The sequence below is a fragment of the Rhea pennata genome, chromosome 1, assembly GCF_028389875.1.
Source record: "Rhea pennata isolate bPtePen1 chromosome 1, bPtePen1.pri, whole genome shotgun sequence".
In the NCBI taxonomy this organism is placed as follows: domain Eukaryota; kingdom Metazoa; phylum Chordata; class Aves; order Rheiformes; family Rheidae; genus Rhea; species Rhea pennata.
The window spans coordinates 92,938,225-92,999,172 of NC_084663.1; the positions used below are offsets into that span (position 1 = coordinate 92,938,225).

The 60,948-nt window shown below is 44.4% G+C and overlaps 3 protein-coding genes across 6 annotated transcripts; 2 read left to right on the forward strand and 1 right to left on the reverse strand.

Annotated features, from left to right (window-relative positions):
• The first annotated feature begins 729 nt into the window (after window positions 1-729).
• Window positions 730-13,214, forward strand: DRD3 (dopamine receptor D3). The gene is made up of 6 exons (XM_062571945.1): window positions 730-1,011; window positions 8,041-8,153; window positions 9,443-9,585; window positions 10,695-10,891; window positions 11,788-12,130; window positions 13,018-13,214. The coding sequence occupies exons 1-6, from the start codon at window positions 730-732 to the stop codon at window positions 13,212-13,214; spliced, it is 1,275 nt and encodes a 424-aa protein (XP_062427929.1).
• Window positions 13,215-23,828: 10,614 nt separating this feature from the next.
• Window positions 23,829-36,666, reverse strand: QTRT2 (queuine tRNA-ribosyltransferase accessory subunit 2). The gene is made up of 8 exons (XM_062595465.1): window positions 36,473-36,666; window positions 35,788-35,843; window positions 35,003-35,079; window positions 32,075-32,284; window positions 30,920-31,119; window positions 27,709-27,860; window positions 26,098-26,215; window positions 23,829-25,162 (listed from the first exon to the last, which is right to left on the reverse strand). Exons 1-8 carry the CDS (start codon window positions 36,664-36,666, stop codon window positions 24,901-24,903), a joined length of 1,269 nt encoding a protein of 422 aa, XP_062451449.1. The 3' UTR covers window positions 23,829-24,900.
• A 185-nt stretch (window positions 36,667-36,851) lies between these two features.
• Window positions 36,852-59,791, forward strand: CCDC191 (coiled-coil domain containing 191). 4 transcript variants are annotated; one of them, XR_009960794.1, is made up of 18 exons: window positions 36,852-36,934; window positions 37,258-37,296; window positions 38,108-38,249; window positions 40,461-40,592; window positions 41,128-41,306; window positions 41,814-42,037; window positions 42,870-43,026; window positions 45,284-45,474; window positions 46,247-46,496; window positions 47,408-47,883; window positions 48,409-48,503; window positions 50,140-50,222; window positions 53,891-53,992; window positions 55,181-55,324; window positions 56,302-56,454; window positions 56,823-56,977; window positions 58,485-58,906; window positions 59,072-59,791. XR_009960794.1 is itself a non-coding variant. In XM_062595443.1 (18 exons), exons 1-17 carry the CDS (start codon window positions 36,866-36,868, stop codon window positions 58,615-58,617), a joined length of 2,724 nt encoding a protein of 907 aa, XP_062451427.1. In that variant the 5' UTR covers window positions 36,852-36,865; the 3' UTR covers window positions 58,618-58,660; window positions 59,072-59,791. The 4 variants fall into 4 exon arrangements, 3 of the variants coding, with proteins under 3 accessions (XP_062451427.1, XP_062451415.1, XP_062451436.1); XM_062595443.1 differs by having other exon boundaries at window positions 58,485-58,660; XM_062595431.1 differs by having other exon boundaries at window positions 58,485-59,791.
• Window positions 59,792-60,948: the final 1,157 nt, after the last annotated feature.

Sequence of the window (60,948 nt, forward strand, 5' to 3'; positions counted from 1 at the left end):
AAAGAGATTTCTGGTGAGGGAGAATCATAGAATCATAGAATCAGTAAGATTGGAAGGGGCCTCTGGAGATCATCTAGTCCAACACCCCTGCTCAGCAGGGTCACCTAGAGCATGGTAGACAGGGTTGCATCCAAGCGGGGCTTGAATATCTCCAGAGAAGGAGACTCCACAACCTCTCTGGGCAACCTGGTCCAGTGCTCTGTCACTCTCACAGTGAAGAAATTTCCCCTCACGTTGAGGCAGAACTTCCTGTGCTTCAATTTCTGCCCATTGCCTCTTGTCCTGTCACATGGAGGATGCTCCCCAGAAGAAAAGGTACTAGTTCCAAGTGTCTGGCTAAGCAGTAGTTCAGCATTAGATTTTCATAAGTGCTATGAACTGTTGTCTGCACTCTTCCCCAGTACAGCAGTGTGATGTCGGTGCAGGTTGAAATCACTGTTTCTTTCTTTATAGCTACGTTGGTTGGTAAAATGCATCTTTGAGACACAAGAGATGAAATCATGCCTTCTTCTCTTGGCTTAGACTTGGTGAAAAACAAAAGAAGCCAAACAAGACTTTAAACAAAAGCTCTGCCAACATATGGGCAGAAGAAAGACCCCTAGGTTTGGCCTATAACAGTGTCGTGAATGAAGTATGAAAGACATATGCCAGGTGCAAGAGGTGCTGTTCTCCAGAATTACTTATAGCTTTGATTTTCAGTCCTCCCTTTCTTTTTGCAGTGGCATCCCCATGGCGCTCTTCACCAGAGTCAGCAGTCACCTTAACACCACCAACTCCATCCCCTGTGAGGCAGATAATGCTACAGAGCACGACCTGCCGCACTCACGTGCCTACTATGCCCTCTGCTACTGCATCCTGATTTTGGCCATCATCTTTGGGAACCTGCTGGTCTGCTTGGCAGTTCTAAGGGAGCGTACCTTGCAAACCACAACAAACTACCTCGTGGTGAGCCTGGCAGTGGCAGACTTGCTGGTGGCCACTTTGGTGATGCCATGGGTGGTGTACCTGGAGGTGAGTACATCTCAGAAAGGATTAGCAGAGCTGACCTGTGGAATGGGTTCACTTGCATTGGTGCATACTCTCTGGATAGGCCAACTCTAGACTGAGGCTATGCCAAGTACTAGATAAAGGTCAGTCACATTTTCACCACCCAGCTACTCTAGGACACTTCTGGGGAGGGTGGCAGCCCACACTGTCACACAGGAGGCCTTTGTAGACCAGATACATGCAGGACAAACACACCATAATCCAACCCATCAGCAGATACCCTAAGCATAGCTCTTCTTGGCATAGCATAGACTCTTACAGCTTAAATGACAGCTGGGCGACAGCTGGTAATATAGACTGTCGGTCCTAATGTGCTAATACCCACTTTCATTTGTGCATCCTTGAAGCTGACTCTATCTGCCAGGAAGGTTTCTTGTGAGCACCACTATGCATCAGGAGTGGTAGGGGAGGCAAGGGAGTAGAAATATCTTACAGGAACATATCTTAGAGTCCAGATCAACCCCTGCTCCTGCTGGCCAGAAAACAGGCTAGAATAGTCAAATGCTCATCTCCTGTGGAGTTTAAGAGCTCCATGCAACATTCCCTGGGCAGGCTGACATAGATATGAAGAGCTTCCTCCAAAATCTCTTGAAGTCATATAAGCATTTTCACAATAACTTCAAAGTATTCATCACACCCTCAGGGTCATATTCTTCATTTGCCTGATCTTTGGACATTAGGCTGGCGTAAAAATGTACTGGAATGACTATGCACTGTATGAACAACACCATCAGATATAGGGCAGCAAAGATGAAATCCAAATTCCCCATGCACTGCAGCAAAATCCTGAATTACTGAAGCCACTCCTGGAGAAAACATTTTTACTGAAGTAAATCCATGAAGGTATGCTACAGCTGACATTTTTTTCATCACCATTTTTACACTAATTCAAGTAAATTGTAGATCTAGAAAAATCAGAGTGCCTGTCTATCAGCTTAAGCTTGCAGCTGAGCCCTAGTACCCAATTCTCATGCTAACAGAGACAGAACAAGCCTCTGAGCCATGACCTCTTTGAAGCCTCATACTCTTTCTATAAGGGGCAAACTGGAATCAGGCTGAAGAGCAGGTTAAATATTTTGTTGACAACTGCCCACCTTTGGCTGACCTCTTTCCTGCACAGCAAATCAGGAGCAGAGAGAGATTTTGCTATGTGCGTATGAACTGTGCAGCATATCGATAGGAAGCAGAACAATACAAGAAAATAGCAGTAAATGCCAGACCTCTTATGCGCATGCAAAGAGATCTGATCAGGTAGCAGGGGGCAGGCAGCGGCTGACAGCCCTCCTCTGCCACTGGAATATGCTGAAGAGCCAGCACAACTCTAAGCATTGGCACTGAGCACAGGCATTTCCTTTACGTTGATCCAAGTCACTCTCCTTAACCATGTCCATTTCAGCCTCTCAGTGAGACTGCAATTAAGAGAAGCTAGGGATCTGCTCTGTCTGTAAGCGTTATTAGTAAGGGCGTTGATGGTTAGTTCTGTCTGTAGAGCATCGCTGTGGAGTGAAAAAACAGAGCACCACGATACTGCATGTATGATCATGTTCCTGTTACAGACAGTAGCAACACTTAGACTAGTCTGTGTAGAACAGTCCTGGAGCTGGTCTGGAGTACAGCTGTATACAGCTCACTTACAGCTCACTCATTCTTAAGGGAATGGAAAGGGAAAGAAGAAAAGAAGGCAACAAAGAAGCAAAGAATGTTAAAAAGCAAGATACAAAAGGGACACATGCACACATACCCCTCACCTCAAATAAAGAATTAGGCTAAGGATTTTGATAGCAAAAAAGTCAAATTTTATTTCAGACTGCTCATACAAGAATATTGCATCACCTCAAGTGTCTTCCAAACATTAATAAAATAACATGTTTTGCATTGGAAAAGATTTACCATTGTGGAGATGGCAGAATTGAGGCACATCTGCCGAGCAGGCTCTGCCTCCATACAGTACCACGGGCACGGTTTGTGAGCATGATAGTAAGTCCACTCCCTAGTCATGTTTGGAGAAACATCCAAGATTCATTTCCATTTCTGGAGGAGAGAGAATCAAAGTGGCTGATCCAAGAGATGGCAGATCCACTAAAGCAAGAGGGAGAAGAACCACACCTCTGAAATGCCACTCCCAGCCCTGGACTTTAGGGCTGTAGCAATACTAAGATTTAAAAAGCAAACAAACAAAAAGTCCCCAAAGTTATTTAGTGTTTGCTGTTTTTTTATGGAATCCATGATGCTACAGATGAAGAAGAAATGGTATCACGCTTCAGTATGATATGGGCGTAGAAATTCACAAGCAATCATTCAGTCTCCAAAATCTTGTACAGTACCTATTTCTCTGCTGAATGTTTGTCAATTCAGACTGTTGAACTGGGTCATTATTTATGGAGAAGCTGAAGGTGGATGGATATCTTAAAGTTCACATGTGACATTTAAATCTTATGTGCTTTACACTTAGATTTTAGAGTCATCTATGGCCTGCACCTTCTCCATGATTATTTTGTTGTTGTTGTTGTTGTTATTAGTCATGCAGGCTAGGACTGTCTTTTTCTAAGATGTCTTTCGAGAAGGCTGTGCTAGATCAATCACAGGAACATTTTACAAGCTCAAAATCCTGGTCTCCAACTCATGGAATTCCTGGCACAAAATGCTATCAGCACAGTGCCTAGCAATCTTCTTGGGTCAAGGGGTACTTTCTGCCTTACCAGTACTATTTCCCCAGTTATTCACTGATCCCTGATGCTATGACTGGCACAGCTACTGAAGCCCACAGAAGTTTCTAAGACAGTAGTAATAGTCATCCTGCCCACTGGAGTTTGTTTAAATACCATCATTCCTTAGAGTCAACACATCATACATGGAGCAACACGACCTGTAACGTTCTTCTCGGTCTTCTCACAGCATTCAGTTCAGCCTCCAAAGGGGGAAAAAGCTTCTGAGGATAATTGTTACTGGTGTCCAGTCTGCAGCTCTGTTCAGAGCACTTGTGAGTAACGCTCTCTCCTCTTCTGTGGCTCTCAGGACGGATCAGCGAGACCTTCAACTCCTCTTTGAGTTCAAAAACTTCACTAGAGTACCATCAAAGTGAGCACAAATAACCGAGTTACTGCGGCTTAGCAGTTTCCTATTTGTCAGCTGGTCTGACAGCATGCAGGCTCTTAGTTACTTTTGCCATGCAAAAGTATAAGCAGTGATTTCACAGCTGCACGAAGCTAACAACATGCCAAAAAAGAAGGTTTACTTAACAACAAAATGTTAAGTGAACGTGCTTAGATGCACAATGACTTAGATGGCTGTCATCAGCTGATGCAATTTTCTATTCAAATTTTATTCATTTCTACCCATGGACACCTAAATGTGGCAACATTGTAGAAATATGATTTACAGAGATTTTTCTGTTTATTTTTAAGGGTCCAGGAGAGGTGTCAATTTACATAAGTTTGTGAATGCAAATAGTTTTTTTAATTGGAAGACCTCCTAAAGTGTTGGAAAGCTAAATATAACAATACTGCAATCTTGTGGATAAAGCAGTCTGGTCATCAAGCAAGATGATGAGGTGAGATCCTGACTTGAATAGTCTATGGGGAGCTTTACCATTGTCTTTGATAGAACCAGGATTTCATCCTGGACTCTGTTCCCTGTTCTGCAGCACACATGATGTGTGGTAATGAGAGATTGTATTAGCTCATCTGTCTGTGCTTTGGTCTTATCAACAGTAAGAGGAGAATAATGTTTGACCATCCACCTCACCCAGGCAGTTGTGTGGATTCATTCAATTGATACTTGTGATGTGCTTTGAGATTGCTGAATAAAAGGCAGCCGAGGGATGAAGAATAGATATCCTGCCATCATATGAAAATCAGGAATGCACACTGGCAAGTTCTAGCTTCTGTAACAAAGAAGAGGAGCACAGAGCAAGAAAAGAAAGAGTAGGAATAGAATTACAAAATATGAACATGACCTATATTAAAAAAAAAAAAAAAAAAAAAAAAAAAAAAAAAGCCTTCAAGCCTTTTGGAACAAATTTTAAATTCTCATACCCCCACAGGTAAATATTAACTACTTCACTGACTTCAACAGAGCTACTCTCCATTTTAGAAGTTCTAGCTGGTGGAAACGAGGATGGGTTTTAAACTTAATGCTATGATCTGTCAAACATCCTCCTAATTCAAGCTATGGCTTAGTATGCAGAGGGTGTGATCTGAATGCATCCTCCTGAGAGGGCTCACTTCAGAGCCATCCCCACCAACACCTTTTTTCAGTTTTAATGGTTCGTATTCCCAGAGTGTGTCTTTGGGCTTAGTGTTAGACTGCATTGAGGACCTTGGATGCTCCCCCACTTAACTGCTTTCACATCTGCTGGGTCAGTGGCAGCTGCCTTTTATACAAACACCTTGCACGAACTCCTGGAGAAATACTCCTCAGACTTTACAGATCACACAAATACACATTGCACTGAATTCTGCCACTAACTACAAAGCCACCCTTTACTGCATCGCATTGCAAAGGTTTTCAGCACTTATAATTTGGGGTTACTTTCAGATGGCAAGCAGGCCTCAAAATCTGCAACTAAAACAAAAATGGTGTGGGATTTCTTTAAACACTAAACAGAACCTACTTATTGAGTTCCCTGATTTTGGCAGAGGCAGCCTTCAATTTGCACACCTTCTGGCCCACATAATTGCACAAAAAAGCTCTCAGGGATCTTTTTGTTTTCATAAAAAAAAAATAAAAAGCCCCCAAAGTATCAGAGTACTCACGATGAAAGCACAGTTCCATACTGCATTTTGCGAGCCCATTCCTATTGCTCTCTCGTGCACTGCTCCACAGTCACTCAGGGTCAAGGGGGTCTCATGGAAGCCTGCTTCATTCAGTACCTGACTTCTAACACAAGCTTTTCCATAGCAGCTGGGTCCAAAGGAGAAATCTCCTAAAGACACAGCTCACTTCAGCAAGTTTCTTTGCCCATTTGTGGGAATGCTGTCACAGAAACAATCAGAAACATTTAAATTCCTCATGATTATTTATTAATGAACCCTGAAAGGAATCTATGCAGAGAATGAATTTTTCACTTACGCGAGTGAATTGGAGACGTGTCTCTCTGCAGGCTGCTGCAGCCTTTCTAGGCACCGACACTTGCCACAGGGTTGACCTTACCAGCAAAGCTAAATCATGGCCCTGTCTCCAGCCTGACCTGGTATGAGTCTTTGAGTATCTAGCCTTTGTGTTAGGAAAGGTAGATGACCTAAGCTAAGGGACCAGGTAGGTAATGTAGCTTGGGTAGGGGAGGAAGAGAGGAGGAGCATGCTATCACCTACCCACTATAGGGGAAACAATCTATAAGAAGCTGTTTCACCTCTGATGGCTTACCAGCTTTTCACTCGCCTGAGGGGTCCCTGAGGGAGCTGGAACACATTCAGAGGATAACTCAAGCAGGAAGGGACCTTGGGAGGTTTCTAGTCCACCCCCCTGCTCAAAGTAGGATCAGCTGAGGTCAGACCGGGCTGCTTAAGGCTTTATCTAGTTCGGTCTGGAAAACCTCCAAGGATGGAGCCTGCACAGCCTCGCTGGGCAACTGGCTCCACCATCTTACTGTCCTCACGTCCAGAAAGCTTTTCTTTGTATCCAGTCTGAACCTTGTGGTTTCACCTTATGCCTGTTTCCTCTTGTCCTCCCACCGTGCACTGCTGTGAAGAACCTGGCACCGTCTTTCTTAGTAACCTCTGCACAGGTCCTGGGGAGCTGCTGTTAGGTGCCCCCGAAGCCTCCTCTTCTCCTGGCTGAACATACCCCATTCGTCAGTCTTTCTCACAATGCAAGTGCTCCAGCCCCCAGTGGTCATCCACTGGACTTGCTCCAATTTATTGATGTCTTTCCTGTGCTGGATGGTCCAAAACTGGACACTATACGCAAGACGTGGTTTAGATGTTAGTAGAGAGAATGCAAGCTAGTATCGGTTTCTGATAAATTCCCAGGATCCAACTCCAAGAGCAAGATCTGCAGGGTCTGGAGGCTGAAATTGTGCCTCCTACACAAGGCAGGCAGAACCACTCTCTCAAAGTAAGGATTCCACCCCCCACTTCTCCCCTCTGTGGCCCCCTCTTTTCCAACCAGCACAGTACTCGATTCGTTTGCTGTACTCATCCAAGGGGCTCACCTGCTGGCGGGGAGGCTGCCTCCTTGTTCATCTCCGATAGAGAGGAGGTGCTCAGGCAGACCATCTTTCTCAGGGTCAGGCTGTCATTCCAGCCTCTGGGAGGGCCGATACATTCATAGCAATACCACACAGTGCTTGGAATATGTTGTTTTCCACTGAGAAGGTCACTGTCAAGAACTTGATGGCTGGGCCAAAAATATATTTCTCTATCATAAGTACTGGCCACAGCTGAGATTTCATAATCACATAATTTATTCAAAACAACCACAACAAAGGCTAGGGATGGTAGTAAACCAAAACCTTCACCTGAATACCTTGTGAGTTCTCATTCAGATCTCATCATCAAAATCTGTAACCAAGGTAAAAGAATCCAAATAAAGTTCTGGAGAAGTCTTTGGTCTCAGTTCTGTATTTCATACATATATGCATAAAAGTTGCAGCACTTTCCCAGCTTACTGGCTGCAAAAGAACTCCAGCAGCCAAGCTGAGGAACACTTCTAGCCCTTAGATTTTTCTGAGATAATCCTTAAACAAGCAATACATATGGTGATATAATATTTAGTTCACTTTATCATGCTAGGTCATAAAGGCAGAGCTGCTACGTGTTTCTTAACCTTGACTCCATTTTTAAGAGTAAATAAGATTTTCTGTGACCTCCTTCTGTGTGATACTGAGCACAACATAGGCTCCTTAGTTTTTCCCTAGGCACATCACAGTGAATTTGAATATACTGTAAACATTTGTCTAGCTACAGAGATGCTTGAAGGAGAGCACTTCCTAATATATAACATATCAGCACTCCATGCTGAACAAGGCTGACAGTTTTGTGATTGCTGGCACAGGTGACTGGAGGAGTCTGGACTTTCAGCCGTATCTGCTGCGATATCTTCGTCACCATGGATGTAATGATGTGCACAGCCAGCATTTTAAACCTCTGTGCTATCAGCATTGACAGGTGAGAGCCAGCAGCAAAAACAGGAATAATCTGGTGGGGGGTAGGCCCTGCACCTAAGCATTGAAATGGCAACAAGGTGGGGTGCACACAGGCAACTTTGTGGTGTCTTCAGGAACATAAATATTCCTGCAAGTCTATTGCTACCACTACTGCTGTTACTATAGCTCTGCCCACCATGTGCAAGAACGCGTTTGCACTTAGGAAAGGAGCAGAGAGACACAAGTGAAAAAATTTCACCAATAGGTAGTGAACCACATCCACATGCTTTTTGAAGGTAGAAACTAGAGATGGTAATCTAATTCCCATTGACTCTCAGAAAGAGTTTCACCTTCTGAAGATCTCTTTCACAAAGTTTTAATAAAGTTTGGTTTTTTTTGCAGAGGGCATGGTAAAGATTATCGAGGCATACTCTTCTGCCTTGCCTTGTTATGCCTCTGTATCATAAAACTGAGCAGATGGTGGGCAACACTGAGGGCTGGAGGATAAGGAGAAGCACTATCAAGGCAAGACCTTGGCACGTGTGGTACTTTTAGGACCTCAACTTCCTGCTAGCAGGGGGAGTGGGGGAAGGAAAGACCACTGCATTTTGCATCTTTATAATACACAGTTCAAGGGTAGCTATATAAAGAAACTTTTGGCAATGGCCTAGGCCAGTGTTTCTTCAGGGGAGTCTTTTCCCCATTTTAGTAGGTCCTGTCTATGGGGAGCAGCCACTGGGCGATGCTCAAAACTAGACCTCCTGTGCCTTTCTAATCATGATCTTGCTTAGCTGTATCCTCTGGGCACCCGAGCTGGTGAGGACACCAGAAACATGCCTGCAGGCAATCAGTCTTCTGGCCATCAGTGCAGCTGACACCAGAGAGGGCAACTGAGGCAGAGAGAGCAGCAGTCTGTGTTTGCTCCAGAGACTGCTCTTTCCCAGCAGTGCACCTATAACCTTAGGGGCTTGAGGTACAGTTTTGTGGAGTTTCTAGATCTCTCTGGTATGCCATATCTTGTATCTTCACAATACCAGCAGTTCTGCAAAGTGTTTTTCCCAGTGCTGCTAATTAACTCTGATTTTCTCTACTCCTTCGCCTGTACCCTCCACTTACCATTATTATGAATTGCTGATCTCCTCATTTGATCTCCTTTTCTCCTTTCCTCTTTCATCTCTTCACCACTTCCACGATCACGTTCCTTATGTGGCTCTTGCTCCCCTCTTTCAAAAACTGGTCTTCTTCCTCTTCTTCTGCATGCTTCCCCTCCATTCTCACCTCTCCTGTTTCTGGAGCCGGTTTGGTCCACAGATACACTGCAGTGGTGAGACCAGTTCAGTACCAGTACAACACCGGGCAGAGCTCATGCAGGAGGGTCTCTCTCATGATCGTGGTAGTCTGGATGCTGGCGTTCGCAGTGTCATGCCCTCTCCTCTTTGGATTCAATACTACAGGTAACCATGCCATCCAAAACAAGGAGCGGTTGGAAATGGAGGTGCCCTATACATGGTCAGGTTATTTAACATGGGTCCTGCCGACTTTTCAAGCTACAGAAAATTCCAGGGAACTGAAAAATACCCTGTTAAGGGAAAAGGAAATCTCCAGTGCTGAAGATGTGCTCTTCTATAAATTTGCCATTTGTTCAGACTGGCACTGACTATTGTTGTGGGGACAGACCTGCCTGCTTTGTTAGCAAGTCACTGCCCTTTGAAGTATCCTCATTTAGAAATCCCCCTAAATGATCACTCTGTACACAGAGAAATCTCCAAACATGCAGCACTTCCAACATACACACCAGAATTAGTGCAGTTAATCTTGCCAATACTGGCAGGTCCAGACACAAAATTTTAAGTAAGTCTGATGGGTAATGCACCAAGCAAGCCACTGTTCTAAACAGTGAGGATTGCATATTTTTTTGTGCTGCTTGCAAGAAATCTGCTCCCCATCTAATTTGCTCTGTGCTTCCTCACCTAATCCTTTGAGGAGAGTAATCAATTTAGCTTCATCCTTGGAAGTAGGCAGGTCTTTCTCCTTCTCCTCTGCTAGGGCAGCCTATCCTCCCTGAAAACAGAGGGACCAGCAAGCCTTCCTCCTACTGAGCCCCAAGCACAGGTACTATGCTACCTTGCATCTTCCGTGCAGTGCTCAATTTTAGGAGGAGCAGGGAAAAGTGCTGTTCCCTGCCACTGCTGCCTGGTCTAGACAGATGGGGATGTAGGCACGCATCAGCAGCTAGGCAGCCCAGAAACTGTCAGAGGAAGAGGGTGGCTCTCTGAGAAAGAATGGGAATAGAAGTGAAAGAAGAGGACAGTGCTGTTGGTCAGAAGAGCAGGCAGATATTGGGTTATGCTAGATGACCTTAGGCAAAGTGCATTTTAAGGACCAGTTAAATGAGTGGGCAGGCCACAGTATGATTTGCGACACCTGAGATAGGAGATGCTCGTACTCCTTGGGCTGCCTTTGTCCCCCAGCCACCTTTTGGCTTACTTTGCCTACACACCAGAGCCTCCTTGAGGACCTCGAAGCAGCTCAGTCGCTCCTATCTCTCTCTTCTCCTCCCCAGGGGATCCCAGTGTCTGTTCCATATCCAACCCTATTTTCATCATCTACTCTTCTTTGGTGTCCTTCTACCTTCCCTTCCTGGTGACCCTGCTGCTCTATGTCCGGATTTACCTCGTGCTAAGACAAAGACAAAAGAAGCGAATCCTCACTCGGCAGGGCAGCCACAGCGCCAGCACCAAACTCTCGTATACACACAAAGTAAGATCCACATGAGCACAGTAGGATCTGTCAGAAAGGACAGGGCATGCCTTACCTCCCCTCCTCAGGGGGTCAAAGCACAGAATGGAAACTGTAAAGGGGAAGGGCGTAGCATCTTATCATCCCATCCATGATGACATTTGAGTGCAGAAACTCCGGTTAAATCCTCTTCCAGTCCTCTAGAAAGAAGATAGCCCACGTGTGTCTCTGCCCTCTAGAAGCAGGCCACTAGAAAAGGGGCACAGACTACATCAATGTTTCTTCAGAGCTGTGCTTTCTCAGTCATATGCAGAAGTTTGGCCAATTTCTTCATTTACTGATTTTTCACCCTATGAAGTTTCATTCTCAGAGTTTTGCAGATCCTAGGTTATTAATAAAAATCTCTTAATCTCACTGATTTAAAAGGTCAAAATGCTCATGATGCGTGAAAGTATTTGTTTCACTGACTTTTCCAAATGAAATATCTGTGACCATGGGAAATGGGCACAATGGGGTCCCCTGGGTCACACGTATCTGTAATCCCGCTTGTTTTACCCATTTTTTTCACAGTGAAGCTGCATTTTAAAAGAGTGATGATGTTGAGGAGAACAGGGACCACATCTGTGGCCAACACAAAACAGAAGTAAAAGGTTAGCGGAGTGAGAGTTTCAGCTCTCGTTGTCCTGATGCTTCTCCTTGGAGAGATCAAGGCAGACAGTTTCCAGGTTCTGATTCACCTCTCTAATAAACCAAAGTCAGCCCCAATCCCTGGATTTTGCACCAGCTCCAGAGGGTAGTATTGACACCTAAGAAGTGAGTGAGGCAAAGGATAACTCCTAAAACTCTCCTCTTTGTCCTTTGCCCTAGCAAATGGCTTGGATGGTTCCCAGCTGCTCTGTGGCATCCTTTTCTTGCAGGAACACACCGAAAGAAAAGCTTTTCCCAACAGATGTGGAGGCACGTTTTCACCTTGTCTCCCATTCAAATGCCCCAGCCAGGAGACGTCTACCAAAAGGAAGTTGCTGGCTGTCATCAGCATGCAGCGGTACTGCAGCTTCTGCCGAGAGGCATCTTTCACCCAGACATCAGGAGCACAACACAATAGGCTGAAAGAGAGGAGAAAGAACAGGAAGATAGGGCTGGAGGTACAGACACTCGGCAACGGCAAAACGATCAGCTCTTTGAGGCCAGTGCATCAGCCATCCCGGCTGATCCAGCTTCGAGAGAGAAAGGCCACACAGACGCTCGCTGTTGTCCTGGGTGAGTGAGAACTTCTCTGTCTAACAGGGTGCAAGGGGTGATGTCTTGGGACTTGTAAGTACAGGAATCTCTCCTAAGACAATATGGAGATTAAAAAAAGGCAAGGCCCAGCCTTCAGCTATCACTGCTCCACAAACTCACAAGGGACAGGGATGGGACATTTAGGAATCTAAGGTAACACAAAAGCTAAGAGCCAAGTGCATCGGTCTTTTATTCTGCTATATTTTGTTACTCTCTTGTTTTAAATCAGTGGCCAACAAGCCCTCTGAGGTAGCAACAGCCAACACCTTCTATTTCTCTTTTTCTCTGGTATTTTAGTGAGCGATGTATTATTATGAGGCCGGAACTGTCTTAGGTTTCCACACACGTACCTGCACAAGCTCTTAACTCCACTTATGGAAGGGGAAACTGAGGCACAGAGCAGCAGGGGAACTAGGTCATAGAGGTGGATGGAGAACCCAGGAGCCCAGAGTCCCAATTACCTGTCATGGCCACCAGATACGCTGCTTCCCTTAATTAGCTCAGTAGTAGCAGGGAGATAACGCAGCCCTTATCATAACTTACTAAAAAGGCTAAAAAGGCAGTAGCCTTTCCTTCTAAGCTGTGGCCACTTGCTGCTGTCTGTCTCCAGGTCACATTTCTGTCCTCCTGAAGCTCTGTTAATTCACATAACTGATCCTAAGGAGGCCTGTGCTCTTGTAAAATCCCTCTGCATCAGATCAAGTTTACTTCATCTACGGTGTTTACCAGGTGCAGACAAGTGCACAGTAGGCTGCATAGAAGTGACAAGAGGATGGAGGAAGAGGACATAGGTGCGGGCCTTTTTCCGAGTGGTAAATTCTCTAAAATATCTAAAATGGGTTGTTTTCTATCCTCTTTAAACTCAGGGGCATTCATAGTCTGCTGGCTGCCGTTCTTCTTGATTCACATCCTGAACGCCCACTGCCCCTCCTGCCACGTGCCCCCAGCACTCTACAGTGCCAGCACCTGGCTTGGTTATGTGAACAGCGCCCTTAACCCCATCATCTACACAACCTTCAACACTGACTTCCGCAAAGCCTTCCTCAAGATCCTCTGCTGCTGATCATGGGGCTGGCACTGAGCTGCACTTGGTCTCCCCGTCTCCAGCAGGCTACAGTTCACAGCAGACTCTCGGACTTTGAATGAAGCATGGGCCTTTCACTTCTCCTGCCCTGTACAGTGTGCAACTTGCTACCTAATGCCCTCCCATCCCATGGCTGGGAGTGTGGACAACAGCCCGGTTTGTTTCATCTCTGCAATGATGTGACCAGACACGCTTGCCTGTGCCAGGGGTAGAAGGGCAGCGATAGACTGCTCCACAGCTCCTGTGCAACTCAGCTAAAGAATAGCCACTGTTAGTGTGGAGCTCCCCTCCACTGTGAGCAGTGGACATTGGCATGACACGGTCGCTTCAGAGAGTCAGGTACTTCCACGTGCGAGAACGCACCCTGCCTGCATGACTGTCTTCACTCGCGGAGTCCCAGAGCTCCTGCTTAAGAATACAAGTACTCTCTTCTTCTCTCTTCTTCTGGGGAGAGCAGGATAGAAGACAGAGACAAAGCAGCAAGCTCAGCAGCACGCACCTGAGAGGCTCTACAAGACAAATCTAGATGTGCAGTGGAGGATCAGTTACCACAGTGCACCATTCCTGGTAAATGCCAGGCCCTTGACAAGCTCTCAGAGGAACCAAATGGACAGCAGTTCTCATCTCCACACACACCTGTTCTGGGAACTCATTTAACCTCCCATTGCCAGAGTTTAGCCCACAGAAGGTGCCCACATGTGCAGCAGTCTTACTCAGAGGGTAAAACATGACCTCTTTGATAAGATGGGAGCAGGAGCCAAGGAAACAGATTTAGCACTGAAACTTAGAAAGGGAGCCCCGGTGGAGAAACTGTAACATCCCTGCTGTCTCCCTGAAAAAGTTTGCCCATGCAACTGGGATAGTTTCAGCACTTGAGGAAGTTTCTCCAAATGCAAGTGAAACACTCCCCTGTGCTGCCAACTTGTATTTTATTGTTCCTTGCAGGTAGAGAGGTGGTGACCTTCCCTTTGGTACATCATAGATCAGACTGCATGAGAAGTGCAGCACTCTGTCACAGGGAAGTGTCTCCTCTTTTCTTAACTCAAGGATCAGCATACATTGGCCACTGCTCAACTACCATACACTCAGTCATCTGCTGGGACCGCCAACTAACAAAATTTAAGATATCCCCAATTATGCCTGTAATAGGTTCAAACCTCTTTTTTTTCTACTGAGCGGGTAGGAGTTTGCATGTACTCTAACTGTCTTGAAACGTATTTGTGGTCTCTTTGGAATCGATCTCTGTCTGTGCTGTTCTCCTTGTCAAGAGCACTGCTAGGAAAGGATTTGTCCTGTCTTACCGGTATAATACCTGTCATTACAGCACACTGTTGAAGGGGAGCTGTTTCAATGAGCAACAGGGTGACTCCTGGGCACAGATGGACCCGTGACTCTCCCTGGCTCCGCTTGCTGCTGCCACCCTCAGCACACAGGGTGCCTGTAGGTCCTAATTCAGATCAGTTGGACAAATACAGTCCATCCATGCTCTTTTTCCACAGCAATACTTTCCACAGCAAGCCATCTCCAGTGGTTCCTGGATAAGAACACCAGACTAGTCCTGTCGTATTGTGTAAGTCGATCTCATCTGTGCTGTGCTGCACTGGCCTGTCTCAGGGCAGTCTGAAGCTCTTCTCCTCATATAGAAAAACCTGCTCTGGTACAGTCTTGACATATCTCATTTTCCCCACTCACTATACAGGATCCAGACTGACTTATCAGAGGCTCCAGGTCTCACTCCTAAGATTAGGTTTTGCTGTGCTGTTGGCATCACTTGTGACAGCTTTGGACATTCAGTGCATATTCTGTTTTTGCCTTTGTCTATGCCACAGCTCCTCCATCTGATGTGTTTCCTCCCTCTTTGTTAATGCAAAAGCAATGCCAAAACATTGTCCTCCTGCTCTGAAGTACATAGCAGAGTTGCAGCTTCTTTTTTAATTTGTTTGGGCTTCAGGGGGGCATACTAGTGAGCAGCATGTATTGTTTACCTGGAGACATGTCCTCAGTACTGCATTGTAACTGTGTTAATCCAATAAAACACATTTGTAATTGGAAGTTGTGGTACCTTTGCAGCGAACACTGCTGGCACTTCCATAAACCTTTTCTGACCTGTATCCCCCTTAGCACTTTCCCAGTACGAAATGATCATCCCCCCAGACACCCGCAAGAGGTCATTATTATTACTTCCATTTTACTAAGGAAGAAGAAAGAAGGGAAGTGGTTTTCCAAGTCACATGCAGGGAAGCAGTAGCATAGCTGGGAAAGAAATCAATGTCTGCTGTAAACACCTCCTACAGATAAATTTTGAAAATACAGTCAATTAGTTTGTCCGCTACGCTTAAAGTAGGCGTACGGTAGTGTTTCTCCATCTGCTCAATAGTGCTGGACAGCACAGCACATACTCAGCACACAGGATATTAGGAATAAGACTATTGCACCTGCCTGGGGACAGATTGCTGCTCTAGTAATTTTCGTTAAGATTCTATCATAATACAATTCACTGGACACCATCTTCAGCTGTTTTACACACAGTTCTCAGAAAGGCAGAAATAAGGAAGTAGATTTTTTTTAAGGATGATTAAGTCTGTTTCAAGAGCTGGCCTAGCATCTCTCAGATGTCATGTTCAGTCTGATCTTACTTGAATTTGAACCTGTTCTTCAAGCAATGATTCCCCAAATGATTCAGGATAGGGATGAGGAATGTGACGTGTGACAGAAGACCAGGTAGTAAGTAACCAGATAACACACAGCTATGAGTGATGAGAGAAGATCTACATGCGAAAATAAGATTCCTCATTTAATAATCCAGAACTGAACTATCAAGTTCTGAACTATCAGATCATGGAACTGAAAACAACCCCTTAGACAACATCCTGCTATGAACCAAGGAGAAAAAATGAATGCAGAACAAAAAACACCCCAAACCTATATACAATCACAAAAATCAACTCCAAAATAAGACAATCTCTCTCTCTTCCTCCCTCAGGTACTGCACGAGCTCCATGGCACAGTTTTACTTACAGAAAAGGCCATGCAGCAAAAACAATCAAAAGTACAGCAAGTTGACAGCACCTTCCCTTCCCTGGTGAGTCAGAGGGCCAGCTGAGAAGCCCTCCAAGGCCTGTGTCTCACAAGCCTCTATTCCCATTATTTGGAGTAAAATATTCTACACTTCTCATTTTGTAACTGCAGTGTCTCCTTCTAACTTTCATTTTTTACAACATTTTCATCTTAGCTGTTTTTTAACCTTGACTCCAAGACCAGCTGGAAGAGGTGAGGTGAACAGTGATCTTGAGCTCTGCACAGAAGCCTTCTCCACTGAAGAGCCAAACACATTTTCCAGATTTTCATTTCAGTAACAATATTCACGTGAGAAGAGCTAGAGAACACAAAAAGCTCAGATAGAAAGAGGCGGCTTTCAGACACTGCCATGGGCTGTAAATAACTCCCAGTGCCAGGAGACCTGCCCTGACAGTGTGGCTTGGTGGGCTCACAGGCACAGCAAGGGGCCATGTGGTCTGTGCTCACCTTCACTAGGCTCCCCGAGACAGCAGGACCAGGTTAGCTAAGCTCCCCCATGCTGGATACTATTTATAAACAGACCAGTGGACCAAATTATCAGGAAGCATTGCTATCATAGCTGAGCAGAAGCAAGAGCCTTCAGAGACCAAGGAGGGCCAAAACCCATTGGGAATAACAGCGGCCTCCATGACAAGGTAAGAGGCCTCATCTCGAGTACTGCGTCCAGTTCTGGGCTCCCCAGGACAAGAGAGACATGGAGCTACTGGAGTCCAGCGTAGGGCTACAAAGATGATCAGAGGGCTGGAGCATCTGCCATATGAGGAACAGCTGTGAGAGCTGGGTCTCTTTAGCCTGGAGAAGGAAGACTGAGGGGGGATCTTATCAATGTGTATAAATACCTTATGGAGGGTGTCAAGGGGATGGGGCAGAACTCTTTTCAGTAGTGCCCTGAGAAAGGACAAGAGGACACAGGCAAAAAATGAACCACATTAAGTTCCACCTGAATGTGAGGAGGAATTTCTTCACTGGGAGAGTGACAGCACTGGCACAGGTTGCCCAGAGAGATTATGGAGTCTCCTTCTCTGGAGATCTTCAAGGCCCGCCTGGATGCAACCCTGTCTAACATGCTCTAGGAGACCCTGCTGAGCAGGGGTGTTGGACTAGATGATCTCCAGAGGTCCCTTCCAACCTTACTGATTCTGTGATACTGTGAAGAAGAGGCCATTCAGATATTCCCTGTGTAGAGACAATTACTGTAAAAATACAGATGACTGAAAAGCAGACTGAAAAACAGTGGCTTAGCAGGTCTTGCACAGTTCCCACACACCAACTCTGACAAAGCCAGAGGGCCCCAGTATCCTCCACACATACCTGGGAGTACCTTATTCCTCCTTTAGGGAGGAATAACCCCATGCACCAGTACAGGCTGACCTGCTGGAAAGCAGCTCTGCAGAGAAGGACCTGGGAGTGCCGATCGATGACAAGTTGACCACGAGCCAGCAAGGTGTCCTTGTGCCCAGGAAGGCCGATAGTATCCTGTGATGCATTAGGAAGAGTGTTGGTAGCAGGTCAAGGGACGTGATCCTGCCCCTCTACTCAGCCCTGGTGAGACCTCATCTCAAGTAATGTGTCCAGTTCTGGGCTCCCCAGTACAAGACAGGCATAGAGCTACTGGAGAGAGTCCAGCACAGGGCTACAAAGATGATCAGAGGGCTGGAGCATCTGCCCTATGAGGAACAGCTGCAAGAGCTGGGCCTCTTCAGCCTGGAGAAGGAAGACTGAGGGGGGATCTTATCAATGTGTACAAGTACCTGAAGGGAGGGTGTCAAGGGGATGGGGCAGAACTCTTTTCAGCTGCGCCCTGCGACAGGACAAGACGCAACAGGTATGAACTGAAACACAGGAAGTTCTGCCTGAATATGAGGAGGAATTTCTTCACTGGGAGAGTGACGGAGCACTGGCACAGGTTGCCCAGAGAGGTTGTGGAGTCTCCTTCTCTGGAGACATTCAAGGCCCGCCTGGATGCAACCCTGTCTACCATGCTCTAGGTGACCCTGCTTGAGCAGGGGTGTTGGCTAGATGATCTCCAGAGGTCCCTTCCAACCTTACCCATTCTGTGATTCTGTGGCACCCCACCTCTGCTCTACCTGCAGGGAACATTAGCAATAGGTGTGCTGCACCTCAGATGTGTAAAGCTGGTTGCTCCTACACACAATGCTCCTCTCTGAGAGCACCTCAGGACCCTCAGGTCCTGAGGCCAGGCAGCCTCAGGGGTCCCTCCTAATCTATAACCTCTCCTCAGGCTGCCAAGTGGTAGCCATCAGGATCATAGAGGGCACTTCAGGTGGGCATCTATCTGCCCCAAAACAAATGAGACAACTCACCCTGAGCAGCTGTTGGTCACTCATTCCTGCAGCACAGCAACCAGAAGCAAGTGGAGATCACCTCCATAGCTCATCACTACCCCTAATAGACCACAGGAAATAATTGTCGTTTAGGCTGCTTTTTGGGAATTGTCATAACTACTACTGCTACTCACTTAGGTGAGTATTTTCCAAACGGTTAATCTCAGTTCAAGATTAATCTCAGCCCACAAAGTAGCGGCCTTCCTCTTTCTGCTTTCATGGCACCATTCCTACCACCCTTCCTTGATTTCATATCACTCTAACTTCCAAAATGGGAGCCTGCCAGCTCTGATGCTGCCCACACCTTCCTCTGACAGGGACACTCTTTCTCCTGGGCCCAGGCAAGGAATCCTCCTGAGCCTCCTTCATGTTTGTGGCCACACATCAGTGAATCTCTCCTTGCCAGACATCAGTTGCTTCTCTTCCCTGAATGCCTCTGGAAATGTCAGGTAAAGGAAAAAAAAAAGCCCCTAGAGCCAAAGAAGAAAATGAACATAATTAAAAATTAATTTCAGTATAATGATTTAAGCATCCCAGCACAACAGGCACCAGACAGCTGTATGTTTGGCAACGTGGGGAAGACCTTTCGGGTTCCCTGCCTTGGGGACTGTTGTCAGTTTTAATAAGTTTTACCCTGCAGCTGTGAGCAATGCTTACTGAACAGTACAATAAAGCCTACTTTTCACTGGGCAGAAGCACACTTGCCATAAGACTTTTGTGCCTCTTGCTGTCACCCTGTGCCACAGCTGTAGAGGAGATGGGATGTGAGATGCAGGTGGATCACTCACCTTGTCATGTCTCAGCTGAGAGGCAGCACCATTTCTGCCTGGCTGCAAAGGAAACATCTGGGAAAGATGTTCAGCATGGTTTGCTGCTGGCTGAGGGGGGCAGGGCAGCAAAATCTCAGGGGCAAGTCCAGCACTCAGTCTCCACAGACCCAAGGCTACCTGCACTACTCTTCAGCCTTTTGTCTTTGTGAGTGCTACAGCAGCCATTGCTAAACTTTTTGAACCACAGCAAAATGCTTGTTCCTCCTCAATACGTTCATGAAACAAAGGATGTAAAAAGACATGTGCCAGTATCTTCTGCAGCTCAGTGTTGGCAATGTTAGTTGTGGACATACTGCACAGTTCCCAGTTCTTTTTTCACTGGCTATGCCAGATCCTAATTATCTTGTTTGCCTCTGCTCCTTCCTCCCAGATGCTCCTTCTCCTGATCCCTTCCTTGAAGATTATGTGTCTCTTCCAAGATGTTGGCTGCTTGCCAGTCTCCTGTGTCCTGTTCTTTCCGTTTGCCTAGCATCTGGCTTTCTGACAGCATGGTTTTCAATATCCCCTCTGATTACCTCATCAAAGGGCTAGCTGGCCTCTCTCCTGAGAAAGCAGGGAGCAATAAGCACAAAGCATTGCTAGAAAGCCACTTTAAAGCCATGGTTTGCAAAATATGCCCAGTACCTCAGAAAGGCAGTCAACTCAAGAGCAGAAGGTATCAGATACACAGCATCATAACGGATCAAGAAACTCTGGCCAAGAACCTTGAAACAACTCCTTTCTCCTGTGAAAATCTTCATTGGGCTCACATCTGAGCATCATAAGCAAGACTGACTTTTAAGACCTTTTCTTGACCAACAAGCTGCAAATCAACTCACTCTGGAAGTATGAGTGGGTGAGATGCATCCTTGTTCTGTGGAGCCACAGGCATGGACCAGAGTTCCCTTTCCCAGCTCAGCAGCCACTCCTTGGGTCTTGAAAAGTTTTCACAGTAGCAGGGGGATAAGAAAAACAGAAAACTAGCCAATCCTGAGTTGCTTAATGGGCTCAGATGTCTCCAGTTGAGATTTCTTTGTATATTGCTTTGTTCCCACTACTTTGAACATTTTCAGGCTTGAGTTTGAAATAAGCCTAGTTAACTAGATAAGCCCATCTCATCCAAACCTGCTCCCCAGAGAGCTCTGCAAGATGTTTAGACACAAATAGTCGCAGAAGAGAGCAGGCTTTCTCTAAAGTTTGTAACGGGGAGCAAGCAAAGCTGGGAGCTGGAGAAAGTACATCAGAAGCATGACAAAGACATCACATTGCATGACACCTTCAACCTTTGTTCCCTAAATAAATTCAGCCAGATGTAGGAATAACTGGGCAGTTCATCTGCATCTCACTATGCAGCAGGGAAAGTATCACATTCCCCAGGCAATATATGGAAAATGCACACTCTGACAGATGCCATTCACACTGGCAACATCAACTCAGGAATAACAGAACATTCTGCTACAATGAAGATGTTAACTGTTATTTTGCCAGCACCAATTTTGCTAATCTACTGCCAACTTCTCAGAGGGATTTAACTTCATTCTCTTTCTGTTTGAAAAGTCCCATCATGCCTACAGAACATGCTTAAGGCAGGATGGTAGCATACGTTTGAACATCTTTAATAACCTGAACAAGGGCTTCATTACCAGAAAAGAGATGAAGGTCCTAGTGATTATGTAGATCACCCCAGAGTACTACAAATAAAACCATTAAACTGGTCTGCACTATGATCTATTTTGTGTACATCACCCCTATCACAGAGGAAGTCTATCTCAAATTACTGAGAGGAAGGTTTAAAAAATTTTTTTTGAAAAAGCCCTTTACCTGTCAAGACAGGTCAGGAATGAAAAATCAACAGGGTTCGGGAAGAAAAAACAGTTATCCAATGCATGAAAGCATTTCTGAAACATACCTAGAACTGATTTTTCTATGCATAAAAACATCACGATCTGAGAGCCCTCTGGACCTAATAGGTATAGAACAAAATTGAGTACTTCACTGGAACATTTTTCAGTCTCCAATAGCTCCAGTGTTCTTGTACAGCCACAGAACAACAGACCTATAAACTGTCTCACAAAGCTTGACACAATCTGTTGTGGACATGGGGTCATAGGAAGAGGACAGATACAAAGGGTGCGTGTGTTGGGGAAGAAGTGACATACCCAAAAGAAAGGAGAAAATGTTTTTGCAATAGACCCATTCGAATTTTTTTCCTTAATGCATTTTTAAGCATACCTTTGAAATTGATGAAAAGACTGCAATGTTAAAATAATTCTGAAAGCTAGCTCTGAAAGTATGTTATTGAGCAGAACGCTGATGAAGCGGTCAGAAAGGCACAGCACTTTGCATTTAGCACAGGGCCCTGTCAATTATTCTCACCACAAACAAGAACATGAAAGATTTTTCTTCATTGAGAGGAAGGTTGCACTAAAAGTTAATTAAGGGGAAGGTGTTTCTAGAACCTAACATTTTTGTATCACACTGTCTTGTCCCTGTCCCTTTCTGTTCATCTCCTCTGAGGATAGAAGGTAGTCAAGGATGTTTCTGAAGAGTTTCCTGTGCTAAGTAAAGGTAATTTAGCACAGGAAAAAAAAATCCACTCCTTATTCATTTCAATTTTTGCTTCTCCATTAAAGGTGGGGAAGAAAACATGCAGAGTTTTCTTTACATGTTAGGACAAGAATATTACTTTTGAAATAAATTAATCTCTCCTTGGAAAAAAGAACTGAAAACTTTCTAAATTATCATGAAATTTGCTTTTCTTTTACAATGTGAGCTAGGAAGACTGACAGGGAGACTGAAAACTTGCATAAAATATAACACATCAGTGTCACTTCAGAGATAGATGACTGCAGGGAAAAAAAAAGAAAACTGCAGCTCATTACTGTATCTGTTAAAGACACTGAGTAGATGAAGCTTATAGTTGACCAAATGAGATTTTTCCCAATAAAAAATTTGTGCAGTACACTTACAAACATTATGTAAAGAACCATAACGAAAACATTGATTGGTATGACTGGAAAATGATTTGGAAAACAAGAGTATGGAAAGAGTAGAAGGATCAGGAGGAAAAGCAGAAGGGTTATTAAGAATGACATGTGTTGATGGCACTTAGATTAGCAAGTTGCAAAGATCCCAGTACATCTGCATGCAGCTTTTCAGGACGCCAGACTGGAGACAATGGATAAATCCTAATGACTCACAGAAGCAGGAAGGATGGAGAGACTGATCATAACTAGCTCCCAAAGGGTACCAGACTGCACCTCTAAAACTAGGTTCATAGCCCTGCTGCTAAGAAGGACCCAGGCAGTTTGAGGAGGACAAAAAAGCCAGCATCCCTTGTCCCCATGTTCTCAACAGACCTTCTGGGTACAAGCATCTTGGTGCCTGAATGCTGTGCAGGCTTGTGACATCTTGGTGATTGTGACTATGTGAGTATGAACATCAGCGAATGAGATAGCTCTGGTTTAAAATAGTCACTGTCCCATCCTGTACGGTTTTGCACTGAGCTTTGCAACACTGTAGAAACAAACTCAGCAGAAACATTGCAATATCACCACACTAATCTACCAAGGTTTCTGGCATTCCCCTTGAAAGAAGCATGAAATCTGTTTATTACATTACAATTCCCTGTCCTTTAGGTACGTGGATCCTGAATGTCAAACCTTCTGCACCATGGTTATTTCCCACCTACAAACAGCGTACAACAATGTGTCAATCCTTGTAATCGTTAACAATCATAAGGTTCTTTCTGGAGGGAAAGAAGATAATCACATAATTTATGCAGTTCCTGTGGTTGAATTATCCCCTCTAATCTCCATTTTAAGACAACACTCAAGCAGCTGTTGCATCATTTCTTTAGGATCCTGTGGAATAGAAACAATACAACAGATTGGATAAGGCTAAAAAGGTAGAAGGGACCAACACCATTTTATCTCTGCAGGAGGAAACAGAGATGGACAGGCAATGCTGACAGGCACACTATAGACTCTTACTCTATGGTAGAGCCATGCTGATGCAAGACATTAAAAATTTTAAAATAGCAGCGTTAAAGTAATAGGGAAGAGTGAACTGTGGATCAATCCTTAATTGCTTTAAGGCCAATAACTTGAACTGTGGTATTTTTCTAAGCTTAATTCATATTCTTTCACAGGGAGAGGGGGTGAGCCTTTTTAACGTTTCCTTTTCTATTGTGGCTTCTGAAGTGACCGATATGGGCTCCTTCTCGGTGACGGAATCCTACTCCTAGATGGGTCATTGTCCTCGATCAGGCAGCTGCTGGATCAAGTTTCTAGGAAATATCATCTTGATCACTCCACTCAAATCCTTCAGTACACCATCTCTGTCACACCTTGAGGAACCAATTTAACGAATAAAAAAATTTTATTATTGCTTTGTAACATAAGACAAATAAATTCATGATTCTAATGAAAGAGACATAAAACAACTGGATAAAAGGAATGTGACATAACTGAGCAATATTTTAAAATAAGGAGGCACAAGAATTTTCTTCTAAATGCCTTTTCCTATGATTTCCACAGCTCTATCTCACACGAACATTTGCATGGTCTGCTATGACAAACCAGTGCTAGAGCAGTTGGAAAGAACAGTATATTAGTTATCAATCACACACTAGTGTGGGATTGAAATCTTAGTCCATAAAGGTGGAAAGGTACAGAGTCAGAAAACAACAAAAACAAATACCCTCTACAGCAGGACATGGATCAAGCATTTTCTCTTCTTTCCAGCTCTAATGCTGCAGACTAGGCCTCTGTAAGGCAAGGCCAGGCTGAGATGGAGGGCTTACACCTGTCCCAGAGAACACTCCACACTGCAGGCAGTGTTGAGAGAGAAACGCGCATGCAGTCCTACATGCATCTGAATAAAACAGCACTTCAATTCAGTTCTCTTCAGGGACACTGATGCTGGCAATGGCCATAAGCAGAAATGTGTTAGACCGAGGCAGGATCTCTCATCAAGGAGTTGCATGATGTAGAGAGCCATGTCACCCCAATTTTCTACAAAAAAATAACCCGTAATACCCTTTGAATCTGGAATGAGAATACCAAACAGCTGCTGAGCTTCCCATCAGGCAGCTGGATTCATTTTAAATATATGCCCTGCTTCTTCCTCAATCCCACGTTTAGTAATTCTATTCTTCCACCCCAAAACCCACCAGTGAGGAACTGAAAATAAAACTATCTATACTGGTCTTGTGAGCTGTTCAGCTCCTCCATATCCCCAGAATGCATCAAGCCAATTAACTGAAAGGGACGCTTGAATAAGATCTCCTTTCCCTCCAGGGAGGGAGGTCTTTAACTGTCTAGCAGTCCCAGGTGACCCTGCTGGCAACGCAGTTTACAGTCTCACTGCATAAGGATGAAACCTGCAACCTTCCCCCCGTGGCAGGTTCTCCTTCTCACCATCTTCTCTGAATCACTGGCCTGGTTTTGCATTTGCTGGGCCTTGGAGTGCCTGCCCGAAGATCAGCTTTTTCAGTTGATCCAGTTTATTGTCTCGTAGGGCATCTCGAATGGCACTGAAAAAGCTGAAGTAGTGCTGAAAGTTGTGCATCATGAGCAGGACGCCAGCTAACAGCTCATTGGTCACAAGGAGATGATGGACATAGGCTCGAGTATGCCTCTGACAACAGTAACAGGTGCATCCTTCCAGCAAGGGACCAAAATCATCCTGGTATCTATGGAGGAAGTAGCATTGGATAACAAAGGTAAGAAGATACATTTAAGCACTAAAGAACATCCACAGTTACTATGTAGCCTTTGCAGGGACCTCAGCCCCAAAGCCCTGAGGGCCTGAGTCCCACTGCTGTAAGACGTATTGATATCCAACCTCTGTGCCAGTGTCATGAAGGACTCAAATAGCAGGCAGGACATCACTATGGCAACAAGAAGCCACACAAGTCAGGAGATAACTTTGACCACAAAACAGCTAACAGAGGAGTCTTATCTGTGCTTTCCCTGACAGAAAAGCTGCAGCATGAGACTCACCTCACCAGATATGGAGGTCTATGGAGGAAGAATCCAACAGAAACAAGGATTTGCTGATTCCACTCCTCAGAACAACTTGTTTCTGTATGCAGTATTCCCCTCCACCACAAGCCGCACTGTTTTCACAGAGCGGGGAGAGGTGGAAAGACAAGTGGTAAAGCAGGCCAAGGTTTTTGTCAGGTATCTAGAAACTGAAGGTAGCTCACTCAGCATATGCTCGAACTGAGTCAGAAAGCGTCCCCTACTATTGTTTAAAAAGATCTAGTGTCTTCAGATGACTCAAGTTAGATCAGAGATGCAGAAGAACAAGATGATCCTCAGACAGCCTTTGCTCGACTTCTGTCTTTCAGCTGAAACATACTTTATAACTGCTGCTAGAGTGTTCAGAAAAATCCCTGGCTTTAGGTTGGGCAAATATTGGTGCTTTCATTCATACACTATTGCCTGTTATCAAGCTAGAACACTTGCCCAGCACTTTCTGTTCAACGTCCAGAAATATTTTCTTCAATGCTTGTATGTTTTGCAAATCTCCTATCCAGCTACTGACCACATGCAATCAAACACAGAGGACAAAACCCTCATATTTAGTGATACAGTTGCAGATATCCTTCTCAGACTCACATACCTTTTGTCCTTCAGAAATATCTCAAATGGTGTCATTTCTGAGTCAGCTCTGGAGATTTCATCCTGGTCTTTTTCAGCATTGTTTTTCTCTGGGTCTTGGACCCCATTCTGTTTTAAAACTGTTTAAAAATAAAAAGCCTTTTATCAGCAGGCAGCAATGGAAGAGAAAGGTTAGAAATCCAACACCAGATATTTCTGCTACTCTCTTGCCAGATTAAAAAAAATAAAATAAAAAAAAAAAACTCTTGGCACAAGTTTCCATCTCCTTCCCATACAAACCAACTGTTTTCATTTAATCATCATAGATTAAGTTGAGACAACTACTGTTTTAGATTATCAAAATGGAAAGAGACAAGGGGAAAGTGATCTACTAAACCTAACGTAGAGTTAGAACTGAAACAGCAGAACAACTTTTTGCTGCTCTACTGAGCTGAATTCTTAATATCAAAAATATTTCCAACCTGAACCTCACGCTGAATAGAATGCAATCACCTGAACAAATTGATTTTCTTGAGATTTTGTTAGAACAGACAGGCAACTCATCCATATTCAATCATTCTACTTCACATGCTGTCATCAAGCAGAGATTTGGATTTTTCTTTTTGAACAGCTGGAATCAAGAGGCTGGTAGCACTGATGAAAAAGATTCCACATAAGCCTTTTCATCAGTGTACCTTAAATTTAAAAAATCATCCCATAGTTTTGCAAGTTTGCATTTTTTAGGCTTATTCTTAAGTAGGAGATACCTCTGGAAACATCAGTATTATTACTGTTTGCACAACCCTTGTTTACTGAATGTTACACAGACACAGAACAAAGACTGTTCCAATCGCAGAATCCTAGAGTTTCAAGAGTAAGGTGTGAGAAGGTAAAGAACAATGATAAGTTAAAAAAACAAACCAAAAAAAAAAAAGAAAGAAAGAAAGAAAGAACACCAAAAACCCCACAGCACAAAGAAACAGGATATTCTGTTCTGTTCAGTTGGCTTTGAGTTATCCAAGCATGAAAAGGCGCTAGGTTCTACCCAGGAGAAAAAACAAACACCTTATCTTCATTGTGATATTAACTGATAAACACAAGGACAAGAGGAAAGCTGTCCGAAGAAATAGGATCCCTAACTTTAGTCAGTTAGAAAGGAGAAGGAATTTCAAAAAAATGTTATTAAAACAAACACAAACAGATTCAAACAAATCTAGAGACCATGTATCATAGTTTCCCCACTTAAATAGGTCCAACTTTCACTGCTAAAGGTAACATAAGATTTGCCAGTGGTGTCAAACAGTCCTATTGAGAGTTGACAAATACAGTTAAGCCTATAAAGACCTCTGTTAAACAGGTGTTCGAGAAATACTTCAGGATATTTTGGCTAATCAGAAATTCAGATCCCAGACTGATGCCTCAAGTTCTCTTCAGATTTCCCCTCAAAACATGCAGCCTTCAAAACCAACATTTGACAGAGGTATTCCATTTTTTCCCAGCTGTTACTGCACTTACTTCAAGGACAGAACTCAACAGCATGAGATTCTTCTAAAGCATAAACTATGCTTAGCACAGTGCCAGATGATACAGCCAGGATGATAACGAGCACTGAAAAGACCAGCAAGAAGCTTACCTGCTGCTTCAGGATTGGGATGGTAGTCATAGCTGAAAGATAAGGCACAGCCTCGCTCTGTCACCTGGAAGGGAAAGAAGCTCTCAAAAATGTCCACTCCTCTTTCAATGCACTCGAGCACCTCATCCGGTTTGCCTATACCATGGATGATTCTGCAAGAGAAGCAGAAAAAGGTATATTTAGAATATTCTCAGCAGAAGCAAGCAGGTATCTCAAGATATGTCCAGCATATGTAGTTTAATCCAAGAGCTGCTAAACAAAAGGCAGTTAGATACAACAGTCATCACTCAATCTTGTGCACTTCCATTTCCACACCACCAGCATACCTAGTATACAGCAACTGGCTCCCCCCCACCCCCCCATCTCCTACTTGAAAGATAGCACTAATCCCTCATTTACCAAGGAAAACCTCATTGTGTTCATTATATTTTAAGTGATTTAGTTTATTTTACACTCATATAAATGTATTTAAGTACAAGATTTACCTAACACTTACACCTAAGAACAGATACTTTCCATAGTTATGTTTTCTGCCTGTGGTAACTATCAGTTTCTGGGTACACAGACTCCTTTGCTTGGTAGCTGTTAGGAGACAGTCTAGAAGACTTATCAGGAGCAAAAGTAGATGGCTGGCCAAAGACACAAGTGCTTCAGGTGACAACCACATCACACAGCACTTGGAAGACTGCCTGGAGGAGGACTATTAATGAGAAACACCTTTGAAAAAGGAAAAACTTCCTTGCTTTGTTTCATCCTTCCTCTCTCCATGTTACCTGCTTAAACGTACCCTTTCATTCTCATTGATCCCTTTATTCTCCAAATAATGTCCCCAATTCTCCAAAAGAAATGATTTACCCAATAGCCTGGGCTGTAACACCTTCTGGGACATAGCATTAAGAGCCAGGAAGAGCCCAGCTGGATTGCCATCAGTTAAATGTCTCTTAACAGAGATCCTGCTGTTAGCCAAATTTAGCTGGCAGCTTCCCTGAGGGTGGGTGAAGCAGAAGAGAATACAGCAGCACCCGCTCTCCCGCAGGTGCATGGCTGTGCTGAAAGCAATAAAAGCTAATGTAGGGCAATGATCTAAACAGATAATTAGCAAAATACACAGGGGCTGATAAATGAAGTCACAAGGTGCCATTTTTAGTCACTTTTCTAAGTACTCCAATTAAATTGATGAGCACAGAATATGAATGGGAGAAGATTTACGGCACAAGTTTCTCATGTTTCATGCTCCCACAACAGGAACAGAATGATACTCAATAGAGTAGCTGTGCATATGTGATCAAAATCCTGAGTAAAACTTATCTTTGTATAAGTAAGGACAAAGATTTGATCTTGCAAATGTTTTGCTGCTATTGAAAAGGAAAATACTTTTTACCACAAAATTTCAGTATTTTTAGAGATCTGAAAGGACCCTAAAGATTACTTTTACAAGATCATTTCATCACCACGCAGAAAGCAGTCATTTCTTCAGTGAAATACATTACGTTTTTGTCTTCTATAGATTTCCGTATTGGAGTAGAACATAGCTGCAAAATAGCTTCTCCAGCCAAAACTGCAAGGATGATTTATGAAAGCAGGATTTTCTGAAATTCGCATAAGATTCGTACAAGACCCCCTAAGGCTAACCAGCTTTCTTCTTAGAGAGAGGTCAGCAGCACTTGTCTTAACCAGACAAGCAAACTATTTGATAGAAGAAGCAGATGCACTGGTAGCTACTAAGGTTAGCTGAGCAGATTGTACTCTAATGCTCCCAGGGGACCTTTTTAAAGTAGCTCAGTCAGACAGGATACAACAACACAGCAAACCTCCTAATTGTCAGGAAAATTCAAACCCTAGGCACCAGTAAGGATGAACAAACTGCAACATCACACACATGCTTTGGAATTTAATTTCCTTTGGAATACCATTCAGAGCAGTGCTCAGCTAGCAGAGGGCAGCACAGCTACAGAAAGACAAATGAGTCCGAGTCAGCCCCTTCAGGAGATGAAAAGAAAAGCATCCGTCCAAGAGCAGTAGTAACAAAGGCAGTGAGAGCAATGCAGAACACCAAAAAAACCAAGTTCAACCCAATGCTAGCAATTCCCCCACCTCTGAACCACTAGGTGTCACAAGGTGTTATTAACACACGTTTTTTGGAAGTCTTCAGTTACTGTCAGCCATTTTTAAGAGTCAAAATACGCTGTTCCTACTGTCCAGGCTCTGATTTGGATCAGACAGGCACAAACCACTATTCAGAACAGACCACAAGCCCCACGTTATGCCAATCTAACCAGAGAATAGTTATTATTGCCTGAAGAAGACTGAGGGGGGATCTTATCAATGTGTATAAGTACCTGAAGGGAGGGTGTCAAGAGGATGGGGCAGAACTCTTTTTAGTTGTCCCGTGTGACAGGGCAAGAGGAAATGGGTACAAATTGAACCACAGGAAGTTCTGTCTGAACGTGAGGGGGAAATTTCTTCACTGTGAGAGTGACGGAGCACTGGCACAGGTTGCCCAGAGAGCTGGTGGAGTCTCCTTCTCTGGAGATCTTCAAGGCCCACCTGGATGCAGCCCTGTCTAATGTGTTCTAGGTGACCCTGCTTGAGCAGGGGTGTTGGACTAGATGATCTCCAGAGGTTCTTTCCAGCCTTACCGATTCTATGATTATTTTGGGTGAGGCTGTACCAACGCTGAAAATTCAGGGGCTCAGTGCCTCACCAGATCAGATTGGCTGCCATGTGACCATGTAAGCACTCACCGATTCTGTCTGCACTGCTCTCTGCTTTCCTTCAGTTCAGACTGGAGAGTTGGAATGATAGTTTTTTTACAGAAAAAAAGAGGTTCCCTGTAGAATGGCATGATAGTATTTTTAAGCTGAACTTCAAGTAAACCATGGCCTTAGAGGTCTAATGCGAACAGCCCAGACGCATCCTGCCTATAATTCCACCTAAAGAAAATAAATATTTGAATTCAATCTCGATTATTCCCCAAGCATGGGGAATACTCGCATCTATGCTGTGAGCACAGCTCAGTGACAGTTACAGCTAAAAGTTGCAACGAGGGTTGAAGTCTGCAGCCTGAAATGGCAGCGGGTATGCAGCCTGGCACTCTTATGGTGCTGTGCAAGAGAAGGACTATTTCCTACAATGATACTGCATAGCAGCCTGCAGACTCTCCTCACAGCAGGATGGAGGGACTTCTTGGGATGTCACCCACACAACTTACCTTGGTTTATCCTCTGGCAGCTCTGCTGTGACAGAAGCTATCAGCTTCAACTTGGTCTCCTTGGCCATGGCACGTCCCTGGAAGCCATCTAGCAGAAAGCCACCCACAGGTCGCTTGGCAGTCTCCCTGGCTGATCTGAGCCTCTCTTCCAAGATATCTCCACCTTCAATTGCCCCAATCATTACACTTCCTTGTAGTTCCTGGTCCAGGAGAAAGCTACAAATGTTAGAGAATGTTCTGCCAAACACATCCAAGGCATCTCCTCACAGCCCTGCTACTTAAACCCTACTTTCCAAGGAAAGTCTCAAAGCTATGGTGTTTCACCCTAAGTGGGATGAGCCCCCACACAACACTGGTGAAGTCCAGGTGTAACACAGAGATGGCATTAAGAGAGACCAGATTCTGCTCCTAACTGACACTAAATCACTGAGGATTTTGTGTTGTTCTTTCCACCTCCCTACAGGCAATAACTACAGATCGTCTTTGTACGCTGCTTTTTGTAGACACCCCTAAGCACTACAGGAACACAAGGTGTCTAAGCTTGATACAAGGCAGGTTCTGTTACCCTGGCTGCCAGACACCATGGCTCACAATGAATTGCTTTTCAAGGGATACAAATATCAGCTCCTGTCACACTCTCTCCTTGCCACTACAGACCCAGATAGGTTCCCTTTCATCAAAAGCAAGGGACATCTCAGACCTGCTGAAGGAAAGAAAGAACCGTACTAGCAAATCCCAGCAAGTCCTCCCTCACCTGGCACTGGGGGTCTTCAGAGCAAATCAAAGCTCTAAAGGGGCTATAACATGAGTTGTCTTGATCTGAATGAGAAAAATCCTACTTTAGCCAGGTATGTGGCATGAAGGTAAGTAGAAAATGTCCACTTGAGTCCAAAAGCAGAATAAAATAAAAAGAGTTCCCCACAACTGGTAGAGAAAGGTGTCCTGGAGCTGGAGACAAGTTATAAGATAAGAAAATGGTAGAAAAAAAAAACATTGTACTACCGATCATGCCCCCTCCAAGACTGTCAACTGTACATTCCCTGATAACGTGTAACAAGATTTCCTACTAAATGACATCCTTGGACTGGCCTAGGGTGTAACACAGACCAAAAAGCAGCTGCCTTATAGCTCCCGTAGATATTTTTGGGACCTTACCGGTGATTTCTCCAGCAACTGAAGGCATATATCCAGGAAGGAAAGAGACCTATCCACAGACTTCTTGGCCCTTTTCCTACCAACTTCCCCAGAAATGGTGTCTCCATCAGAGATGCACTGAAACCAGTCTGGCTTGATGGCACGTTGTATATCCATGAATTTAGAAGCTGTCACTTCCATGCGCCCTGAATTCCCCCACAGGGACACTGTCTGTCAAGGAAGAACAGGGATGAAGGTTTGTGGCAAAGGTTAACAGACCTTGAGGGTCAAAGGAGAGGAGGGGTCTGGTAAAATAGCAGATACTGGAACAACACTTTGTAGATAAGCTTTCCAGGAGCATGGCTGAGATCATCAGGTGCCCCGACACATGAAAAGAAAGGAGATCAGTGGCTGCGTTGGGATTTCTGGGATGTTCTTTGATGAAACCATCATACACATCTCCTTCTCCCTTTTTTCCTATAGGCATCTTGCCTTTCACACACAATGACTACTTAAGGGTGTCAGGGAGTCTGAGATAGAGCAGCTGGCCTATCATCATCCAAATTAGCAGCACAAGTAGTAAATAAATAAATAAAGATTTAATTCCTCTCAAACCTGTATTATCACTCTATGAATGGCCACAAATGTTGCAACAGGAAATACAGCTTACTAGTATTCTGTATGCGCTATAGAAATTCTGGCTACAGAAATGCCAGAAGAAACGAACTAATTCCTCTTCTGAGTAGTGAATTCTCACAATCCATATGAATATATAAGTATGTATACTTAGAGCACAGAAAAACATTACACAATTTAATCTTAGCACTCAGCGGTATTTTAGATCTCAAATCCAATCACCCAAGAAGGGACTAAAACACTACATGGAAAAGAAAGACACAGCCTTGAAATCCAACAAGCTAAGAAATGGCAGGTATTCTTTAGGGTTGTAATAAAATTAAGTCTCCTCACTGGCTTTCCATGCTGTGCGCATGCATGGATCTCATCTTCCATCATTATCCCCACAAAAGATTTCAGAGCAAGACAAAAGCAATGGTGCTGAGTGGTTAAGTTAGATGAACATATCTGGACTAGCAAATTAATTCACTTACATTCAACTACCGGAGCTCCTGCAACTATGCAAGAAGCTACCATGTTTCATCCTATTCTGTGGAATCTCTAATTAGCTTGTGTGTGCAGCTTGGCAGCTCCTTCTGTTGCATTATTGTTAGTCTTGTAACACTGTGGGGCTCAATATTTAAAGGCGCATTCAAGCAGGTTCGAGTCTGGGCTCAAATCATTCAGAAGTTAGTTCTTTTTGTCTGCAACTCCATTAGTGATTTTTTTAAATTGGGAAAGGTTTTCAACCAACAAAAAAAAGTATTGTGGGAACTTTTTTGTAGGGCCAGAGTTTAAATGAAGTCTTCTACCACACACCAGAGATGAGATTAAGCAGTACAGGTCTCAAGCATACAATTCACAAAGAAAATCTGATCAGCTGGTGCAAAAAATATGAATGAAGCAATTATTTTTTGTCTGGTCTCCAGAGAAAACAGAAGGATTGTGCAATTATACTCTGTGTCTGTCCATCCATCTTCCCTGATTATTTTTGGCCCTTAGTGGCCAGTTTTAGCTAAATTAAGAGTGAAACAGAGACAGACAGACAGAAGGACAAAGTATTTAAAATAATTACATTTCCGTAAGTTTCCCATAAAAAGTAGCAACCCCAAAGAGGAGAGACACCCAAAAATGCTGTTCTGCAGTAGCAAGGTGATAGTCAGTATCTGCTGCCACTTAGATAATGAAGGTGTCAAGGAGCAGCAGGAGAAGGTAGGAAGAGAAAAAGTCAGAGCTATTAGAGGCCTGACACAAAGCCTAATGAAGTCTGATTATCTACATTCTTCTCTCCAGTGGAAATCCTGCTTTCAGTAAGTAAAACAGACATGCCACTAAAGCCCTAGATAGCCTAGAGAAAGAGAGCTTTATACCATGGTTATTTAAGTCCAGCCTGTGTCATACAGAGCACATCCTTCTATCCAATTGCTTTCAAAATTCTTTAAGTACATGTCAGCACAGACCCAGTTGCAGAAGGACAACTTGCTGGCCTTGCAACTTGGCAACAAAAGTCCTCACCAACTTCAAGAAAAGCAGAATCAAGCCTGCAACATCTAGGCTTAGATCAATATCAGTATCCTATAGCTGCATAGTGGTGAAACAAGTGGCAGGTAATTCCTTTCTTGCTAAGGGACAGGACTCAATACTGGTTCCCAGTAGCAAAGAATATACATTGCCAAAATCCAGCCTGATGGTAGTTACCTTCTGTCACTCAGTGCTGTCACTCAGTGCCCCTTCACCAGATGCAACCATATCCAAACAGGTCTCAGGACTGATCACATCCAAGCCAGCACCAGCAATGGCCCTGGCCATGGCAGGCAGCATGTGACAGACTGCGCAGGGAACGCATATGCCTGTGGGACAGAACTGGCAAAGGTCTGTAAAACTACCTGCTTCCTGCAGAAATGTTACATGCTTCCTCTTTGTGGACCTCTAACAGATTGTAAACACAGACATGTAGGATTTCCAGTTTATTGCCTATCAGTGTAATCACTGTTGAGCTTGTTCAACATATAAGCCAAGACATACACATTTCCTCTTACTACCGTATATTAACAACAACATGAAAGCCTAGGGCTCCCATTCCTATCCGAATTGCCACTTAGCCGTTCAGGAACCCAGGGAACAGATTGCCAAGTAAGAAAACATCCAACTTCATCAAGCTGGAGCTATAAGCACGTAATTGGCATTTCTCTTTGTGTAGAGAATTATTCTTCTACATGCACGAAAATCATCTTGTGACAGTCTCAGCACATCCACACAGATGAGTGAGACAGACTGGAAGTCTTCTTATGGGAACTTAAAGTGGACTCTTTCAAGTCTTTACAACAACTATACCTTGTTAGTGTTGTAGCCAGAGGGACAGGGAGTAACTGGATCTTGGAGGGAGCAGTACAGCACTGTGTCCGGCATACCTGGGAACAAAGAGAAAGACAGAGTAGAGTCTTGTGAACAAAAAAAATAACTAATGCAAAAACATCGTTTGAAAATACACAACAGGAAATAAGTATCCCACAGATAAAAACACGCGTTCTTCTGTGGGATTGACAAAGAAAGATGTTGCTCATTTGAGCTCCCAGCAACAAAGACAGACTTTTGCCCCAGCTTAATTTGACTGCAAAAAGGAGAGGGCAACAATGGGACAAACCATAAAATAATACCCTTTGGTTCTACAAGCTACACAGGTCCTTCGAGATCTTATTTATGGTTCTTCTTGAGTAATGCTCCTCCCAATATAATTTACCAGACGCAATAGCCGATTCACTTGACCAATCAACTGATACACTGGGAAAATCTGACATCTGACAGTCTAAACTGAGGAAAAGTCTCAAGCCAAAGATTTTAAAGAAAGGATATAACATAGTGAGAGAACATATCAGCTACAGAAATGTATCACCCTTGCTAGATTAGAGGTTTCAAATGTCATACAGTATGTCTCAACGCCATGCAGCCTTCCTTTCAAGAATAGCCACTGCAATTGTTAAAGCCTCTGAGAAGTTCCAGGCAAAAAGGATTTTCAAATCACTTTGAACAAATAAACTGTCCCAACCCAGTCACAGCTTCTTGAAAGTTGAACGTCCTGTGTATCTCCTTGGAAACACATGCAAACACACATACACTACCTATAAATTTTGCAGCTCCTTCTTTATATTCTTCCAGGACCTCGTGAAGTTCTGCCCTGCATCCAGACATAGAAACACGTTATCTAAGCAAACAGTTATCAAGAAAAAGAGGTGCCTGCGTAACCACAGCTTCCCTTTCTTTACTTACATATTGCCTGAATTTGGATTGGGCTAGGTGCCAAGAGTTATCATCTAGCTACCAGGCAGTGAAGCAAGCACCTAGCACAACTAAACAGCATAAGCTCAGAGATGAAGAATCACAGCTTACAAACTGGGATGATAACAATTCTGTGGCAAGACAGCAAGTTTTTACCCAGAGCCCTGCTGGAGAACATCAGGCCGTAAGGCACCTTCTCCACGGGACCTTCGGGATGACGTTACTGATGCGCATCGCCCAGCAGCTACACGAGGCGGGGAGGGGGGGGCGTTTCTAGCAAGTTTTATGACCTTAGCTTTTCCTTGCAGCTTCCCCTCCGCCAATTTTAAGGCCGCCAGCCTTCTACAGAGCTCCCCATTCGGACGGAGAGCCGGAAAGAAGAGGCGCAACTGTTCAGAGGGCTTCGGTCCAAAGGCGCTGGGGGATTCCGCCGCCCCCTTGGCCCTGCCCCCGTCCCCTCCCGAACCACCGCCCCGGCGGCCCCCGGAGGCGCGGGGGCGGCGGGCAGCGCTGCCCCGCGGTACTCACAGCGCGGGCAGGGTGAGCTGCGCCACGGCGGGCACGCCGCGCACGGCCCGCAGCGTGTCGCGGGTGAGGTGGGGCGCCGAGCCAGTGCGCGTGTAGAGCAGGCAGCCCGGCAGCGCCAGCGCCGCGCCGCCCCGGCCCAGGCCCGCCAGCGCGCCCAGCCGCCCGCCGCCCGCCCCGCGCAGCTCCACCCGCATCGCCGCCCGCTCCGCCGCCCGCTCCGCCGCCGGCCACGCGCCGCCGCCAGGCCCTTCCCGCGGCCCGTACCGGCGGCCACGCGCGCCGCAGCCGCCCCAATCAGCTCACGCCACATCATCGGTGTGCGACGGCGGCGTCGCCATGGTGAAGCGGCCCGCGGCGCAGCGGACTGTGGGCCCGGCGGTGCCGAGCGCGGCCATGGCCTTCTCGGGGCACCGGCCGGAGCTGTTCCGCTGGCGGCGCCTCACGGCCGAGGCCGGAACGACGGTAACGGGGCGGGGGGGGAGGGAGAGGGGAAGCGAAGGAGCGGCCGGCGGCGGCGGCGCCCAATCGGGCCCGGCCGTTGGGGGTGCCAGGGGCGCCCCGCCGGGCACCGTCCAATGACGGGGCGCCAGCGCCGGGCGGGGCCCGGGGCGGTGTCCCGCCGTTGGCGCATGCGCCTGGCGGCGCCGCGGGACGTTTCGGGGAGAGGCGCGCGGTGCGCGGCGGTCGGGGCCTCGGGGCCTGGTGCTGCTTGGTAAACTGTGCTTCAGAAAGGAGACAAGTGCTCGAAACGCCTTTATTTATTATTTTTTTAATCTTATTTCCAGCCAAAGTTTGACTCTGACAATGTGGAGCACTGGATCAAGGTGACGTAATTTTCACAGTGATTTACCCAGGAGTAAGATATCCTGTTGTTATGCATGTAACTTATGGGTAAAATGTAAAACTTGCTGTTGAGCAGTGCTGCAGTGTGAGACACTTACCCCAGAGCGCTTTCTCCTGAATTTGTTATGATCTAAAATCAAGGAGAAAGAATTCAGTTGTGATCATCCATTTGTATTGCCTCCACGAGTACCTTCAGCACCTATATACCTACCATATGGGACCTACCATATATACCATATATTCCTCACTCAGCCTGCTAGATTTCTGTGGCAGCAGCTTGCTCTGGTTCCCCCTATCACCAAGGGGAAAAGTTCTGCAGACGTTTGGCCTATCTGAGGTACAAGTGTTACGTGTTAAAATACAGTGACAAGCCAGGACCATTTACCTCACAGAAAGATGAATATGGGACAGAAAATTGTTCAGACTTTGTTTGCACCCTGGCCAGATGATTGTGACAAGGTGTTGATACCAGTTGTCATAGTTGGTGGCTGCTGGGGACTAACTCAGCAAGTCTCCATTCATCCCACAGGGGCTGTCTGTTCACGTTCTCCCAACGTGTTCTTTGATCACCGTGATTGGCACTAATTGCCAAATGGATGCTTATTACTTAAACATTTCTAAGTCAAATTTCTCCAGTCAATCAAGAGCAATAGCAGAAATGTATTTCCAAAGAATGATATGTTTTGGGTTATATTTCCCTTGATGTTTGGTTGAGGAGAAACCTGGATATAGGAAGTTTGAAAATGAATGCACATTACTCCTTAGAAATGTTTTCCTTTCTTTAATTTAAAGAGAGTGGATCAAGCCTCTGAATATGCAGTCTCTGAAGCTTTTTCCTTTCAAAAGCCAAGTTATCTACAAGGGTTTTGTGGTCCTGTGATGAATCTGGAAAGCATGGAGCAGCTGCAAGATCATGATGAGGCCTATGAGGAAGGTGAGCATAAGTATTGCTTGCCACAAGGTGCTTGAAGGAACTCTTCTTGATCCACCTTTATGGTTCTGGTCTGAACAGGTTATTATAAAGCTTGAGACCAAAAGAAACTGTTTATAGTATAGTAGACTGGAACTTTTCATCTAACAGAAACAGGCATAAGAAGAACCAATTGCTGGAGTTCAAGGTAGATTTTAGTTAGATTACCAAAGAGAAGGATGAACTCTTTCTCCTGGGGATTTCAAGTCAAGGCAAGGATAAAAACTGCATTTTGGGGATAAACTGTAAGATCAAATAAAAGTTACTAGGCTTGAATAAACAGGATGAAATTGCGTGATGTATTTTTGACAGCAGGTCAGAATGTGGAAAATAGAACAACCCTGAGTAACTTTCACATCTGTGACTTATTGTGTGTTTTTGCTTTGATTCCCCCACAAAATTTTCCTCATTAAGTAAATAAGCCCTTTGTAATGTCTGCAGCCACAAGTGCTTTACTACGATCTGACAATAAAACTGGCTTGTAAACAGTGGAGATATGATCCCCTATCAATGCTGGAAGTACATCTGCAGTGTAAAAAACTGTTAAAAGATAGGATTTTAAAAACTATGAATTAACTGTTCTTTTAAGACTCAAAAGTAAGCCTTTCAGAAGAGATGAAATCTGTCAAGAACATCCATTCAAATACAGGAAGTCAGCTTTTTCACTTGTAGTCATCCAAGGTTCATCTAACAGCACAGAGTACGCCCACTTGCTTACACTGCACTATCTGAATGCATTATACACTGTGGCTCAAAAGGAGTCAGCTCTCTATCACTGGCAGAAAAGTTTTACTTGTTTTCCTTGTGTTTTTTTATTATTTCTTTTTGCCCTTCTGTGCTAGTATTTCCCCTTTTACAGCTACCAGTCCCTCAGGAATTTTTGGCAAAGAAAGGTACCAATAAGACATATTAAAACTTACGTACTCTAGTTACGAGGCGCTCACATTCCGCAGTCAAAAAATTACCCCCTTTCCCCATGTGATACGCTATTTTTCTTTCTTCTTATCAGATATATTTCCTTGTTCCTGAACTGGCCTGTGAGATTATAAAAGAGAAGAAAAGTGATTTGAAGAGCACTAAACATTGGTTTTATGTTCTTTTTTAAAAAAAGAAACACACACACTCCTTTTTAAGGGGCTTTAAAAAGCCTCATTGTTCATTTTGATTTTATTGCCTTAGAAGATCAGGAGATATTCCTTAGAAGTATCTTCATTTTGTGGTTGGACTGGATATCTGGAGCAGATGCTTTTAACTAAAGGCTCTGTACATTTACAGGGGTGACTTGCTCTGTAGTGACTGACAAGCTCTCTGTTCTCTGCCCAGTCTCGTTGCATAGTCAGCCCAGCTTCCCACGGGACAGCTCCCGACACCTTGCAGTTTACAGCCCTGTGCTCTGCTTCAGGAACAGCTTGACCACTTTGCACAGAGGCTGGGCAGTGGGTTGGGGCAGCAGCCATGTCAGCCATCCTGGCTCTTGAGTAGAGCTCTGAAAGAGGAATGTTTACATTTATCCACAGAAGGAATTTATACCAACTTGTTTGTCAGGCATTTGAATTCACTGAGAGTAGCAAATGTACCATGGGTGCATTCCTGTGTTTACAGTTTTAATTTTGTCCCTACTTAAGCTTGCCACATGATTAACTTTACTTTAGACATGTTGGTTGCTATTGCAGTGGCTGTACTTGCAAAAGTTAAACTGTACAAGTCAAGCAACCATTTGTTCAAACAGTGATTCCTGTTGTATTTAATGTATAGCAGCTTCAGTCATACATGTGGAAAACTTCTAAGTATCTGCAAGTGCAAAGGTCAAACATTTGAAAGCTATCTGAGTTACAAATTACCTCATATATATTCTCTCTCCTTGATAAGTATTATTTTAATCACACAAGTGATCTAAATGTCCCGAGAATGTTGTAGGAAAAATGGTGTGAAGAAGAATTCATTTTTCCTATATGACAGGGAAGAAATTTGCCACCTTCTCTTCCTGTTTTTCAAGAATATGAAAACAGAATTATTAGTCTTATTCAGTTTTCTGTTGCAGATTAGCTTTCAGTCATTTTAGACAGTCTTCTCAGTTGTGTCATCTAGCTATCTCAGGGACAGAGTCTTGCTAGTTTAAACTTACCCATATATTTTTAAAACAAGTAAAGTCATCAGTCTCTTTCCTCATGGTAGCTCAAGAGCTGCTCAGTAACTGGATAAAGTCCAAACTACAACTGGAGTTGACAAGTGATGGAGAAGAGGAAGTTGGCTCTGTCCTCCTGGAAGAGCCTTCTGCAGTCTTTCTCAAGTACCAGCGGTTTGATGGTGAGAGCACAACAAAACAACTTATGGCTCACTTTCTGAGGATGTGCTGGGGGAGGGAGCCTGGCCTTATGGCTGGTCAGACTGAGTGGTACGAGTCATTCTGTGGCCAGGACAGTGGGTTCGGTAGGATCAAGATTAGAGGCAAAATATTTTTTCTTTCCAGCTTTTACATCAGCTTGCTGTAGGACTGCATAAATGCACTTCATAAACATTTGATGCCTCCCTATGTAAAAGAGTTTTTATTTCATTTGCTCTTGGGGATTTTTGCCTGTCAAATTTATGCAGCGGCTTGAGATGCTTAGAAGCAAGGCAATAAAAATGGGCAAAATGTTGTTATTGCTCCAGCATGTTCAATGGGAGACTGATAAAGGGTCTATGGGAATAAATGGAATGCAGTCAATATATCTCCTTTCATCAGAAATGCATTCACAGTCTCTAAAAGTGATCTCTCTAATTATATTAGGCTTTGTGATCTGCAGAAGAGAGGTATATTAATTTCAGACTGGTTTGAGATGATCTGCATTCCTCATTTCAGACTTGTGCAGCTATCTGGAACACGAACTGGAAAGTTCTTCTGTGCAAGAATACCTGAAGCATCTTTTGCAGAGTAAAGTGGTAGACTGTGGGATAGTGGAAGACCTGAGAATTGAAGATACCAAGAAAAAACAAAAACCTGCAGATCCACGAATAACCATGAAGCTCAGACACAAGCAGGTGTGTAGGCAAGGCAGCAGAGTTAAAAGGAATAAGATGTAGAACTATAGGATTAGAGGAAGTACTCAGTGATAGGTCCTCAGTATTCTCTCCTAACCTGCAGTGATCCCTGACTCAGAGGCAAATAAGCAAGGATACTCCTTGGAGATTTAGCAGAAATGTTACTTGTTTCCACGTGCTTATGGAAAGCCATTTGCAGCAGCTTGCACTGTCAGCTTTCATTACATCTATTCAGATTTTCCCCTTTTTCTGGAGACAGGCAGGAAAAGCCACTGCAGCCCTCAGTTCTGTGTTTGCTCTTATCAAGTGATGCTGGTTTAATCCCACCCTCTTGAATAGAGTTCTGTGCTCGTCTGAGAGCAGAATCAATCCAGGCAATGCCACTTATAAGTAGGGTTGCTTGCCTCATGTAAAAGGTGGATTGTGACCCATTCTGACAGTTTACAGTGAACCTGAAATACTTCAGCTTTTGATGGCTTTGACTTTTGCTGATTTCTTCCTTCGCAGGTGAAAGAAAATCGAATGAAGTATCAGAAGGCACTGGAGCTTCAGAGACAAGAAAAGGCTCTTAAAAAATCAGTCTTGTTTGAGGCCAAGCAGCAAGCACAGGAGGAAGACAGAAGGAAGGCACTGCAGGCCAAGCAGGAGGAAAATGCAATCCAGAGGGAGATGGTGAAGCTGCGAAAGGAAATGGCTGAGAAGAGGCACATCATGGCAGAAGCATGGAGAATGTAAGACAGCAATGGATCCGTTCTCCATTGCTTCATCACATATAAAAAACTTCTCTTATCAGTTTCTGTGGCTAAATGCAAGAGGAGTGGTGGTCCCAAAGGAAACATTTTATGTTGCTGTGTTTCCAAACACTTTTGAAATCTTTCATTGCTTTGTTAGCAACTTTAAAGGCAGAGTTTCGCAGGACGATGGTTAAAATTGTTAGCTTCCCCTCAGCCATGACCACTAGGCACACTGAATCACAAAGCAGTGTCTGCATTGCTGCACACTCTCCCCATCAAATCTGTGACCATAATCAACCTTGTTAGTGTCTAAAATGGCATAAAACCAGTAGCCTTAAAAAAGTAAGTAAATGAAATGCTGGCTTGCCTGGAATGTGTTAAAAGTCTAGCACTTAAAATAGGCTTCCTCTCCTGAGAGAGGAAAAAAAAGAGAGAATCCTTGGCTGAGACTCCTGTAGAGACAGGATCTTTGTTTCTGCTGAGTTTGACAGAAAAACTCTTGAATTTTTCTGCTGAGAGATGACCTGTAGGGATGCCATTTATTTACTTGGGCAGCCCTGGGATCCTGAATCTTCTTGTACAAGGGCTTTTCTGAAATCTCACTATTTTCTTCCTGCTGCTGTACTTTAGATATGCCTCCAGACTGCACGTAATGACTGGAACCCCAAATCATGACAAGGGCTCTTTTCTGAGAAGGCTGAGTTAAATAATTAGCATCTTTCAAGCTGTGCAGGTCATTCTCTTAGAATTGGCCAAAAAGGGAGAGAGCGCTGTGCTATGGTGTTTTACTCATTGTCTGTGTTAGATCTTGATGTTCTCCACCTTCTAGGGAAAGGAAAAGACAAGAGAAAAGTCAGAAGCTGTCAATGCAGGAGGTATTTGTTACTGTGCCACTGCTGCTGGACCTGAAGAAAGAAGAGCAAGGAGAGGAAAAACAGAGAAAGGTTCAGGAGCTGCTGAGTAGGATTCAGACCGATAACCAGAAAGTGAGCATTACCTCTTATCTGAGGTCTGAGCTACCTCTTTCAGCTAGTGTTTGCAGAATTGAAGTAAAAAGTCCTCATTATCAGGATTTTTTTACTTCTTCCAAACTTTTCCCCTGATATCAGGAAAGTAAAGGAGCAGGGAAAGAAGTATGTTGTGAGATTGGGAGCAAGAAGTCCTGAGCCTCCGTCCCCAGGGTGTCTGTGCCTCAGTGTCCCCATGTGGATGTTTCACTAAGAACTGTAGAAAAGATGTGGCTCCCAGAACAATTGTGAGCACAAAGGCTTCTGTGATAAGTAAATAAGCTGATGAACAGAGGAAGCCTTGGAACCATTTGCTTGCCCTTGAGGGAAAGAAGTAAAAAGGGTGAAAGAGCACAGAATGGCCTACAGTGTCCCTATTCTGTCCATGGGAAGATTTTCTTCCTGCAGGTCTTGTAGAAGACATTTTAGAGATTGCCTTGCAGGCCTTGGCGCAGGAGCAGGGAAAGGAAAGAGGAAAAGAAGTGGTGAGGTCTGGACTAAGTTTTGTGATGGATTTCCAAGAGTAGCAGCGTGCTGTCTTATCCACAGTAATGGGTTTCTGGAAGATCCCTTCCCACAGGGTGCAGGGGAGACAGTGATACTGCAACAGCTCTTCTTAGGCAAACAAGCAAATTTTAATAATTCCTAATAGAAAGCTAGGAAGCCGTAACTTTTGCCCTTGTTATTGACCCAGAGCTGTCCTCTTACTCCACTAGTTCTGAAAAATAGCACAGGAATGATGCTTTGAAGGGATATAAAAACACAGGTCTCCTGGCATCCTGAACCTACATACTCATTTGTTACTGAGAGATTACATTTGGAGAGCTGGTTTTGTGAAAAAAAAATATAGCAAGTGGCTTCATTGGCTGATAAGTTAAAAGGGGTGCTTCCTGTCTGAAGTCAACTATACTTTCTCTTTTACCAAGATAGATACTTAAATGTAGGAATTTTCCATATTTTCCTTTATACTTCTCAATATCATCATCATGAGAGTTTACAAAGGAAGAGAGACTATCCCACCCTCTAAGACCAAGACCAGCACTGGGTTAAACATCTAGTTGAATCAAATACCTGCAATTAAAGAGAGATCTTTTTGTACTGAATTATCTTATATGAGCAGGCTCAGCAAAGGGAATAAATATCCCATTGTGCAGATATGAATGCTACTACATAATGTTTTTAATTAATAGAGCAGTAACCATCATTAATGTCTACTTATGTACATCTAGAATGTTTTATGCAGAAGAATCCCATAGCTTTTATGCTGGTTCTCCCCAGGGCTCAATTCATCTACCTGTGTACTGGATTTGAGCTTGGCTGCTGTTTAGCAGTACACAGTCTCTCTCTCCAGCACAGTCTAAGCTAAGGAGATAAGCATAAATGAAACCACATAGCAATTTATGGCTGGCATAATGTGAGAGAAACCACAGCTTAGCTGAGCTAAGCAATAATGACACTTTGATTATTTTCTTAAAGCAGAAAGAAGTAGCAAATACATTGACATTTTGTCCTTCTCATAAGTCTTCATTTGGAGGTTTCCGCAACTGAGAGAAATGCAATTAATACAAGGCATTATGACAAAAGGGAAACAGCTGAATCCTGTGAGTTGACCCACTTGGAGGATCAAAATGAACAGTGTCTGCAGTGACAGGGCTAGAATTATGGGGAAGATTAGATAGCAAATTGCTGTTCTGTACAATATAAATAACTCCCAGAGGCAATAGGTCTAATTACATGATGAGGGAATGCTTTGGCTTCCTGCTGAAAAAAGGGTGAGCTTAGGTCATGCCATAAATTAGTGCTAGGAAGTGTCTTGATTTTTGTCTAAGTCGCAAAAAAACAGTCAGTGCTCCATGGAGATACTTGAGAAGTATTCTCCACAGAAGCATGCTTACCTGTACAATCTTAGACATTTTCTAGATTTTGAGACATTTCTCCTGTTTCTAGATACGCTGTTCCTGTATCCCTCACCTGCTTTATTCTTTTACGCTTGGTGAACTGAGTTTCATTCAAAAGCAGAATCCTGTGATATTGTCTTTCTAGTCTCTTTCTGCTTTTCATAGAAGTCCTGTACCAGCTGCATTATTTCTTTACTCTCAAGGGTACTTGTGGAAAGCATGGATGTTAAAAAGAATCTCACAAAAGAAAGACAGATAAGGGGAAGGGTGTAGAGGATCAGCTTTTGTGTGATGGATTATAACTTGCTCATTAGTTTTTATCAAACTCTCCCATGCAGTGCCTGCAACGACATTTCTCTGCTTGGTTCAAACTCATTCTGGAACACAGAATTAAAATGGGGAAAGCTAGAGCCTTTGCTGACTGGAAATGCCAACTGAAGGCCCTGCAAGCCTGGAGAAACTATAACTGGGCCCAGAAAGTGGAACGGGAGACACAGCAATTAGAAGTTCATCTCCAAGATCAAAACAGGTAGTGACTGTACACTGTGGAATTCTTCTTCCTGCAGCAGACCTTAGACAGTGCAGTCCTCAGAAGGATGCGAAAGGGGCTTGCCAGCTAACCAGCAGGAGGAAAACTGTAGCTTTTTGAGAAAATTGCTACATTGCCTGCAGTCTGCCAAAGACATTTTGGTACAGATGAAAGAATAGAGATAAACCAGAGTTTGAGTACCTTCCAGCAAATCTGAATTGCGCTCTAAGTATCTTTCCTGGAATGTCTTATCCTGGCTTGCTCTGGACCCCAGAGAATATAAGGATCCATACTTATTCTTAATGAGTATCATTGCTGCTTATTTCAGTAGCATTATAGTAGAGATCATTTTGACCAGTGCCTTTCATCAGGGACTCTGTTGGATGAATTCTCCAACAACGGGAGAAAATTCTGTTCTTGCAGGTGTGTGGGAGGCTCTGTGGGGAGGCAATATCCCTTCCCCCATGCAGCTGGCAAGGGAATAGAATATCCCTTTGACAACTGTCCTGCAGCCCAAAGATGACACAGGAAAATACAAAATGTGAAGTAGGGGAACTTACTTCAAAGTAATGGGCATCTTCTCTGCCCTCCCCCTCCTTCTTGCAGAAACACTGTACAGCTTTGGAGGGCCTTCAGACTGAAGCAACAGAAAGACTCAGAAAGTTATGGGGCCTCATGGCATGGCCCAGGCTGCTGTACTCGGTGTGATTGTTTCAGGCAGGCCTGGACAGAAGCCTCACTCCTATCATAATGCAAGTGCTTTCTGATTCAGGAAAAAACAACTGTCTGTGGAGCATAACCAGCGGCGGCTTTTGCACCCTTGCTTTCTGGCATGGCAGCGCTGGAGCCAAGGAGAGGCAGAAAAACGAGAGCTGCAAATCAAGAGAGGGGAGACAAAGAAAAAGATGGCACAACTGCTGGAGGCAGTGTCACTGGGAAAGGATTGCCAGGATGAGCCACCAGAGGTTGGCAAGACTGGGACAGCTAAAATGAGTCAGAATCAACCTTTGCAGCAAGAAAAGGTAAATCTTTTCCCAGTAGTTTTCTCTATTGGGATCTCTGTTCTCACTGGTTAGATCAACACACTCCAAATGAAGTGCTTTAGTGTGCTCAGAGAGAGAATTACCCCAGAGGGAGACTTCTTGCCCAGGATGAGCCCCAAATACCCACCTGCAACTGTTCATGAGGGAAGTCTAAAGACTGGAGGTAAGCATGAAGGATGATAGATGAGTTCTAAAATAAACTCTCCTGCTGACAAAGAAAACCCTTCATGTACTTTGAGCTGCAATGAAATTCCCACCCCCAGATCACTTTTGCTGAGAGATTACAGTTATGTATTTGATACCTGCCTAGACTGAGAAAGAATAACACTTGACTGTATGACAAGAGATTCTGTCAAGCCAGTGCAGTCCTCTGGCTTTTAAGTGTGGGGAAAAAAAGCTGTTCCTAGATGTTTCACAGTAATGCACATCACAAGGAAGTAGGAGAATCAGAGGTTGCTTCCTTAAATTGGTATTTTTCATTTTTAACAACTACTTTTTCCTTTATTTTAATCCAAGTGCTTAGTACTCAGTCCAAAATGGTATATGCTAACCCTTGAGAGATGAGGGTAACACCTGAGAAATAAGCTGTCCTGAGCTGCTCTCCCTAACGAAATAGCCAGGACATATTCCTGCCAGAGCTTCCTTCCTCCCAAGGAAATCCTGAGATGGCACACAGCTCCTTAACAGTTCTTTCCCGCATCCTCCCTTGCTGTGCATAACTGGGCCCCCTGCCTTGCCTAGTGACTGGATGAAGAGTGCATAGCTGAGATAATCCTACTTCTCAGGCATCTCACTAAAGTTTCATTAAAGAAACACTCCTTGTGTAGCAAAGACAGAAAAGGGCTTGGTTTTAATCACTACGAAGTCTTTCTCTTTTCTTTTTTTCCAAGTCAACTGAAACCTGCTTCATACAAGAAGACCCTGACCATGCCAGAGACCACTCCTGTTGGGATGCTTCTTATGCACCTCATCCTCATTCCTACAGAAAACCCAAGTTTGCCTGGCAGATTACCCGAAAACATGCAACCCTGAGTGCCCAGGATCGGGCTGTGTGCAGGAATCAAATAGCCACCGTCCCGCAGCAGTTTCAGGCACCTAGCCCAAAGACTGCCCTTGCTTATGGTAGTTGTTTTGAGCACCGTCATGCCTTCCAGCAACAACTGATTGAGAAGCAGAGGCGGCAGCTTCAGGAACAGCAAGAGCTGATCCTTGAACTGCAGGAAAATCAGAGACTGAACAGAGCTAAAGAAGAAGCAGCACAAGCCACAGCTGTCACGCTAGCACTTAACAACCCTGTCTCACAAACCAGGGAAAAAAGCCTGAAGAGGAGGAAGCAGTTCAACTGCAAGAATGTAATCCCTGTGAGGTACAAGCCCTTGGTAAAGCAGACTGAGTTAGTCATAATCATTCCTACTCAAGTTGAGCCAGAATTTGTGGGGGAAGCTCCCATGAATACCTCAGTCATATTAGTGGTACTGACTGTTGCACTTGCCTGTGGTTTAGTCTCAAGGGTAATATCAGCCTGGCCACAGTTCTCCGTTCTTCTCCCTTATTTTTCAGTGGCTTGGTACCATGTGAAGCATAAAGGATCCACTTAGAAATAGCAACACTGGAGTGTTACACATAGGAGTGGCAGAGATTTATATAATTAGGAAAAACAAGAGAGTGTCATCCTCAGTACTCCAGAAAATACAAAAGACCTAGATCCTCCCTCTAGAGGATGCATCATCAATCCCATTACAGACAGAGAAAAGGTGTATTGGGACCCAGTAACGAAACTGCACAGCTGAGAATAGAAACTACAAAGCTTGTTTCTTAATCATAGGGAGTAGGTATGAGACATCATTTGACTGCATTCATTGATGAGTTTCATTAATCTTTCCTTTCGCAGCCCACCTGTTTCTAATGGGCCAGAAAACACAATGGCAGTGACCCAAAGCAGGAGGCCCTCCAGCCAACTGACCTCAGCTCATCCCATACTGAAAGGTATCACTCTAGGTAGCAAAGACCATTCCAGACCACTGTCCTCAATAGCTTGTCTGAAAACTCTCTTTCTTGGCCTCAGCCTTCCTGGATGATAACAGTACACAAGTAAAACCCTCCACTTTTTTCACAGCCTGACCAGAGCTGTGAGTGTGAGCTGTTTTCATGCACAAGCTAAGCACTTAGAAAACCAAGGGCACTGTAAGCCCCCCAGGTCCATGATCAGTATGCTGTGGCAGTGGTTACTCTCAACACTTGTGATAGTCTTATCACACCAGAGACAGAGAGAAGCTCTGTATAGGGCTTTTTACTGTCAGTCTTATTCCCTTCATTGCACATCCAAATAACTGGACCAGCCAAATGGTCATTTTTACCCAAGTTAGACAGAGGTATTGAGATTTCAAAGGAAATTTAGTGCCTACCCCAGGTTTTGTGAGACAACAGTAGCTAGGCTGGGGAAAGAGCTCCAAGTCCCTGCCTTCTGTGAGTTATCCCCCCCGCTTCTCTGGCCATCCTGGAGCAGCATACAAACATTAAACATGCAGCACTGCTTTTTTTTTTTTTTTTCCCTCCATGTAGTAAAGTAGAATCAGGTTCTGCTATATCCCTGAGTCATGTTCTTCCATATCAACCTAGGGGTGGTTGCAGTCTGCTTGAAATGCAATCTGGAATGTGATCATGGTAACGTTTCAACAGTTTTGGGATCACCAAAGGCTTTTTGGCCATGATGGCTGGGCCTTAATAGCTGTCTTCCATTAACTGAAAGTGTTCAGCTCCCACACTGCCTAACCCGAGCCATCCATCACTTTGACTTGTCTGGACTCAATATAGCTTGGGGACAATAAGAATTTTTTCAAAGCTTTAAAGTGCTTTTGTTTGGATATCCCAGTGAATAAGTTATCACTGAATGACTTTCCCTTGGCAGAGGATCCTGGGAGAGGCAAGAAAAGAACTTAAAGAAACTTACTGGTCAAAAGACTGGAATGCTCCCTGATTATCTGTTGCACCAGCCTGTGCTTCATTTGGAACTTCAGGGCAAGTGAGGATGGGTTCTGAGCTCCACTGTATGTTCTGTGAGGTCATGTCAGGACCATAACACCTTTGCTGATAGCCAGCAATACTGCTGCATTGCAGCTTATCTCACAAAAAAAGTGTTAAGAAGCAATAGTTTCTCACTAATGAAACCAAGTGCTTGTGTGTCACTGCAGCAGGGATGTTTTCTGTCATGATGTGCCTCTGTAAATATGCAATGGAAACTTACTGGAGGTCTTGGAGACCTCACTGGAGTTGGTGTTAAATCAGATGCCAGAAGCCTCAGCATTCAGATAGGGAAGGCAAGGATAAAGAGCTCTGGAAACAGCTCATTTCTTAATCCAGCCTCATGGCTGTGACTGTCAATGAGGGAGGGGAGAGTGAATCTAAGTGGGGCAGTCCTAGGTCTTTATGAGTATTTCTGTGTTCATGGCACTGCCAGCCATAAGAGGTGGCAGAAACCTAGGCCTTTAGCGCTCGCCTCTCTAGGCGAACAGGGGCATGGCAAGGGAGAAAAGGTGTCATCCTTCCTGTCCATCAAACTTCTGCCATTATCCTATAGTGCATTTCCACTAAGCCTTACATCCTCTTGTTTCTGTTTTTCTAGCTATGGAGGAGAGAGCAATTCAGCGGGCAGAACGGAGGAGGAAACTGGAAGAGGCCAAACAACAGAGAGAAGAGGAAAAACTGGTAAGGAAAGGAAAGTGGAAAATGAAATAACCTCACATATTCCAATTGGAAGAAATGCTGTTTAAACCCCATAGAATCAGGGGCTGGGAAAAGGCCTTTTATAAAAAAAATGAGGATTCTTATGTCTTGTGAGAAAGCAGATGTCCAGCACACATTAAAATAAGCCCTGAAGTTATTCCTGCATTTGCATACAGTGATCCCACGAGTCTTGCCATATCACAGGCTTATGTTCATTTCCCTCCCATTGCAACTCTAGAAGTAGACTCCCTTACCATCCACCACCTCCACTACCTCTTTTGCACCTACCTCCTGACTGTGACCGTCTTTTCCAAGGATGGGAAGAGTGAAAGAGCAGGCAAAGATGATCCACTTGATTGGACTTGGTAAATGATGGGGTTTCCCAATCCCCTATCTTTCCTGTTCAGACACATCAAGATATGCAGCCTGAGGACATGCAGTCTGACCTAGTAGAAAATCCTACATACAGGTTTATAATAAATCTCTGCTGAGGCTGGAATACACTGACAATTGTGTAGTTAATATATTTATGATACACATCCAACAGAGGAACCTTCAAAGCTTCAGATCGTTAATCTGTCACTGAGATATTGATACAAAGTTGCATTAAGACTAGAAAGCTCAGAACTGAGGTCCTAAAACAACCAGTATTCCCTCCTTCTGTAAGCAAGAGGGGTGCATATGTCTGTGTGGGAGTCTGAAACAAGCTTTAGAGAACATTTTAACCATAGAGTGGGCATACAAGCAGGGAAGCTAGGTTTCTTTGGCTGCAGTTGCCACAGTCTGAGAGATTAGGAAACATGCTCATAGAAATAATGCATTGTGGTATGGTTTTTCAGGCCTTTGATGCAGGCACTAAGAGCTAGAGCTTTGCAAAATGAAAGTGGGAGTAGGTAAACATTCAGAAAAGGATATTGTGCTAAGTATGAGCATTGGTAAAATAAAACAACTTCTTTGATTTTCAGTGTTTGGGGGAAAATATAATCATAGAATCATAGAATTGGTAAGGTTGGAAGGGACCTTTGGAGATCATCTAGTCCAACCCTCAAGCGAGCGGCCCATAGGGGAATCAAACCTGTGACCTTAGCATTATTAGCACCATACTCTAATCAACTGAGCTAAACCGATCTAACACATATCAAACTAGCCAGTTTTGTCAGCCTCTGTGCCACTTAAACTACACACAACAAAACATTTAATCTTCAAGCTCCGCATTTTTAAAAGTGGAACATAAATTACATTAGAAATCCTTTTGCACTTCAACTGCGCTCCTCCTGCGCAAACTGCTGCGTTGGTTCGCTGCCTCTGTTAGCTGCGCTCAAAGGTCCTGGAGGACTGGAGAGGTACCTGAGGACTGGAAGAATGCCAATGTCACTCCAGTCTTCAAAAAGGGCAAGAAGGAGGACCCAGGCAACTATAGGCTTGTCAGCCTCACCTCCATCCCTGGAAAGGTGATGGAACAGCTCATTCTGGATGTCATCTCCAGACGTACAGAGGGAAAGAAGGTGATCAGGAGTAGCCAGCATGGATTCACCAAGGGGAAATCATGCTTAACCAATCTGATAGCCTTCTGTGATGGAATGACTGGCTGGGTAGATGAGGGAAAAGCAGTGGACGTTGTGTACCTTGACTTTAGCAAGGCTTTTGACACTGTCTCCCATAACATCCTCCTAGAGAAGCTCCGGAAGTGCGAGTTAGACGAGTGGACAGTGAGGTGGATTGAGAACTGGCTGAAAGGCAGAGCTCAGAGGGTCGTCATCAGTGGCGTGGAGTCCAGTTGGAGGCCTGTGGCTAGTGGTGTCACCCTGGGCTCAGTACTGGGTCCCATCCTGTTCAACTTCTTCATCAGTGACCTGGATGAGGGGACAGAGCGCCTCCTCAGCAAGTTTGCTGATGATACCAAGCTGGGAGGAGTGGCTGACACACCTGAGGGCTGTGCTGCCATTCAGAGAGACCTGGACAGACTGGAAATCTGGGTGGAGAGGAACCTCCTGAGGTTCAACAAGGGCAAGTGCAGAGTCCTGCACCTAGGGAGAAATAACCCTAGGCACCAGTACAAGCTGGGGGCTGACCTGCTGGAGAGCAGATCTGCAGAGAAGGACCTGGGAGTGCTGGTAGATGACAAGTTGACCATGAGCCAGCAATGTGCCCTTCTGGCCAAGAAGGCCAATGGTATCCTGGGGTGCATTGGGAAGAGTATTGGCAGCAGGTGAGGGGACATGATCCTGCCCCTCTACTCAGCCCTGGTGAGGCCTCATCTCAAGTACTGTGTCCAGTTCTGGGCTCCCCAGTACAAAACAGACATGGAGCTACTGGAGAGAGCCCAGTGTAGGCCTACGAAGATGATCAGAGGGCTAGAGCACCTGCCCTCTGAGGAACGGCTGCGAGAGCTGGGCCTCTTCAGCCTGGAGAAGAGAAGACTGAGGGGGGATCTTATCAATGTGTATAAGTGCCTGAAGGGAGGGTGTCAAGGGGATGGGGACAAACTCTTTTCAGTTGTCCCGTGTGACAGGCCAAGAGGCAATGGGCAGAAATTGAAGCACAGGAAGTTCCGCCTGAACATGAGGGGGAATTTCTTCCCTGTGAGAGTGACAGAGCACTGGCACAGGTTGCCCAGAGAGGTTATGGAGTCTCCTTCTCTGGAGATATTCAAGGCCTGCCTGGATGCAACCCTGTCTACCATGCTCTAGGAGACCCTGCTGAGCAGGGGTGTTGGATTAGATGATCTCCAGAGGTCCCTACCAATCTTATTGATTCTGTGATTCCTTGGGCATATGCAAGTATCTGGACATTCTCATTTAAAGATATACTGAAAATGTTAGTGGCAAAAAACAGCATAAAAAAAGATTTTGTGCTCTGTGATACATGACGTAACATTATGTATTTTAAAATATGCACTTGGTATTCTAAATAGCCCCCACAATAAGACATTTTAGTTAATTTTACCTTAAAAGCTTTAATTGGCAACCTAGTTTAATCATTTAGATTACAGACTCCAGATATTCTACTTCTACAGATAAACTGAGTCTTATCTGCTTGCTGCTACTTCATGCCTGGAAGACCTGCAACAGAATTCAGTCCAAAAATGTTAGCAAGGATTAGATAAGAAGCAAACACACAGGTCCCTATTTCTTTTTGTGTCAGCTGCATGAGACAGACTGATGGCCGCACATCCTCCAGTCTTCAGCTGCACCAGGCTCTCAACGATGTTTGCCTGTCTCACCTTTTTATTTCTATTTACTTTTTACTTACTATATATTTGAGCACCTGTAATGCTGTTTTTATTGTAAAACTTCACAGCATAATCATATTCCAAGGGTCCAGTACAGGCTTCAGCAATCAGGTTCTCAATAAATAACTTAGGGCACCATTTAAATTTTTAAGGACAAAAGTGGGCAAATATTGTAACTTAGAGCAAAGAAAGATGGCCATATGTAGAGAGTAGAAGGAACAGTCCTTCCTCTCCCTTCCTTAGTTCACTGTCCAGCACAGATCATATCTAGCATATGACAAAGCCTGCTTCCTTCTGAAGTTTCAGACACTGACCAGTACTAGAGGAATACCACTTGTCTGGGATAGCTTAAGAGGCCTGTGTTCCTCAAAAGATCATATGCACTGCATTCAATTTTGTATCCATTTTCTTCTTTAAGGCCCAGCTGAAGGCTAAAGAGGAAGCACGTCAGAGGAAGGAGGCTGAGGAAAAGAAAGTGCAACAGGAGAAAAGACGAGAGGAGAGGAGGCAGCAGAAGTTGGTGACTAAACACTTCGCATGTCTCCTCCATATTAGCAGAAATAGGGAGGAAGAGCCACTACCTGCTGGCACTCAGTCAGCAGCTGGTGTGATGTGAACTGAAGGTCTTGGTTACTAGAGCAGCATTTCATACTACAACACTGCTGTATTGACCTACCACCTTCCCCTTTTTTGGCCATCTTAGGAGAAAGGCTGTGAACTGAATGCATTGTAAAGAATGTACAGTCTCTGTCTCAGAAGCAGGTGCCAGCTGGTGGATGTTCATCGCTGAGGCGTATTCATAAGCCTCTGCAGTGGCAGCATGTATGGCCTGCTTCTTCTACGTGTGTCTCCCTCCAGCGTACGCAACTATACCAGTCACAAACACATGGTTTAAATGAAAACAAGCCTGACAAAGATGTATCAAAAGGCAACTTTCCACTTGAAGAATATTGGTATCCTTTCCTTGGAACCAGCAGCATCCAGCAGCCTAGGAACAACCCCACATCATTCTTCTTACTTGTAAATAAGCTGTCCTGATAACCCAAATAGCACTGCAGTTGAAATTCTACACGGATTTGACCTACAAGTGCTGTTCTGCTTAAATGGAGAGTTTTAGGATGTTTGACCTTCATCACTGAGTCACAGTCAGAAGTATTATCATATAGTTACATAATACTCACATCCCTCCCTACTGTTTAGGCAGGAGTAAGTGGTAGGGTCCATGCTTAAACTCAGTCATTTTTTGTACGGATTTTGAATTCAGTTTGAAAAAACAGAAACCTGCCCTCCTCCAGCTCACAGAAACATCCCCTTCTTCCCAGCTGATGAAGGGCCAACAAGAGGAGGTATTGCTATGTCACCATTGTTAGTAACCACAGATGATGTGGACACTCTGCTACAGTAACACCAAACTGCACAACTGAGGAAAGGGCATGTGTTCATGTGTGGTTGAGGGAAATGTCTAGAAATGCCATCATCTTCCCTGAGGATTTCAAGCCCAAGATAGCTTGCTCTGCTTTCTACCACGTAGCTGACTTGTTCTGCTACTTTTGGTTGAGTTTGGTCTGCATTGCTAAGGATAATGCAGATTCCTATTTCCTGTCAGGTCATGACCTCCAGCTCCAGTATGACAACCTGCTTGTAGTTGACACTGCTTAACATCCACTTTATCCAGAGTCAATTAAAACTTCTGCTCATTGTATTATAGAAAGAATTGGAGAAGCAAAGAAGGCTGGAGAAAGTGCAGCAGCTCCAGAAAAGGGCAAAAGATCACTATGAGAAGGTGTTGCTGAGAAAGCTGGGATTGCTGCCATGGAAGAGGCTGAGGGAGGAAGCCAAGGAAAACCTGGTGGTAAGTGCTGAGGACAAAAGGAAAGGACTAATGCCATAGGAGGAAGGGAAAGGGAATGGATGCAGCCATTGGAAGAAAAGTTAATAGGCTCTAAAGACAGGTAGAAATGGAAAAAGCATCCAAATATATATAATGCATCCCAAAAAAATCTTTGAAGTTATACGATGCGAGTCTGTTCTTTTGCACCACAGCAAAAGTAGTCAGTAAGATACTGATAAGCCACAATAGTTACAGTACTGTTAGCCCTGGCCCATCACAAGGGTTCTTCCTCTCTGCAGAGTCACTGCTGGAGCATGTTGGCCACCTTTAGAAGCACAATACTAAAGGCAATAATCCAGTGGTCTGTTCTAACATGGCCACACTTTCAGTGCAGAAGAGCAAGCAGTAGCTTCTGAGAACCTAATGCATAAATACTGCTAATTAAATGTTTCCTTACACGGTTGAGTTAGCATGCCTTATTAGAGGTGGAATAATGACACTCAACCATATCCTGAAGATTTAGCCAAAGCCCAGAGCTAAGCTGGCAAGCTTCCATTTAAGTCACTAGAACTGAAGCTACTTAAAGTATTCAACCAAATACACAATGCCTCTGGTTGTGAAGAAGTGGAGGGATAGCAGCTGTTCCATAAGTCCATCCTGCTGTTCAATATTATGGACTAGGCTGGACTATCAGCTCCTGTTAGGAGCTGCTGCATTTTTGCAACAGGTTAAACTGCCTATTTCAAAAGGATATTCTGCAGAAGTGACCAGTGTCACTGCAGGGGATATGCAGAGGCATGATAGGGAAATAAGTCTTGTTCTTTATGCTGCGCCTTCTTTGTGGGAACCTATGTGGGTTACTCTAGCTGTCAGATATCTGCATTTTAGGGGCACCAAAACTGAGAAAATTTTCCAGTGTATCCAGTTTTCTCTAACTGGGGCCTATAGAGTCACTAAGCCAAGTAACTCCAGCTGCCTTATCTGTCCCCTCTGCTCAGGTTGCAGAAAGGCATCATTGCTTGAGCCTGCAGAGGAAGTGCCTGATGACTTGGCTCCAGCACACCCAGGAGAGCCTCATGGAGAAAGCATCTCGGGCAGGGGACTTCTATTCCCTCACATTGCTCAGAATGGGCTTCAGGAACTGGCTAAAGGTTTGCCTGCATCAAGCAGTAGAAATGATTTGAAACTAGCCAGCTGCTGCCATACTACTCCCTCACCACAGCTCCACTTCACATGCCCACAGCCTGAGTTGCACTGCTCTGCTTCCAGCCCCACCCTTCCCTTCTTCAGAGACCTTCTTTCATCTCTCCACTGTTCTCTTCCACCCAGGACCGTGTCCTACCTGCTGCTCCCCACCTCCACCTTTTCTCTTCCTCGTTCTGCTCCCTGCTGATTTTTCTCTGTTCTTGTCCCATTAGCTTCATTGCCATTTTCTTGACACTGCTCTAGATGTGCTTTTTGAGCTGGGTCATGGGAGAAGGAAGCTATTCTCACCTCTTCCTCTGTCCTCATTCCCTAGTACAAGGATTATTTTTCCACACTGGAGGAGAGAATGAGTAACCTCCATGCAGCCTACCTCAAGAAGAAGTACTTCTGGGCATGGTTTGATCTGGTCATGGAGGAAAAAAGCACATTATGGGAGAAGCTGAAGATTGCTACCAAACACAGTAACAAGTAAGTACCTTCCCTTGCCAGTAATTCTTTTTACTTGGGTTTAATATACCCTAAAAAATATTTCAGAGATTTTGCTTTTGACAGAGCAATGATCTGCTTCCCAAGAACGTTTGAAACACTCTGTTGCTGGTATTTTGCTTCTGTGACAAGCACAGAAAACACCAGCAGATGTTTATAGTGAGAATTTCCATGCAGCCTGAAAAAGAGTTTAGTCCTTACCCTTCATAGGATTTTTACATTTGCTGAAAGAGAATTCAGTGAAAGGGGATAAGTAAGTGGCTGAAGCTTTCTAAGCTGATTAGGAGATCTGGCCATACAGCTTCTACTAAGAGCTGCTTTGGAAAATCTTTAAGTGCAATTATAACAAGCCAAATGATTGTGGAGGAATTATACTACATTGTTTTGTGCACAGTGGATGACTCAGTTTACAAATCCAAAGTTGATCAACTAGAAACTCTGCTTGTGGAAACTTCCTGTTTCTGTCATCATCAGCTTGATTTTGCAGTGAAATGTACAGCACAGAGCTCTATTGATCATGACTGGAGCTGAATGCACCCAGTTCACTCATTATCCCTTAACTGCATTAACTGTGCATTTTAAAAGGAGAAAAAACAATTATCAAAAGTTCAGCAGAAAGCAGAATCCCATCCACCTATCTGACTTAATGAATGCAAGTCAGCTGCATACAGTTGTGTATAAGCTGTATGGGTGCGTAGCCCAGACAGGATCCACAGCACCTCAGAGGAGAAACTACAAGAAATTCACCTCTTATGTGGTGTAGTGAACCTGCTCTAGCTTGCTGAATCAGTAAGATTAGAACAGTACATCATTTAACCCAATAAGCCAGCAGCAAACTGGACTAGTTGAGGAGAATTCAGACAAGACTAGATTCATTCAATATAGGACTTCATATTAGGAGCATAATCACTTATTGTTCCTCATTCTCTCTTCTTCCCCTGACTGGTGCTACCAGAAGGCAGTTCAGACCTTGACATGGTAAACTGCTCTTTTGAAGGGACTATTCCCCCATATAGAAACCCAGGGCAAGGCACCTCTGGTGGGGTGCCTAAAATCAAGAAAGAATCAGAACCCCACTGTGTATACTCCCAAGAGATTGGTCTGGACTGAACAAGCCTGCTCTTTCCATTTGTGTTTCTCCTAAAGAAGCGGCTTTTGGAGACCTTATTTAGCCTTTAAAAAACATCTTTCATCTTCAGTCCTAAACAAAAGCTAATGAATTTTCCCAGAGGGAGGAGCAAAATCCTCAGGGGAAAATGATAGAAAAAGGCAGTGTTATTTTTCTCTAGGATGATTGATGTATTAATGAAGTAGTATGTACACAAATGTTTAACATGTAACATGTAACAGCTCTGATTGGCAGCAGAAAAGACATGTTTTAAAGTAGGTCATTCTCCTCAACCCCAAAATAGAAGAACTCTTTTAATTACCTGGCACGTTGAGCACGTCATCTTATCACTTTGTTCTTTGTGTCCCCAATTTCTTTAAGGAGACTTATGCTGAGCACATTCCAGGCTTGGAGGCAGTACCCATTACTGATGAAAAAGGAAAGAGAGAAAGAGGAGAGAAAGAACCAGCTACGGAGAAGAGTAGCTGAAATTCTCCCAGACTTCCAAACATGACAGAAGACTGCAAGCACTAGGAAAGGAGACAAAAGAATAGACTGTTCAGTACTATCTTCCTACCTGTGAAACAAACCTCAGGGGAATCCCTGTCTGATACAAAGGGTAGCTTTAACCTGAGGGAAGCTCCGTGTGGCCACTGCAGTTGTCAAAGTTGGTCAGACTAAAGGGAGGATATATGGAAAGTCGCCTGTTAGTTTCACTCTGCACTTGGTCTTCAGGGAAGCCTCCCAGTGCAGAGTCCCTGGGAATGCCTTGGCTTGTGGTAGTGAGCAGTACTGGGGCCTAGGTAACCAAAGCTCAGTGTGGGGTGTGTTTCAGGCCATGGGCACTTCCACACATGGGGTTGGGCACTAAAACTGATCTGCCTTTTTTATAGGAAGCACAGAATTGAAACACACCTATTTTTCCTTAAGCAGTAATATGGTGTTTTTCTCTTACCTCTCCTCTGTAGGATGAAGGCTTGATCAGAGAGTGAACAGACTTCCTTGTCAGCTGACCCATGCTAAACCCTACAGTGAACTTTGCCACACAGTGAACAGGTTCTAGCCAACTGTGCCAAGAAGTTTTGATGGGAGGAGGAGAGGGAAAAGTTGTTTATCCAAATCATACTTGCTAATAGTCCAGGTCACAGTATCCATGTACAGACAATCTAAAACCTGGATGTTTTTTTGAGGGAGAGTAATTTGCAGTGCTGGCCAGCTCACAAGCATAGTGCTTCTCTACTTTTGGTGACAAAGTGTAGTTCTGAATTGAAGGTCTATCCTCCTGTCTGCCCTTTTTCCAGATATGCTGCCTGTAGAATTTAAGAATGTATTGTGTAAGTCAGGCTTGGCCTTTTCACTTGATCTAACACCTCAAAGGAGGGAAAAAAAGAAAAAAAGGAAAAGGCAGATTGTATTTTAACACAAGTTAAAGCTGGCATGATTAAATGAAGGCTTCTCATCACTGTTTAACCTTAACTTGCAACATGGTGCAGGTACTATAATGCAGCTAAGGTACAGTAGATTTTGTCTTAATAATAGCATAAGGGAAGAATCTAGCATTACTTTCCCAGTCACAAGGGTAAAGTTTTCTCCTAAGGTAATGTAAGGATGGAGACAGTTTACCATTACCTAATGCTGTATGTGTGCATTGAAAATTCCCAATAAACCCAAACCTGAAATGAGCACAACTGAGCTGTCAGTGAAAGTATATTAGAAGCTGACTGAATGGTACTGGACAGAAGACCAGGGCCAGGAACAGAGACTTGTGTTAAGCACTGCTAATGAAGTGGTTCAGAATAGCTCAGGTGCTCAGGCCCCAGTAGCAGGCTGCAGAGCTTTAGCTTCAGGAGTTGGTCCTGTAGAGAGCTCACAGCAATCTGGTCAGAGAGCTTCCCCTCCCACACAAGCTGAGCTGTCAAGCAGACTAGTGCAGTACTAAAGAACTGTCACTCCCAGGTTGCCACCCACAACCTCCCCCCCCCCCCCCCCAATAACATTCACTGTCTTTCAAAGGCTGATTACAGACCTGACCACCAGCTAGTCAGATGAGGGTATTATCCAAGTGTGAGGAGCTGAAGGTGCCTACGTGAAGTGTAGGCGAGTACAGACAAGACCATCTGGCCGTATTAAAAGCAAAACTGTGAGAGGAAGCTACAAGCTGAGAGGGGGCTAAGTAACTTGGCTTGCAGGGAAGAACGGGCACTGCAGAAGGGTAGTATCTTCCACAGAGGGTTGAGCCAGAAAAGAACAGAGCTAGGCACTAAACTATTAAACTAATTCTCCAGTGCAGTTTTCAGACCTGCTTAGTGCTAATAGCAACAAGGACAGAGTGGCAGCACAGCAGCAGCAATGCCCTTAGTATGTTCTCTCCCCTAGGAAATCACTCCCACTATATGTCTGAACCAACCCTTCCACTCTTGGGTTACTGATGGCCTTTACACAGAAAGGCTATCCAACTTCCTCCTTAGTCTGCTATATTCATTGTGAACCCCCTGTCAGTCTCTACCAAACCCTAAATCTGAATTTGTGGCATAAGTAAAAGATGGTGATACAGGATGAAAGACAAGGACATAAGGGCTTTCTCAGCTGGAAAGAAGGCAGCACTATAGGCAGCTGTAGATGGGACACACTGCAGCTTTAAGGGGAGTAGGGGGAGCATACAGAGTAGCAGAACAGATCAGCCCTCGTGCAGCCTCATCTTGACTCCAGCACAAAGCTGAAGTGGGACTGAATCTGTTTCTCCCACCAGCTAAGTGTGCTCCAACCCACTGTGTGTTCAGGGGTGCATCCAGGTTACTGAACTGCAAACTCTTTCTCCCCCCCCCCCAAAAAAAAAGAAGCTACA

What these genes read in the sequence shown, in the direction of transcription:
- DRD3 (XM_062571945.1), top strand. Translation starts at nt 730, where the DNA reads ATGGCGCTCTTCACCAGAGTCAGCAGTCACCTTAACACCACCAACTCC. An exon ending in CATGGGTGGTGTACCTGGAG is followed by an intron (nt 1,012 to 8,040) that starts GTGAGTACATCT and finishes TTGCTGGCACAG; the next exon opens with GTGACTGGAGGAGTCTGGAC. An exon ending in GACGCTCGCTGTTGTCCTGG is followed by an intron (nt 12,131 to 13,017) that starts GTGAGTGAGAAC and finishes CTTTAAACTCAG; the next exon opens with GGGCATTCATAGTCTGCTGG.
- QTRT2 (XM_062595465.1), bottom strand. Translation starts at nt 36,666, where the DNA reads ATGCGGGTGGAGCTGCGCGGGGCGGGCGGCGGGCGGCTGGGCGCGCTG. An exon ending in CTGCCAGAGGATAAACCAAG is followed by an intron (nt 27,861 to 30,919) that starts GTAAGTTGTGTG and finishes CTTCTCTTGCAG; the next exon opens with AATCATCCATGGTATAGGCA. An exon ending in ATATTTCTGAAGGACAAAAG is followed by an intron (nt 25,163 to 26,097) that starts GTATGTGAGTCT and finishes CTTCCTCCATAG; the next exon opens with ATACCAGGATGATTTTGGTC.
- CCDC191 (XM_062595431.1), top strand. Translation starts at nt 36,866, where the DNA reads ATGGCCTTCTCGGGGCACCGGCCGGAGCTGTTCCGCTGGCGGCGCCTC. An exon ending in ATGTGGAGCACTGGATCAAG is followed by an intron (nt 37,297 to 38,107) that starts GTGACGTAATTT and finishes TTTAATTTAAAG; the next exon opens with AGAGTGGATCAAGCCTCTGA. An exon ending in TGAAGCTCAGACACAAGCAG is followed by an intron (nt 41,307 to 41,813) that starts GTGTGTAGGCAA and finishes CTTCCTTCGCAG; the next exon opens with GTGAAAGAAAATCGAATGAA.